Here is a 72,089-nt window from a genome sequence, read left to right as displayed (position 1 = left end):
ATACTATTAACTAAATACACACATATATATACACAGAAAAAAAAAAAAAAGATATTATACCATGTTGAGCATTTATCGATTTGAGAGAGCAACCCTTCCCACACCCCAGCCTGAATACGAACATACAGGTATCCCTTAACCCCAAAAATACTTCCGTTCTCTTCTTGAAACATGACCACTCTAGGCCGAGGAACTAATTACCCGCGTTTAGCAACAGTTGTTACATTAAAAATAGAAAAAAAAGAAAAAAAAAAAGAGAAGAAGAGAAAAAAAAGAAAAATATATATATACATATTAACAATAGAAATAAATCCACCTTATCAAGTTTTAACTCTCCCATATTTAACACAGTAAGTGAAACTACTAGTAACTCTTATTAAGAAAACAAAATAGCCAATGTCTAGCCCAGCATTATGTAGTAATCCTTTGGCAATATAGTAAATTGTTCTTTTCATTAGAGTGCGTAAATATAGTTAGAGCAGAGTTATTGATCTACCATCATATGCCTTATCAAGCATTTTGTGCTTGTTCAAGGCTCTTAATGTAGACGTCCACGTCCGCTGGAGTATCGAATACCTGCGTACGTTCCTCGTTGGTCAAAAGCAACCTCGCCGGGTAAATGATCCTGTGTTTCCATAATCCAATCTCCCGCAGCTTCTTCCTCACACCATCATACTGGCACTGTTGTCTATATGTCTCTGCAGGTAGGTCCGGCAGGAAGGCTATCTTGTTGTCCTTATACGACAATTCCTTTATTGTCCTAGCGGCTTTCATAATGCCTTCTCGATCTCTGTAGCTTAAGCACTTAATTATAAAGGCTCTCGATTACGTTTGTTTGTGCTTTTGTTACAGTGCACTGAGATAAGAACATCTGAGAGGTGTGATCCACCGGTGGTGATATTTTGGTATTTTGTGAGTTCCTGATTTAACAAATCAGCTCTTTAATCCAGACCTGAGAGATTGAACTTTAAAGCGCTATAAAATATTCTTACTGGAAACAGTGGCAAAGTGTTTTTCTCCATGATTATAATGGGCTTGGGAGAAATTCACTTATATGGGACATTGATCACATGAGAAGTCCTGAGCCTAAAAGGATTGCAGCGAGTCAATCCAGTCCAAAAACAAGGAGCTGTTTTCCTTTAAAATTATGACGTCATCTTGCTGGTGATGGAGGCTCGAATAGGCTGCGCGTGAGACTCCATTATCAGCAATATCTGGTATGAATGTGTGTGGATGTATGCATGTGACTGGACTGTGATGGACTGACGACTAAAAGTTTAACTGACTTGATACTGAGACAAAAACGGTGCCGACTTTAGGATTAGTGAATGTCCACAACAATTCACCCAGCCTGTAGAAGAAGGGTGGAGGTTTTGTCTTGCTTTGTTTGTGCAGGAGCAGAAGGATGACAGAGACTAAAGGGGGAGGCTGTAGCTTCACATGAGTGTGAGCTGCAGACTGAACCCTTTGGTTGCTAATGTTGAGTCACTGATGTTTGCATTAAGAAAATTGTGTTTTATTAGCTGTGTTTTAATTAAGGTATCACATTATATTGTTGGGAATGTTAAATGCTAAAGTGAAGAAAAGCTTTGATTTCACTCATGACTGAACATGTTATTATTAACCATAGCAGGCCACTGTAAAGAGTCAATTAACTGTTATAGAGGAAAAAAAGGCCAAAAACTCTGTTAATACCTATGAATAACAGGCAATGATAGACTTGTCACATTCAAAATAGAGATATGTAATAACAAACATGGGTCCGTGTCATTTAGGTTCTCCATTGAAATAGTCAATCATTTAGAAAAGTAGAATATATATATATATATGTCTCAATGCTAGAGCAGGGCGATATGGCCAAAAATATTTATCACGATATATATTTGAAAATTTGCGATAACGATATAACCGACGATATAATTGATGCGAGACAAAATACAACTCCACAACATTACTAGTGCAAAAAGACAACCTTCCATTTATTTTCACTTAAACAAGAAGCTGGTTTTTATGTACATTAAAGCTTTATAAAAATGTAACAGTGCAAATGCAAATTCCTTGCTGAAAGTTTAACCAAAAGGCATTTCCAGTAGAAATGGGCTGACATATCCTGAGCATAACCATGTATAATATCCACTGAAGTTAAAAAGAGGTGCTTTGTAACATTAAACTGCAGTGTGCAGTACGCATTTTTCGGACCATAAGGTGCACGGGATTATAAGGCACATTAAGCGAAACAAAGCAGTCAGATAAATCAAACTTTATTAAACTCATTCTTCTTGCTTCCTCCACTTCTGTACCATTGATTCATTGATGTTGAATTCTCTGCAGCTGCTCTATTCCCATGTTGCTGCAGTATATTAATGACTAACCTCGTATTGTGGATGGATTATCTCAGTTGTTCTCCTGACTGAAGTTTGGTCCGTTTACAGCATCCTGCCATGCGATTGCATTTGTCTCTAACCATGAAGAACCTTCACGTTAACTTTTATAAGTGGAAAAGTGTTAGTGTTCGTCCTCCAGCTTCACTGTTTATGTTATGCTAACATAGCTGTGTCGCTAGCGATCACGTAGCACATCATTATATACCAGCTAGCCCAACTTCAGTAACCCTACAAACGTCACTGCTGTTTAGTTTCCTGTCTTCATTTATGTTGGAAGTGATAGCAGAGCTGTACGTTTGATTTTTTTCAGAAATCTCTCAGTCAGAACATGCTATATCATGCTTAGGTAACTAGCGAAACTAGCGAGCTAACTTCCGCTAGCTTCCTGCTAACTTCTAACTCTGTTAAATGTAATAACTTTTGTTTTCATGGATGCCTGGAAGTTAAACTTTATAGTTACACCTGGTAAAGCAGCAATGCTGATCGTTTTATTAAAGATGAAAGAATTTAGACAGTTTTTAACTCTCAGTGATGCTGCAGTGTTGTTTGACCTGAAGCATACGGAGTTTAGGACCCAGATTACTCCCAGATTTAAGAGCATCTTAGTCCGACAAATACGACAATAACGACGGCCGCTTGCATGTTCTGCAAAAAAATGTGCTTTGTTGTGTATCTGACGGACAAACACCAAACCAGTTCCACATCACTGAAGTTGCACCATTTTTACAAACCAATTCTGGTTCATCTGTTTCACTCAACAATCGGCCATGTGCGTATGAAAACAAAGGCACTGCGCATGCGCGTTTTACTCCCATTCTATCGCGATATTTCATTTTCCTATCGTTGCCTAACATTATACCGGTATTACCGTGAACGGTATAATATGGCCCAGCCCTACTCAACGCTGTTTCTCAATAATATTAAAAACCTAAAAACTATTGTTGTGGAAGATAGAAGTCACTGTGACAGCCCTCTGACTGTGGAGGATGTTTGTAATCCTATTTCTGCACTTAAGGCCAACAAATCTCCCGGCACAGATGGTTTAACTGCAGAGTTTTAAGAATCATTTTCTAATCTCCTGGCTCCGTTCTTACTGCAGCTTTTCATAGGAAGTGTAGAGAATAACATCCTCCCTCCTACTCTTACTCAGGGTCTCATAACACTTATTCCAAAACCAAACAAAGACTTACTTCTTATTGATAATTGGAGACCCATCTGTCTGCTCAATGATGACTATGAGATTATGGCTTTAGTACTTGCTAACAGAATGAAAGAGTTCTTGGACACAATTATCGATGAGACACAATCAGGCTTTATGAGAAACAGACACCTTTCTAAGAACATGAGACTGGTTTTAGATCTACTTGATTACTCTGATTTGGTATCTGACTATAGCTTCATTCTCTTCCTGGATTTTTAAAAGGCTTTTGATACAATTGAACATCAATTTATTTTCCACTCTTTGGAAAAATTTGGCATTTTTCTGTAAAGCTATCAAAACCTTGTACACGAATGGCAATAGCTCAATTAAAATGATTAAGACTCCACCCCGAGATTTGACCTGTTATACATGGAATCAGCACAGCTGATAAGGAGCTCATCATCAGCCAGCTAGCTGATGACACCACACTCTTCTTGAAGAATGCAAATCAAATCCGTCCAGCCCTTAGTGTTATTAGTGATTTCTCTGAGGCATCTGCTTTATGTCGAAATCTAAAAAAATGTGAATTACTAGCAATTAAAGGCTGCACTGCAAATGCTCTCTGTAACATTTCTGTTAAACAAGAAGTCACATATCCAGGACTGTTAATATCCAAAGACCAAAAGTCAAGATGCTCGTCAAACTTGTCAAACAGTGTTGGGGAATTCTCAATGGTGCTTGGTGCCATACCCTCAGGGACTTTAATGTTATATAAAAACACTGACAGCTCAATATCTGCCTCAGTCACTCTCCCTGATCCAGCTGAGTCAGCAGTGGGAAAAATCTGCTTTTCACAGGAACTTGGTAACAGCAATAAGAGAATACGTAGTTTATTCCAAGAAGATATCATGTCTCTCCCATATATAGAATATCTTACTGGAACCGACATGTTCCAGATATCACCTGGAAGACAGTCTGGATGATCCCATAAATATCTAATTGTGAACAAGGTGAAGGAAATCTCATATAAAATTCTTCATAAATGTTACCCAGCCAGTTACTATACTATATGGTAACATTTAAAAGAGACATAAATACTAATTGAACTTTCTGTGGGGATCATCCAGAAACTGTGGCACATCTCTTTTGGTTCCTCTACACAGAGATTCTGGAAGAATTTAGCAGTTTTGTTATTGTCCTTTTGACGGGTGGCCCCGCCCCCACCCGTCAAAAGGGGCGGGGCCGGCTGCTTCCAAGTAGAGCGCATTTCATTTATAATGATGTAAATCCAAGCCCATCATGGATTCACGATCTGAATCCTGGGTTGTGTGAAATCCCAGAAATCAACCTTAGACAAAGTGAATCTGTGAACTAAGGTGTAGGTCTGTTAGGTTAATTGTGCTGATCCTCAGGTTGGGGGATTTGTGTTTGTACTGCAGCGCAAAATTCAAACCAATGGAAGATGGACAACAAAAGTTCAAAGCTATCAGGTGCTCAGGTTAGAAAAAAGAGAAAAGATGCAGGTAAGCAGACGTGTGATTGGATAATGGCAGCTCATCCTGAACCAATCAGACTAAACTCCAAACAATACATTATGTTACAGATTTTAATAGTAATTAGTCATTGTTACTTGTTGATTTGTCCTTTTCTCATTGTGTGACGAATTATGACGACTGTTTGGTAGCTGTTATTGTCTCTCTCTCTCTCTTCATGTGTGTTTCTCTGGTGAAACAATAGTTTTGTGTTAATGTTAGGGCTGCACGATTTTGCATAAAAGGAGAATCACCATTTTTTGGCTTAGAATTGAGATCATGATTCTCTCATAACAATAAATAAACATAAAACAACAAATGTCTCACGTTTTGTTGTTGCAGCAAAATGTTGTCCTGCTTGAAATTCCGTCTCCACCGTTGCTCGACGCTGCGTGTACAGAGCAGGTAGTGCAACAATAGAAAAATAGTTGCTGGACGGCACTGTGTAGCGTTTGTCTAGGGTGTTGATCGTTTTCCTAAATCCCTCGTTTTGCACAGTGTTGATGGAGCCATATCTTTGGTCAGGTGATAAGTGATAGCCTCCGTGATGTCTTTGTGCCTGCGGGAGTTCGACGTGTATATTGATGTTTGGGTGGTTGACCGGCACGGATTTTCTCCTGTCACTTTCTCGTCATCCCTGACGTGCTCTCCGTTGTTTTTTCCCTGCTAATTTTAGCATCACACGGCACAGCTTCTGTATCACGTGGTATAAGGCTCCGCCCTTGTCATTTGTTGAGCAGGAAGAGTGAGCGCTTGTTTTCATGCAGAGTACGTCCCGGATCAAAATGTGAAGTTTTACAAATCACCACTTCTTTAGTGAATATCATTTCAGTCTCAGACAATCTCGTTTCTCTTACAGAGGTTGAATGCACCTTCTGCGGATGGCGGTACCACACAGTGTGCGTGGACTTCCCCTGCACAGAAGGCAACTACAAATGCTGTGAATGCTAAATAAAGAGAAACAAATGATCCCTGTTGTCTTTGCTTGACGATTGGTTTGAGTCTTGACAATCCACATTGCTGGCGTTGCATCTTTCAATGCCAGCAATGGCAGGTATCAGTGCTCAAAGCTTTTGTGTTTGTTTCCAACAAGTTGCCCACCTCGGGAAACAAAAATGTGTTCTTTTACTTGTCAGATGAACATATGAGACACTTTGACTCTTCAGTGCAGTGTGGAGCCTAACAAAGATCTGTTTTGTGTCCCAGCTGATCAGCAGGAGGAGGAGAGTCTGACGGAGCAGCAGAGGAACATTTTCAGCTACTTGGACTCAGCTCAGCCACTACAGAGGAAACAATGAGCTCAACACAGAAGGTGACAGACAGAGCACGACCATATGACCAAAGATATTTATCACCATATACATCTGAACATTTGCCATAACGATGTAGCTGACGATATAATTGACACCAGACAAAATACTTTACAGCTGCACAACTTTATTAAAAACCCATCAATGTATTTTCACTGAAACAAGCAGCTGTTGTTTATGTGCATTAAAGTTATATAAAAATGTAACAGTGCAAATGCAAATTCCTCGCTGACAGTTTAACCAAAAGGCGTTTCCAGTGGAAACTGGCCGACACATCCTGAGCATAACCATGTATAATATCCACTAAACTTCAGAAGAGGTTATACAGTCGTGGCCAAAAGGTTTGAGAATTGCATAAATATTGGAACCTGGAGAAGTTGCTGCTTAAGTTTTTATAATAGCATTTTGCCTGCACTCCAGAATGTTATGAGGAGTGATCAGATGAACTGCATCGTCCTTCTTTGCCATGAAAACGAACTTAATCCCCAAAAAGCCTTACCACTGCATTTCATTGCTGTCATCAAAGGACCTGCTGAGACCATTTCAGTGATCGTCTTCTTAACTCAGGTGAGAATGTTGGCGAGCACGAGGCTGGAGATCATCATGGCTGTATCCCGATTCAGGTTCTGCAGCTTTAAAGTCCTCAAGGGCCGCGTACTCAAAGACCGCTAAGGCCGAAGTGCGAGGCTCGTAGGCTCGTGAAATGGGACGTCTATCCTCCGTCGCGCTGCCCAGGTTGCCTAGCAACCATGATACTAACAGCTGGAAACGTTTCATACAGCTTTGTTTGACAGAAATGAAGGAGAACATATTTAGTTCATTTGTTTCTACATGAGCTCTGTGTGATTTGATGAGTATCTGAGGCTGAGACCACAGGACTGTGAAACATGATTGTTGGGCTTCATTTCTGTGCTGAACAGTCGTTTAAGATTAGCTGTAAATAACAATTAGCTGATGTTGTTCATGAGACTAAAGTCATCTCACTGTGGTAATGTAAATATAATATGGCCAATATTATAGTTATTATATTAATCACTTCACTCACAGACAAGTATCTGTGACAGTGTTTATATAGATGTATCATATATAAGAGACAAATATTGTTCATTTAATATGTTGGTACTAAATGTGGCTCATTGCTTACATATATGTGTAAAAAGCAAATGTAGGAGCTGTGATAACTGTGTCTGATAGAATGAAGAGTAGACTGATATATGAAATATTCCTTTATTGGGTGAGAAAATCAGACCATGTCATAACTGCTGTAAGTCACACAGAATAGATATCAGAGCCTTAAACAGGCTGACTTCTGCTAAATGGGTCAAACTGGGCAGAAAGTCTACAAACACATAACATCCTTATAGAATATGATGTAACACTATAGATCAACTTAGCTCAGAATATATAAAGCATATAAACAGTTACAGTAATATGATGCAACAAACACAGCAGCTACTGATCCAAAATACTCAAAGCTTCATAGAACTGAAACCAACATTTATTTTTAGCTCCATCCTGCTTAGGGATGGGTATTGATAAGATTTTAACGATTCCGATTCCATTTTCGATTCTGTTTAACGATTCAATTCTTTATCGATTCTCTTATCGATTTTTTTTTTTTTTTTTTTTAAAGAGAACACTAAGGTCGATTAGCTTAGAACTTTGTTTTATATCTTCTCTTTGAAGAAGATAGAAATTTAGGAGTAACATGGCCTTACAAACCCAACAGTGAGATCTTAAGAGATCCAGCCTACGGCTCTTCAATGGGGTGTCACAGGGTCCCCAGGAAAAAAAATTGTAAATGTAAAATAATAAAATAAATATTCTTCTGTAGCAATAACAAAGTATAATATAAATTGTTCTGTGGCAATTACACAAGAATATCCTGTAATGTCCCTGCCTACAATTAAACACATTCACTTACCAAAAATCGGGGCATCTGCTGTGGCAAATGGGTGCAAGCCTTTGACCACAAACTTAGACACTGCTCGGTGACATTAGTCTATCCTGGCCTGAAAGGAGACGCTACCGGTAGACTGCAGCGAGAACTGCCAGCGAGCGCCAGCCAGACTCTGTCTGTCTCTCTCATCATGGTCACCTACATGTACAGTAATGGCAGGTTTGTAATAAGGCAGATCGCGCTAACATAATATGCACTGTTAGTTGATTATTTACCTGCCGCATTAACGGGAGAGGATGTGCAAACGTTACCGCTGCTGCTGGGTTGAGAGTCATGAGTCCGGAGCGGTATTAAAAACACGTGTCATCGCGTGTTTTGTGAGCAAATGCTTTTGCATATTCGTAGTGTTTCCTCCCTTAAATGAAATATCTACTTTGCAAGTTGCCCTGTTGTCATCGGTTCTCATCAAGTATAATCAAACTTTTGAGCGTTTGAGCCGCTTAGGCGCCGTGTTTCCTGCCAGGTAAATGACGCTCCGCAACGTGGTGACGTCATTCGGGGCGACTGAAATCGATAAGGGAATCGTTTGCCATTTTTTCAAACGATTCCCTTATCGATTCCAAGGAATTGAAACAGTGGGAACCGGTTCTCAACAAGAACCGGTTTTCGATACCCATCCCTAATCCTGCTGCTGATACAGACTTTAGGTTTCTGAACATTAAACTTGTTGCTGCCTTTCATAGTGTGTAACTTGAAGGCCCTGAGTACTTTCTCCCACACTGGAAACACTGGGATGATCACATTATTTGAACATTACCTAATAAGACTGATTCAGCACAGACAGTTCTGTTAAACTTTCCTAGCAGTCCTTCACAAACAGGGAACAGTCTGTCTATTCTCTCCATCTGTCAGCTGCTGCTGGCTCTTCCTCCTCCTCTTCCTCACACACTGCTGAGTTTGTCCTGGTGGATCATCAGGGCTGCAAAGCCTCACAGATGATGTGCAGCAGTGGGTCCCTCAGTCTGTCCTCACTCTGGACACTTGCAGTCGTCACACATGGAAATCAAATGTGTGATAAGCTGCAGGATTCAAACACAAGTGTAACTTATAAACACATGTTCATACTTTTATTCCACAATCAGAGAGAAAGAAACAGAGAGAGAGACAGACAGACAGGTGACAGTCTCAGGTGTATACACTGCTACACAACAGCACAGAGAAGCAGGATTTAGTGTTTGTGTTATTACGAGTGTAAACAAGAAGAGTTCCAGATGGTGCAGTGGACACATGTGTGACTGCTGTGATTAAAGCATCTTTCTTTCAGCTTAACGAGTGAACCGTCAGCTCGTTCAAACACACGTTAAAGTGCGTTTGGCTCGACACCACCGAACAGAGGCAGCAATATAACACAGCTAACATTAACAGTGCAGTGAATCCTGCTTGTGCCGTGATGTTCAGGACTGCAAACCGAGCAGCATCACTGACTTTCAGCTTGTTGTGTTTGTGGATATATGACTGACTTTAATTATCCACAAAATCATCACATTCTCTGTCAGATTAAGGTCGACTATTGAACGGCGTATATTTTAAAGGCTTTAAAACCAAGTTAACGCTGAAAGTACAAACATCACTAATGTCACATAACTCTGCCGACAAGGCATAGCTATGGCTATGAAATGCTCTTTGTGTATCACTTCTTCATTATGAAAGATGTCATTAATGCACTAGTAATGTCTCATCTGGAGTATTGTTCAATCATTTGGTCAGCAGCTAATGAGACAGATCTTAACAGACTTCAGTTAGTCCAGAATAAGGCGTCCAGATTAGTGTGAAGATGTTCATACTATACTAATATTGATAAAATGCATAATAACCTTTCTTGGCTTCCTGTACAGGCTAAAATATTCTATGGCTTACTTGTAGTTCTAAAGAAAGCAATTCTGTTAAACACACCACATTTATTCTGCTCAGCTGCAGTATCCAGATGAAATACATCATCATATTACACAGTTTTCAACAAGCTGCAACTTAGTAAATGCTCGAGTTAAAAGTAACGTTTTGTAAAACTGTTACATTTAGAGCAACTTTTAAGTGGAATAAGTTGCCTTAAAAAATTAGAGAATTATTCAAAACTTCAATGAACACTTAAAAGCCGATTTACAGAGCTTTTAGTTGTTGTAAATATTGTAAGACATGATTTGTTTTTGAAATTTGTGTAATGTGCCTCAATGTTATTGATATTATTATTATTGATTGCTTATATTTGAACAATTGTGAAACCTCACTGTGGATGTAAGAGTGAAATTATGTGGATATCTTGAATCGACTTTATTGTGTAATATTTTGTGTGAGTATTTGACGGAAGACAAGCAACATCTGTTGTGGAAGCTAACGGGGTTCCTTTAGAATAAACAAACATAGGATTTATTATCACTGAATAATTCTGTATAAATCTACACAAATTATAGAAATATGTAATAGGAAACAACAAAATAATCTAAATTATAAAATAGTGTGTGTGTGTGTGTGTGTGTGTGTGTGTGTGTGTGTGTGTGTGTGTGTGTGTGTGTTGTGGGTTGTAGGTTATTCAAATTGATCATTGCTTTAACAATGTAACAGATAGCTTTAAGAAGGCTTTAAGGTTTTATGCATACAGGTATTAAATTAACTTTGTATTCCAGGTGCAGTTAGAACTATTTTATACATATTGCATATCTGTGCTTATTTGAGTTGATGTTCAGGTTCATTAATGGTCTAAAGCTTCACTAGTGAGAGTGTCTAGATGATCCATGCTGAGGGAAAACTAGAACATAGAAGGAATTGCAATACATGCTTACACAACAGTTCATTTTAATATCTTTTATATGTTCATATTCTTGTATTAAGCTTTTAGTAGGGGTTCTTGATTAAAACATTTATTTAGTAGATGACACATACATAGTTTCAGTTCGGTTATTACATATCTGAGGGTGGCTTCTGTCTCTCTGTCTGGTTAGAGGTCAGGAGCTAGTCGGCGAGGTGAAACAGGGTGCAATTGTGGTTAGCACACAGACACACACACACTCAGTTAGAGAGAATCATTTATAGGTGAAAGTTTAATCATGTTTTGCTTGGGGTTGCAAAAAGAGCAGTTTGTCGCAGAACTGCTGCTGAGGTGCCAAGATGACAAGCGAGCATCCGGCAGTGACAGGAAGCACCTGTTATGAAGATAGAAGACAATTGTTCTTTTAAATTGTGTCAAAAGTCGTTGTGGTTTTGATATTGACGTATGTGTATATATCCTGTCTGTGACGCATGAAGGGGCGTCAGTAAATCAAACCCTGACGGTATAAAATATCTGTTTATGCTTTGATTAAGTCGGAGATCACTTGCTGTCTGCGTACAGAGTGTTCTTCCCACACGTGTGTAGTCATTAAAATCATTGTTTGACCAAGAGCTTCTGGACCATGGTGGTTTGTACTCTCCTTCCTCAATTTTTGAACCTTAACAGTGTGTGTGTGTGTGTGTGTGTGTGTGTGTGTGTGTGTGTGTGCATGATTTTAGTGTTTGAACAGTCATGAATTATCTTTAACAGCAGGTTGGATGTAATGTGTTAGAACTACCAGCAGGTGGGGATAAGAGACCTTTAAGGTGTTTGGTGCCACGCTCCACCTTCAGGTTTAAAACTAGTGTTAATGGAGTTTGAAGGTTGAGTTTGTTCCACGACTGCATTTCACTCACTGCCTCTGTTTGTATCTCTGTCACTGCAGGACCAACATGGAGCCAGAAGTCAGCGCTCTCAGGAGGCCGACAAACCTCACAGAAGAAAGGGAGAGAAAAAACACAGCTGTGACGAGTGTGGGAAGGGTTTTACTGTGAGGGCTTCACTAAAACAGCATCAGGTCATCCACACTGGAGAGAGACCGTTCAGCTGTGACTTGTGTGGAAAGTCTTTTTCCTTGAAGGGTTCCCTAACAAGACACCAACTCATCCACAGTGGAGTTAGAGCGTACAGCTGTGATCAATGTGGCAGAGCTTTTACTCACAGTAGCAACTTACAGAGGCATCTAGTTACCCACTCTGGAATTAAGGCATACAGCTGTGACGAGTGTGGGAAGGGTTTTACTCACAGTAGCCACTTACAGAGTCATCTAGTTACCCACTCTGGAATTAAGCCATACAGCTGTGACATCTGTGGAAAAACTTTCAGCCAGAGAGGGCCCCGAAATAAACACCTACGCATTCACATCAGACATGATGTGTACTGCTGTGAACAGTGTGGCAAACAGTTTACAACAGATGCACACTTACAACGACACATGTTTACCCACACTGAGGAGAGACCTTATCGATGTGACCTGTGTGAGAAGACTTTTAAATCTCCACATGACCTGAGACAACACCAACAGATCCACACCAGAAAGAGACTCTACAAGTGCAGCTACTGTGAGGTATGTATTTATATTGTTATCTTGTCATTTTAGCCTGACTGTTTGGAACAAACAAAAGACCCTTATGAAAAGGACACCGAGGGAACAGTTTACCCTGCCCGGGATGGGGTTACCGGGGCCCCGCCCTGGAGCCAGGCCCGGGGAGGGTGCCCGAGGGCGAGCGTCTGGTGGCCGGGCCTTAGTCCATGGGGCCCGGCCGGGCACAGCCCGAAGAGGAGACATGGGCCCATCCTCCCGCAGGCCCACCACCCACAGGAGGCGCCATAGGGGTCGGGTGCATTGTGTGCCGGGTGGCGGCCAGGAGCGGAGGCCTTGGCGGACTGACCCCCGGCTGCCAAGATTGGCAATAGGGACATGGAATGTCACCTCTCTGGTGGGGAAGGAGCCTGAGTTAGTGCGTGAGGTTGAGAGGTACCGGCTAGATATAGTCGGGCTCACCTCTACACATGGCTTGGGCTCTGGAACCAGTCTCCTGGAGAGGGGCTGGACTCTGTCTCAGTCTGGAGTTGCCCCTGGTGAGAGGCGGCGGGCTGGGGTGGGTATTCTAATATCCCCTCGGCTTGCTGCCGGTACGTTGGGGTTTTTCCCGGTGGACGAGAGGGTTTGTTCCCTGCGCCTTAGGGTCGGGGAACGGGTCCTGACTGTCATCTGCGCTTATGCGCCGAGTGGCAGTTCAGAGTACCCAGCCTTCTTAGAGTCCCTGGGGGGGGGGGGTGCTGGAGGGTGCTCAACCTGGAGACTCTGTTGTCCTGCTGGGAGACTTCAATGCTCACGTGGGTAACGACAGCGAGACCTGGAGGGGCGTGATTGGGAGGAACGGCCTCCCTGATCTGAACCCGAGCGGTCCTTTGTTATTGGACTTCTGTGCTAATCACAGTTTGGCCATAACGAACACCCTGTTCAAACATAAGAGTGTCCATAAGTGCACGTGGCACCAGGACGCTCTAGGCCGTAGGTCGATGATCGATTTTGTAATCGTATCAGCAGACCTGCGACCATATGTTCTGGACACTCGGGTAAAGAGAGGGGCTGAGCTGTCAACTGATCACCACCTGGTGGTGAGTTGGATCAGGTGGCGGGGGAGGACGCTGGACAGACCTGGTGCACCTAAACGCGTAGTGAGGGTGTGCTGGGAACGTCTAGCAGAGGCCCCAGTCCGCGAGATCTTCAACGCACACCTCCGGCAGAGCTTCAACAGCATTCCGAGGGAGACTGGGGACATTGAGTCCGAATGGACCATGTTCAGCGTCTCCATTGCCGAAGCTGCTGCATTGAGCTGCGGCCGCAAGGTGGTTGGTGTCTGCCGCGGTGGTAATCCCCGAACCAAATGGTGGACACCAGAGGTGAAGGGAGCCACCAGGCTGAAGAAGGAGTCCTATCGGGCTTGGTTGGCCTGTGGGACTCCGGAGGCAGCCGACAGGTATCGACAGGCCAAGCGGAATGCGGCTCGGGCAGTGGCTGAAGCAAACACTCGGGTGTGGGAGGAGTTCGGAGAGGCCATGGAAAAAGACTTTCGGACTGCCTCGAAGAGATTCTGGCAAACCGTCAGGCGTCTCAGGAGGGGAAAGCGGTGCTCTACCTGCACTGTGTATAGTGCTGGCGGAGCGCTACTGACGTCGACTGAGAAAATTGTCAGGCGGTGGAAGGAATACTTCGAGGACCTCCTTAATCCTACTGACACATCTTCCAAGGAGGAAGCAGAGTCTGGGGATGAGGGGAATGACCCGCCAATTTCCGGGGGCGAGGTCACTGAGGCAGTTAAACAACTCCTTGGTGGCAGAGCCCCTGGTGTTGATGAGGTCCGCCCCGAGTTCCTGAAGGCTCTGGACGTTGTAGGGCTGTCCTGGTTGACACGCCTCTGCAATGTTGCGTGGAGATCAGGGGCAGTACCTGTGGACTGGCAGACCGGGGTGGTGGTCCCCATCTTTAAGAAGGGGGACCGGAGGGTGTGTTCCAACTACAGGGGGATCACACTCCTCAGCCTCCCTGGGAAAGTCTATGCCAGGGTGCTGGAAAGGAGAGTTCGTCCGCTAGTCGAACCTCGGATACAGGAGGAACAATGCGGTTTTCGTCCTGGTCGCGGAACACTGGACCAGCTCTTTATCCTCTCCAGGATACTTGAGGGTGCATGGGAGTTTGCCCAACCAGTCTACATGTGTTTTGTGGACTTGGAGAAGGCATTCGACCGTGTCCCTCGGGGTGTCCTGTGGGAGGTGTTGCGGGAGTATGGGGTGTCTGGCCCATTGCTACGGGCCATTCGATCCCTATACAACCGTTGCAAGAGCTTGGTTCGCATTGCCGGCAATAAGTCGGACTCGTTCCCGGTGGGTGATGGGCTCCGCCAGGGCTGCCCTTTGTCTCCGGTTGTGTTCATAATTTTTATGGACAGGATTTCTAGGCGCAGCCAAGTGGCGGAGGGCTTTCGCTTTGGTGGCCTCAGAATCTCATCTCTGATTTTTGCAGATGATGTGGTTCTGTTGGCTCCATCGGGTGAGGGCCTCCAGCTCGCACTGGAACGGTTCGCAGCCGAGTGTGAAGCAGCGGGAATGAGGATCAGCACCTCCAAATCTGAGGCCATGGTTCTCAGCCGGAAAAGGGTGGAGTGCCCACTCCGGGTCGGGGATGAGTTCCTGCCCCAAGTGGAGGAGTTCAAGTATCTCGGGGTCTTGTTCGCGAGTGATGGGAGAAGGGAGCCGGAGATCGACAGACGGATTGGGGCTGCAGCTGCAGTAATGCAGACGCTGCACCGGTCCGTCGTGGTGAAGAGGGAGCTGAGTGTAAAAGCGAAGCTCTCAATTTACCGGTCGATCTACGTCCCTACCCTCACCTATGGCCACGAGCTGTGGGTAGTGACCGAAAGAACGAGATCGCGGATACAAGCGGCAGAAATGAGCTTCCTCCGAAGGGTGGCTGGCCTCTCCCTTAGAGATAGGGTGAGAAGTTCGGCCATCCGGGAGGGGCTCAGAGTAGAGCAGCTACTGCTCCACATCGAAAGGAGCCAGCTGAGGTGGTTCGGGCATCTGACAAGGATGCCCCCTGGGCGCCTCCTGGGTGAGGTGTTCCAGGCATGTCCCACCGGGAGGAGGCCCCGGGGCAGACCCAGGACACGCTGGAGAGATTATATCTCTCGGCTGGCCTGGGAACGCCTTGGTGTTCCCCCGGATAAGCTGGAGGAGGTGGCTGGGGAGAGGGAGGTCTGGGCCTCTTTGCTTAGGCTGCTGCCCCCGCGACCCGGCTCCGGATAAAGCGGATGAAGACGGATGGATGTTTGGAACAACTCTGCTCATTAAACTGTGTTAGCATGTTAGCAATTCTACTGCATGGAAAAGCAGCTCTGAGTGATTATTCAGATTTTCCTTTCAGTTATGATTTTAGTATTACTGTAGTATTATGGTGGTAGTATTGTAGTTATTGCAGCCCAGTAAACTGAGTGTGTTAACTGAAACAGTCAAATGTAGTTGGACGTCTGCAGAGATGCTCTTTATTTCAGGCGACGTTCAGGATACAAATGTTGAAGGACTGACTTACACTGTCTTTGTGTCTTTGTTTAGAAGCAGAGCGACACAGATGGATCCAGTTCTCAACCCTGTCATCACTGTGGTGGTGGGAAAGACTTTCATTGTGACCTCTGTGGAAAAACTTTCAGTCAGCAAAAGACCCTAAAAGTACATCAACGTAGACACACTGGAGACAAACTGAAATACTGCAAAGAATGTGGGAGAAGCTTCACCACACCAAGTGAGTTAAAACGACATGAACTGATTCACAGTGGGGTTAAAAAGCACCTCTGTGATCAGTGTGGGTCATCCTTCACCACTGCAGGTCAGCTTAAAACACACAAAGGAGTCCACACAGGAGAGAAACCACACAAGTGCAGACACTGTGAGAGAAGCTTCTCACAGTCAGGTAATCGTAACATTCATGAACGTGGACACATGGAAGGAAACTACAGCTGTGACCAGTGTGACAAGAGCTTCAGGAATCTCAGTTCATACTCTGCACACAAACGATCCCACGTTACTAATAAACTGTTTCACTGTTACCAATGTGCCCAAACATTCACCTCATTGTCTGCTCTGTGCAAACATCAGCGCGATCACTCAGGGCTGAAATCACTCCCATCACTGGATCACAGTGAATCTGAAGACACAGAAAGATCCTCTGGTTTCTGTGTCGGACTCAAAAAGCTTGAGATCAGGCTCCACAGAGTTCAGATAGAATCATTTAAACTTGTGTTGAACTGAACTGGTTGCTGGGCTGAACTTCTACATAATACAGATCTACATGGGATCTTCTTTTCTGTGTTTTACTGAGTCAGTTTTGTCCTTTTTTCTCTGTCCTGGTTTTGCTCGTCTGTAAATGATTGAAACTCAGTCAAATAGTTCATTGTTCTCCAGCAAAACGTTTTGGAAACTCATGTTTAACCTTTAAAACTCTGACATGTTTTAGCACACAAGGCTTCATCGGGGAGTTCACTCATGATTGGACCATGAGAACAAAGGTTTTTAGTTCTTTCAAAGAGAGTCTTGGAGATGTTTGATGTTTCTGTTTTTCTGAAACCACCTGAAAGAAAAACTATTTTTCTTGCTTTATGTAGTGTGGAAGTTTTTAATGTTTCTTCATCTGTGATGTTCTTGAATGTGTTCACGTGAAGATGGTACAAATAAACTGTCCTTTCAGCTTTAGCTCCTAATTTATTCATTATTTATGGATGTAGCACAGCAGCCGTCTCTTGATTAACACATGGAGGGCTCGGGATCTGATGGTGTCGTCTCCCTAATTTGCCCACTCAGTAAATCTCACTCATGGCCAAGAAATTGAAATAAACCTTGTTTCCCTGCTGGATAGTGATCCACTGTAACTCTGCTCCTCCTTCCTGTTTAGGATTTCTGTGGCTGAAGTAAAATTCCCTCCATCCATCACTTATCCCAGCTAACCCAAAGTGAAATAAAGTTTTGCTGGTCTTAAAAAAGCATTACAATAATGGGCATTACCAATGCAAACTGAATGATACAGAAGATGAAAGAAGAGACTTTGATCAGTTAATAAAGCTCATGATCTGGATTCATTGTGGCTGCTACACAGATACTTCTGGGTCACTTCTCTCAGTTAGGAACCTTCCTCACCAAACTGACTGTTGGACCACACCCCTGGTTTCATGAGAAATTGTTTCAGCCATGATTTCTCTTCCTGTATTTCAGAGTAAAGACTGAAGTGACAAATGGAAGCATGTTTAAAAAACACAATGTGAGAGAGACGTTGAGGTCCTTAGAAGTTACCCTGGGTTTTTCTGTCACCCTGCTAGATGTTACACACCTTGTTATTGGACTGATTTCTACTGCTGGACTACTCCTGCGGAGAGTAACAATACTCTTACTAATTAGCTCCCTTTCACACCTTTGGGGATATTTATTTCTGTGTTTGCAGCGCTGTGAGCCAGAACAGCGAGAGAAAAATCTGCAACAGCGACGAGCCGAATGCTTACGTGAATCGCAGCAGCTGCACGTGTGCTACGCTGAATTAGAGGATATCTTTGCTCTGGATTTATATTTCTACTTTTTCATTTCTATATGATTCTTCTTGCATCTAAACAAAGATGATTCAATTTGCTAAATGTTGATGGCTCTTCGTGCTCAGGTGTAAATGAGACGTAATATTTGCTCTTGGTTTGGTTCTCCTGTACAGAACCTTGCAGTACAACAGAAACCTAAAAACATTATTTGTAGTTGTTATTCTTAGTTGTTCTGCTGCCTAAATACCACAGGGTCTAAATTGGTGAGCGTGTTTGCCACTATATTTGCCCTGGATGTAGATGCAGAAACTCTTGCTCTGTATTTGAGAGAGAAACTTAAAAGAGATGTGACCTGTCAAAAAATTGCTAGTAAACGTAGCAGGTTCAGCTCTTTCAAGGTTACTGCTGAATGTAATGATGTGGGTGAAATGTACAATCCTGAACTCTGGCCTGAAGGGGCTCTGGTCCGGCGTTTTTATGAACCTCGTAAGCTCGGTACGGTGGTGCCAAGCTCAGTGGATCCAGCAGGGGAGATAACTGCGCCTTCTGGTACCAACGTATCAACATGAAGATGTCTATTAGGATATTATCTTACAACTGTCATGGTCTACGTTTGGGACAGAGTGCAGGGGACAAAGCTCGACGGATTGTTGTGGACAGTCTGCTTGCAGAATGTGACATTTTATGCTTGCAGGAGACATGGTTGTCCAAACAGGACCTGGGAAAACTTAACTGTCTAAATGCAAGTTTTTTGGGAGTGGGGGAATCAACAACTGATCTCAGCACAGCTATAGTCAGAGGCAGAATACCTGGAGGGGTTGCTGTGCTTTGGGACAAAAAAAATAGACCCTGTGATAAAGCCCATTAGACTGGATGTAGACTGGTGTATTGGTATACAATATACACAGAACAATAGTAGTTTTATCATTCTTAATATTTATTCTCCCTATGAATCTTGTCAAAATGAGCAAGAATACCTCAGTAGGCTGGCTTTTATTAATGCATTTATTCAAGACAACGATACTTACAGCATATATGTTTTGGGTGATTTTAATGCTGATCTCACAGACAGCAGTTCTCAGTTTGCTGACCACTTAACTCACTTCTGTCAAGTTAATAATCTTATCCTGTCTACCAAAGTGTTGCTGCCTGCAGATAGCTATACATACATAAGTGAAGCCTGGCATAGTACATCATGGCTGGACCACTGTATCTGTACAGCTGATGGACATGCAGCTTTAGCAAACATGACTATCAGGTATGAGGTAACTGTGTCAGATCATATACCTTTTGGTTTTACTGTGAATGTGGAACAAATGCCAGCAACAACTGGAAACAATATTGCTACCAGTGTAAAATTAGACTGGTCAGCTTGTAGTGAAGATGATTTCTTAGCTTATCATAGTAATACCGATATACATCTGAACAACATTTCTTTGCCCAAAGAAGCTATTTTGTGCAAGGATGTCAACTGTAAGAATGCTGTGCATAAACATTTACTCTGCTCCATGTATGATGATATAGTGACTGCTCTGCATGAAAGTGGTACACTGCTTGATAAACAATATAAGCATAAGAAACCTAACATCAGACCTGGCTGGAAAGAACATGTATCCATGTACCATGATGAAGCTCGCATAGCTTATAAATGTTGGGTCATGGCTGGAAGACCTAAACAAGGCCCAGAATTTGAACAGAAAAAATGTGCGAATGCCAGATATAAGTACGCTGTTCGCTTTATAACTAAAAATGAGCAAATGCTAAGAGCAGTTTCTTTGGCCAGGAAAATGCTGTGTAATAATATGACAGATTTTTGGAAAGAGGTGAAAGCTCTTAATAACTGTAAACCATCTCTACCATCAACTGTTGAAGGTGTTTCTGGGGCAGATAACATTGCAGCATTATGGAGACAGCATTACAGTGCGTTGTTTAACTGTATAAAAAGTGATCCATATGAGGACAATCTTGACATGAGTAATGACACAATAAGTGTAAGGACACGTGAAGTATATGAAGCCATTCATAGGTTGTCTGATAATAAATCCTCTGGTTTGGATCACATCACTGCAGAACATTTAAAACATGCTAGTGTAAGGCTAGCTCCTCTTCTAGCGCTCTGTTTCACTGGGTTTATGATTCATGGCATATTACCAGACTCAATGCTGTGTATTTTACTGGTACCAGTTATGAAAGACTAAGCTGCAAAAGTGAGCTGTTTGGATAATTACAGGCCGATTGCACTAGCCAGTATTTTATCTAAGGTGTTAGAAAGAATCTTGTTTGATAGAGTTAGTGAGTTCATCTCTTCTCTGGATAATCAGTTTGGCTTCAAACCAAAGCACGGCACTGACATGTGCATATATGCACTCAAGGAAATAGTCAGGTCGTATAGGGCTAAAAATTCATCTGTCCTCATGTGTTTCATTGATGCCTCTCAGGCTTCTGATCGAGTGAACCACAGAAAACTTTTTGATAAAATGAAGAGACGCGGAGTTCCTCAATACATCGTGAGGATTCTCTCTTACTGGTACGCTCATCAGAACATGCAGGTTAAATGGGGAAGCAGTATTTCTGCCCCCTTTGGTGTCAGCAATGGTGTTAGACGGGGTGGGATTTTGTCTCCAATTTTATTTAATTTATATGTTGATGATTTGTCCATACAGCTGAGAGCCTGTAACACTGGGTGTATATTAGGTAAAGCACTGATAAATCATCTCATGTATGCAGATGACCTGGTTGTTTTTAGTCCAAGCAGTGCTGGGTTACAGGATCTTCTTAATGTCTGTACTGAATATGGTGTACAATATGATATGAAGTACAATGCTGCTAAAAGTGCTGTTTTGATATGTAGAACCAAGCAGGATAAACAGCTAAATTTCCCTTTGTTTAAACTGGCACAAAAAACTCTTGAAGTTCATAAAAAGGTGAAATACCTCGGTCACTTTATTACTGAGCAAATGAATGATGATGATGACATATACAGACAACGGTGTAAGCTCTATGTGCAGGCAAATACTATTGCACGCAAATTCAGCTTTTGTTCACTTCCAGTTAAAGTGGCTTTGTTTAAAGCGTATTGCACACCGCTATATACTGCCCCCTTGTGGTCATCCTACAAACAATGTAGCATGCAGAAGCTGCATGTTGCATATAATGATGCGATGAGAATCCTTTGCAGGATACCTAGAAGTGGTAGTGCCAGCCAGATGTTTGTAGCTGTGGGTGTCTGGACTTTTAAAGCACTTTTAAGAAAGTTAATGTTCAATTTTAGAGAACGACTGGATGGTTCGAGTAACAGTATAATTTTAGCACTTACAGATCCGACAGTGAGTGGTTCCCGTTACTCATCCAGTCTCAGAAAGCACTGGTTAAAGTGTTTGTGTACTTATTGATTTATTTTAAGTAATTGTGTTTTATGTATATTATGGTTTTATATTTTTACAAATGCTTTATATACTTATTTATATACATATATATATATTTAATGGTTTATACCTTGTGTTGTGTGTGTGTGTGTGTGTGTGTGTGTGTGTGGGGGAGTTGTGTGTTTTTTTTCTTGTCTTGTTTTTATGGACATGAAGTCTGCCAATAAAGATTTAATTGAATTGATTATGAAGTTATTGAGCTGCACATACGTTACGACCTGCTTAAGTTCGAGGTCACAGCGTCTGTAGAGCAGCTGGAACATAATGAAGTCTACAAGGTTAAAGTTTTCTCTTCAGTTATTGTTCTTTCTGCTGCTTGGTTTGATGGATCTGAGAGCTTTTGTTTTTATTATTGTTATTATAATTATCATTAATATTTTACTCTCTAGAAGCTTTAAAATAGTGTTTGTGTTTGAAAAAATTGATTTAAGAATTGAACAGAAACATCTGTCCTTCTGAAAATCGCCCAAAGGCACGGAGACAAAGTCAAAGGATGCAACCTGTAACTTTCTCGTCCTTCATGTCAGGACCATCATCCATGATTTATATAAAATGCATATAGCAACAGTAGCACTTTAGTTTGGACTTTATGATTTCTGTAACTGGAAAATATTATTTTGTTTAAAGACAGAAGTGACCGCATAGTTGCAACATCAAAGGGAAATATTAATTAATTAGCATCAAGTATATTTGTTGCTTAAGCATTTGCACTATAACTTAAGTAGGATTATAACTTTTAAGGAAGGAAAGATTTCAGATATTTAGTTCACTGTTTCAGTTATTTTATATGAAATTAAAACATTTACGTTGGTCAAATATGATGCTCTAAATCAAATAAAAGTTTGAAAATAAATGATGTATTTTTAAATGCTGCAACAAATGTTCACAAAAAGTAACTATAATTAAAACCAGTTAAACAAAATCATATGTTTGAATCATGCTTAACCAAATGCCAGGCTGGAGAGCTGAACCTAAAGTATACGTAGAAAGATTTCAACATGTGAGCAGTTTTTAATGTTTTTATCACATATAAATGTCACAGCAGTGGGTCCTGGCCCAATGCTTTGTGTTTTTGGTTTTCTTTGACTCTTGTTTTTCTTGGTTTTTGTTCTTCTTATTTATCAGGCTCTCAGTAATCTTAGTTCTCCCTCCCTCAGTGTTCATTTCAGCCTGTGTTTAGTTTCTGTTCCCGTGTCCCACGTTTCATGTCGAGTCAGCCCTGTCTCTCTGTTTCCTGTGTCTCCCCAGTCAGCCCCGCCTCCCTCGGGCACTCATGTGTGATACAGAGTAATAAACCTGACTACATTTGCTACACTCTCTTTATTACCTGTTACTTTAAAATTCATACACTAATTATGTCTGCCCATCTCTCTAATGTGAAGGTCAAAGGTCAACATCCCAGTGACATAAGAATAATCCCAAAGGGGCAAAGGCAGCGGTTAATTTAGCACATTTAGCATTAAGGGTACAGCAAGGATATACTTTTACTTATTGTGGCAGGGGTGTGGTCTCTGGCCTGCTGCAGTGGAGGCTGGTGGCGGGACGTTGGACGGCACAGGTGAGGGTGATGGAGCTCATGACTCTCCCCTTTATAGTGACGGAGGAGACTGGCGTGGGGGAAGCGTGTAGTGGAGGAAGCCGAGGAGAGAGCTGGTTTCTGGCTACAAAGACGGCGTCAAACCAGAAAAGATTGCTCGTGGTCAAATAATGTGTCAATCACCTGTGAATCAAACTGTGTGTGGCTCAGTTCATGTCACAGTGTTGTTTAGTATATCTTCACTTGTCTCACTCTCCTTCTGTTCTGTCCATCAGGACGATCCTCAGCGCTTACACAGATCCTCCATCGATGTTTTGGATCCAATCAGTGATCAGTTCTACGAGGAGGCCTGGATGTTCACCAGCGCTCGCTACACCTCCATCTACCAGAAGGTGAGTGTACTCCTTTGTACTCAGATTAACATTTTACTTCTTAAAATACATTTTCATATATGAGCTTTCTATTATTTCATGGCCATTTAATCAATATTAAAATTACAAGCATATCAACAAAGGTGAAGCTGGTTTTTTCCACTTGCTGTCACACAGTCATGGAGGAATACAATAAATACATAATCAGTCATAGATCCTGAACAATGACATTAAAAGAAAGTCTGTGGCTCTAAAAACTAAACAGTATAAAGACATGCTCCAAGCTGCTGTTTCTCTCCTACTCCTCTAGGTTTTCCACTGTCGGCCATCCAGCGATGCTGGAGGGCTACCTGGCCAATGGTGGCCTACACAAAGAGGTCCCAGCTCGGAGGAGCTGAAGAAGATCCTTGCCTTCCTCGTCAGTTTCCTCTTCAGTTCCTATCCCAACAAAACCTTCTTGCACCTATTAGCTCCAAAGAGGCTATGGTGCCCGTGGAGGTCTGGACCTGAGGCCTGTGCTCATCACGTGGATAGAAAACACTCTGACACCATTCTGGAGGTCTGATGGGACTCTGACCAAAACACAGATGAAATAAAACTTGTGGCTGGAGCTTTTAAAATGACTTTTTCACCTCATAGATTAATGCTCATGATTGCATGTTAGCAAGACAGCATCTCCCCAAGGTGAAACTCTCAGGAGACATTTACTCTTAAACTGTAATCTGGTTGAGACTACTTGAGGAGATCTTAGTAGCGAGTATGTGGATTTAGTCTCTTCACCAACAGCAGACAGACCCATGCCAAGAAAGCAGACATGTTCTCAAAGAAAGCCGAGAGCAGAGATTGGAAAAAGCTAAAAAGAAAAAGCTGCAGCTTCAGACGACTATCTGCCTGTAAGGCTGAAAAAGTCCAGTTACGCTCTATTTTGGAAAAGCTCCCAGTTTTGGTAACCTGGACTTTTATTTCCCCTCTTCTGCTACAGATGTTGACTGTGACCTCAGAGGCCAACTGGACCACACAGCTGCAGCAGGAGTGAGGGAGAGGAGTCTTCATCCAGCTTCAAAGAAAACATCCAGGTAAAGTGACGTGGATCAGCGGATAAAGCCGTCTCCACTTTCAAAGGAGATCCTCTGAGAGAGAGACTCTCTGAGCCATTTTAGCCTCAAATTATAGGACTTTATAGTACAGCAACACTTTTAAAGGACAAAAATAACATAAACTGTGACTGTAATACAAACAAAGTATTGCATGTGTTTTTAAAAGTGTTCCTCCGATGGGCAGGATATCACTATTAGACTGTCCCACCAGCCAACTTCAACAAGAGACCACAGCAGCATTCAGTGATCAGCACAGATGTTCCTCTAACACTCAGCATCTGATCCCTGTTGGTCTGTGTGCTTCTGCTTTTGCTCAGTTAGAAACCCTGCAGCAACCCGACCCAAAACTGTGTCTTCTTGTTGGCCTCAACGTTGAAGTGTCAAACGTCCAACATCTGGAAAGGAAACCACGCCAGTGTACTGTGATGTTTCACCAACATGTGGCAGACGCTGGTCCTGCCTTTCATGCTGACATCAGCAGAGAGCCCCGCCTACCTCAAAGCCTCCCCTGTCATGTATTGATCAGGATGATTATGAAGATGAGCGAGTGCAAATAAGACTGTAAAAGTCCACGAGCAGAATGTTTGGATGCTTTCTAATGATTCATGAATATCATGAGAGTGTTTGAGTGTTTTGTCTTTTCTTTGCTGACGTTTGTTACTAACAAAGACAATTTACGCTCTGTGTGTGTTTTCATCCTTACCAGCCGCACTCTAACTGCAATGAAGGAAACAAACTGTAGAAATGGTCGACTCAGTGACTTCATAAAATATTGAAGTGGTTCAGGTAGAGCCAGTTTTTAAATGACCATGAACACTGACCGTATTGTATCTGTACAGCATGTTTCTCTATTAGACAGATTTGTAACAGAGGCCTTGCTCTCAGTAAGTTTGAAATCCTTGTCTGATTTATTTTGTAATCTCTGATCTTTGTGTATCCTGCTCAGTTTGCATGCTGCCTGTAGGAGTTTCTGTCTTTGTATTTGAAGAGAATTCATTGAATATACTCAGCTGCTTCCCTTTGGTGCCTCACACATCACTGAAGTTTTTCAGTGTCCAGTTATTTGTTTTTAATAGCTGTTTGAATTCTCTGTATGTTTGACCCTGTAGACTGTTTAATGGACTGCTCGTCTTCCTGTTTGTAACCACTGCCTGTTTAGGACTAAAGATTTGGATTTTTGACTTTAACACAGCCTCTGCGTGTCGTCCCTTTGTGTCCTCGTCCTCTGTGAATGTGTCACAGATGTTTCCATGATAATAACACAGCTTTCCCACAGTGGCTTGCAGCAGCATTTATTCACAGCACATTTGAGAAAGGTTCAGATTAACTCGATGAGTTTATATTCAGAATGATTCTGACAGTGGGCCACTGTGAATTGTGATCTTTCATCAGGTCAGTGTTTAAGTTCAGTATTTCAAAGCAGGAGCTATGAACAGTCATCATGTTGGCATTAGAATTATTATTATTAATCATTATTAATAATGTCGTTACTCATGTATAACCTTGATTAGTATACATGAATTTTATCAATAGTAAAAATAATGAATAATTCATGTATAACTTTGATTGTGTTTTGTATATTAATTATATTTAAATAGAGATGTTGACCCTGTCTCTACAGTAGCATCAGTGTAACATACATTATTGGTCCAAGCTGTCATAAATGGGGAGCCTGATCCTTTATTATGAAAACATGACGAGTATTTTTCTTGTCAGTTGGGAAGAAGTTGGTCTTTTTTTCCTTCTTTTTGCTCAGTTTGTCTTTTCTTTGATAACTGAAACTCTGATCAAACCTACTCATGTTTATAGCATGTAAAAGCAACTGACAGTCCGTGGCATTGTTGTTTGTAGAGGTGCAGTGTAGTGGGAGCATAGATCAAAAGAAAACAGTAACATTTATGTAATAAAACATCTGAATGAAAATGAACAGGCCCTTTATGAACTTCAAAGGGATCTGAAAACAACACTTTTTAAAAGAGTATCTTGGGGTGTAGGTGGTCAAAATAGAAAACTGAGCTGAGACTTTAAGTTCAATCCATCCATTCGTTTTTACTTAGGAGGAAGAAATGTCAGGCTGGTGCAGGCTGGTTAGGTGCATGTGGTTATCTTTACCTAAATGAGTTCACTTTGTGGCTGCCAGGTTGGGCAGAAGTACCTGTCCCCTGTTAGGCTTAGTTAGGCTGTTCTCTTCTAATCAGACAAATAAGGCGATGACTTTCTGTGAACAGTATTTCTTATAACTCAGCAGTATAATGCATCATAAAACAATATCATTTATTCACAATAAATCAGCACTCTAATGCAAATCAGTTTAATAAATGCAATAGTTATCAGCTTCTTCTAATTCAGGAGAATAATGCAAACTAAAACTACATAATAATTCACAATCTTTAATTAGGGGTCTAACATGGCATAAGGTAATATTGTAATCCCACAACGGAGATATTTTTCCAAACTGCACGTGTGGACGGGATTAAAAACAAAGAAACAAAAACGGAAACTCTGTGTTTTCAAAAACACCCGTGTGGATGTAGCCAAAGAGGCGGAGCTCCTCTCTTCCATGAGGCTCCTCCAGACTCCGTCCTGCCAAAGTCTGATGGCATTTAAAGAGCTTAACATTAGGACTGTCTGGGGAAGGGAGTGAAAATATTCTACATCTGAAGTCCATGTCAGTGCTGACCACATGCACAGCAGCACTTTGGTTGGCTTCTGTGCCGCCGTCTTATTCTGCGAATATGCAGGAGACTTCCAGAGCCTCAGAGTCTGAAAGAGAATTTGATGTTTGCTCTGAGGACAAGTTTGAAGTGCAGCAATGGAGCAACGTAAAAGTCCTTCAAACAGCACTGCAGAGTTATTGTACACAGCAAATCCAGCATGTCCAAATTAACACTGTCGGATTTGATTTCAACACTATTAAAGTGTCTATATGGGTCCACACCAGAGAGTGTTAATTTAACTCCTTTTGGAGAGTTGGTACGTTAACTCTGATTTAGTGTTAAACACCAAATCTGTCTGGAGTTGATAATTTAACACTTGGTGTTAAGAGTTTATATATTAACTCTCAAAGAGTATTTTAGTTTAACTACGTAAGAGTTATCTTCTAATTCATCTAAAAAGCGGTAATTTTACTGTTCTGAACTTATAGAAATTTCTTTTGGAAATAAACATTTACTAAAAAGACGCAATGGTTTTTGAAAAACATTTATTCTGAACTGTGCACCACAATTTCAAAACATTTTCTGAAAGATGTAACAGTATACATGTTCTCACTTTCATTAGAATTTTGTTTATCAAAAGGTCTGACATGGTAAATGCAAATAACAGCATCTCATCACTTATTTCTTCAATACAATATGCATGTCCTTCATTCATCCCTTTGTGGAACTTCAACGCACTTCTGCTCTCCCCCATATTCCATCTTCACAAGCATATCCTGTGCGGAGATTGAATAAAAATTAGTTGACACTAATTAATGGCACAAATAATCCAGTAAACAATTGCAGCACAGTAAAAAAAAAAAGGAATCCTCTTTGAGCCATTACTTGTGTAAAGTATTTTCCCAAAAGACAAAGACACAGGCAACAGGTAATACTGAACTAAATGTAAAACCTCAACCTTTTTCATTTTTACCTAAACCGTGTGCACAAAACTCTGGAGGGATCTATGCTAACGTAGAATCCAGTCAGGACGCCTGCTACTGCTGTTTGCTCGTGTTTTTTATGGGCGATCGTTTTCAGGCTTCAAGCAGCACCATTATACCAACATTTCACATTCTAGACATTGTTTTAGGTGTATTTGACCAAAAGTTTGACTGGAAATTCACATGCAAGCTTTTTTCAAGGCTGTGGTATTTGCCCGCAGACAATACCTTTCAGCTAGCTAAAACAGAATATTATGCTATCAGCGAGCAACATGGCTAATGCCTTTCACACAGCTTTGTCTCAACTCCAAAGAGCCACAGAAGTAAAAGCTCATAATAATAATTGAAACAATCTTTGAAAAAATGACTTACCAAGCATGGCAAACAACTCAAATATGTAGAGCAAAATGTTCTGAAACGGCTTCACTTCAGCTTCGATTGGAGCCGTGCTGGGGGCGGAGTCTGTGAATTTACTCTGTTGGTGTCATAGCCCCTGTAGGAGTTCAGAGTTAAGAGGTCAAGAGTTAATGTTTCCATTGTAACACCTCCAGATTTGACAGAGAAACAATCATTTTTAACACTCGATTTTAACTACTATCATTTTACACCTCAGAGTTACATTAAAAGAATGTGACTCTACTTAGAGTAAAATTAACTCTACTTTTGCAAGGAGACTATTAACACCAAAAAATTTAACACTTTTGAATTTGCTGTGTAGGGATGTTTTCATTTGATTTGATGGTACTTCAGTGGTGACCTGTCCTGGGTGTACCCCGCCTCTCGCCCTGTGGTGGGTGGGGTCGACTCCTCTCTGACTCTGGTTGGATGATAAAGGGATAATAAAAGAAATTAAAAATGCGCAGTAAGAGTAACGTATAGTTGCTCTGACTTTATATCTCCATGATATCAGCTGTTTGTGAGGCTGCAGCACATGAAAAATGAACTCTGCGTGTGTTTTTGTATTGAAGTACCCGTCAGATTTAGTTAGTCGTTGACTCTGTTCCGGATCCTTCTGGTCCTCGTTAAACCCGGGGTCAGTGTTTTCATTGTACTGCACTTGGTTGTGTTGAGCTACAGTTGAGATTTTTATGCAGGCACTGACAGAGATCCTCATCATGATTCAAAACTTAACAGGTTATTATCTCCACTTATTGACTCCAACTTGTGAAGAAAATAACACAAAACTATCATCGACTTCATATTTGGGTGGCAGAAACAGACTTCCACAGTCAGGTCGTGCAGTCTGCAGAAAACTGGAAACACTCATCTTTGGCAAATCATTTTCCAAACTATAAAACAATAGAGACATAAAACTGTGGGCTCATGTTGCTGTCCACGCATTTTATTACAATAAATCTGGCTGGGCCATCTCTCCTTTCAAGTACAGCGACGACTGATAACTCCATTAACTTTTCCCTTATTATAACAGCCAGATCTCCCAGCGATACGACTGTAATCTCATTGAATACAGAATAAAAAGTATTATTTGGGTCACATTGCAGCAATAGTTCTGAATTTGACACATAGTCAGTAGTTTCAAAGAAAATGTAACCTGCGTGACCTCAAATGAAACTTCACGAGCTTTCGTGTTGATCGCTTTGAGAGACGGGGCCGGTCTGGGATCCTTTTGTGTGGTTTCAGCTCGTTTGCACAGACACATTTGATTGTTTGATCCTGTTTCCACTGTTGAGATCCTGATGAAATTTTCTTCATAATGACCCGGCAGAGTCATTATGAAGCAAATTAGCTCGGCAATAGGAAGTTGAATTTTTCTTTCAGGGTTCAAACAGAAAACCACAAACACATTTAGACTGAGCTCAAACCAACAGAGGGCTTTGGTGAAGATGAAAAGATTTTCAAGCACCCGAGCACACCGTGTGAGTCTTTACAAAAATCAAAAGCAACCCTCTTGACCCTGGAGGTCCCTCAGTCCTCTAAAACAAAACCACGTTAATCACATTGTATTTCATGACAAGCTGTCAGAGGCATTAAAACCATGATATATCCACAGACTGTATATGACAGATGGACACAATCACTGTGACATCACTCGCTGGGTTTGGTTTCTTCTTAGAGCACAAAATATGTGAGCAGTGCCGCTGCTGGTCTGCACTGTATGAATGTGCACTATTTACTAGAGATGGACGATCTGATAATACAACACGTTCTCACTCCCAACTCGTCAAACGTGTGACGCATGGTCAGGCTCCCTCTGCTGCACTTATGGACGCGCAGGGTACCCCTCTCGCGTCGGGAATTGACGTGAAGGGTCCTCCGATTGAAGAGATTGCCGCGGAAGTGCCTGCTGTCGGTATATTTAGACATTTTCCAAATCACATTGTAGTGACGTATACTGAACACAATAAATTATATAATGTAAACAACTACCTGAAAAACAGGTAGAACGATACTTTTGTATCGTTTATTGCATTTACGGAGGGAGTGATGTATGCTGGGTAATGGCACAGCTAGCTACTGGGTTTATTCACCCGCTTCGGCTGTTATCAGTCCATACAATGGGCGTTATTAGCACAAATCAGTCCCATAGATATGGGCCATCTCCTGCTAGATTGTTCAGAAGGTTGTTCTCATCCATCCAGATGGAGGATCACTAACAGGAGCGTGGAAGACTCCAGAATCCACTCTGGCTGCAATCCGGTGGATATGCAGTGGGTACAGGTAAGACCATTTAAACGGACAGCATTTATAAAATGACTATTAAAAGTCAGCGAGTGTCAGTAATGTTAATGTGGTTATCTTAGTAATACACCGAGTGCTAATATAACAGCTTTAAGATGCATTTGTAGATATTATTACGTGTTTTACCGTCTTTATGGTGCTAGCTTAAAGTTACGGTGTAAATGTTAGCTTATATTGGAGGAAAGCTGTTACTGTTTAAACGATGTTAGCACAGAAATATTAGCTTCTGTCATGACTGATGAAGTTACTAGTTAATAAAGTTTCCAGTAAAGTGTTTAATCGCAGCCACAGATTGACAGCAAATATCTCGATTAGCTTCAGTGCATCTATAATAAATATGTGCAAGTTTCAGTGCTTCGTTTAAACTGTATGTGTCTGTATCATGGGATGGATACACCCTTAACAAAACAAAGAAAATATTACAAAACCAATTTTCCCCTCATGCTGTCGGACGCGCCTCGAGGAACCAGCTCCATTTAAAACATCACAGTCAGCTGTAAAGTGTCGTTTCAGTTTTTATACAACGTCAAAGAGCTTCATGTTTGAACAATCAGCTTATGAACAGGAATAAGATCTGCACGGTCTGGTTCTGGTTGGATGCAAACAAACAGCTGTGTGTTAATCCAGCAGCAGGACATGCTGGAGGATGGAGCTCAGCTGAAACGACCCATGAAGTCCTCACCGGCTCTCATGTTTACCATCAGGACCAATCCCTGCAACTGAAATATAATCTACTAAATATCAGAGTTGAGAAGGTTGTGTTAGCGTGTGGTGAGTGCAGGATGGGGAACTCCATCCTAACGACAAATTTCATTTCCTTAAAAAGGCATCAAGAGAAGCTTTGAAGGTAAAATGAAGGTTTTAGTGTGAAACTGTTTTATCACAGCTGCAGGAAGCTGCAGATTTATGAATACAGAGAAGGATGTAGTTTCACATATTTCCAGACAAAGCCATAAATGCTTCTTAATCAATGCCAGTAATATACTGCTTCCTGCTTTTAAGCTTGGGCGAGCCGTAGATGCTGAAATATTGCACCATTCTTACAAATAAAGCAAACAAATGAAGAAATGTATTTCTATGATCTTACTCCATGGCCACGTTCATACATGTGAAAGTCTCCATCCTGTGTCCTTCACTTATCTTTATCCCAGGTGTGAATTGTTCACAGGACTTAAAAGAAGGACGTGTCTGTGGAAAAGGCTCCGGTCAACCTAAACTCCTCCCTCATCAGGACACAGAAGAGCCGCTGAGGCAGCGCCTTGGAGTACGCTGCTGGTCGCGGCACACAGGTGCGCAACAAGATCTCCCGGCCTGCTGGAGGAGGGAAGTCTGGTACTCTGCTGCTTCCCCCAGTTTGCTTCTTGTCAGATCCCAAGTCCTTATCGACGGGCGCCAGAAGGGCAGCCTAAAAGGGCAAAGGTCAAATGTTAGCAAACAGCAACCGATTCTGAAGAAATGTGCTGTGTGAGGTGGACACGTGGATATTCAGAAGTACTGTAACCGAGTCTCCCACAGAGACCTGATCCAGACTACAGCTCACAAACACAGCTCCTCTACTAACACCTCACTGCAGCTGCACGCTGCTGATCCTGTCTGTGATTAGAAATGATTTCAATAAAGTAAAACAGAGGCTCGTTTTCTATGAGCGTAAACAGGGATCTCTTTTTCAGTCTCAGTGTAACAAACATGTTTACTAGAGCAGGGCGATATGGCCAAAAATATTTATCACGATATATATTTGAAAATTTGCGATAACGATATAACTGACGATATAATTGATGCGAGACAAAATACAACTCCACAACATTACTAGCGCAAAAAGACAACCTTCCATTTATTTTCACTTAAACAAGAAGCTGGTTTTTATGTACATTAAAGCTTTATAAAAATGTAACAGTGCAAATGCAAATTCCTTGCTGAAAGTTTAACCAAAAGGCATTTCCAGTAGAAATGGGCTGACATATCCTGAGCATAGCCATGTATAATATCCACTGAAGTTAAAAAGAGCTGCTTTGCAACATTAAACTGCAGTGTGCAGTACGTAGTTTTCGGTGCACGGGATTATAACGCACATTAAGCGAAACAAAGCAGTCAGATAAATCAAACTTTATTAAACTCATTCTTCCTCCACTTCTGTACCATTGATTCATTAATGTTGAATTCTCTGGCAGCTGCTCTATTCCCATGTTGTTGCAGTATATTAATGACTAACCTCGTATTGTGGATGGATTATCTCAGTTGTTCTCCTGACTGAAGTTTGGTCCGTTTACAGCATCCTGCCATGCGATTGTATTTGTCTCTAACCATCAGGAACCTTCACGTTAACTTTTATAAGTGGAAAAGTGTTAGCGTTCATCCTCCAGCTTCACTCTTTATGTTATGCTAACATAGCTGTGTCGCTAGCGATCACGTAGCACATCATTATATACCAGCTAGCCCAACTTCAGTAACCCAACAAACGTCACTGCTGTTTAGTTTCCTGTCTTCATTTATGTTGGAAGTGGTAGCAGAGCTGTACGTTTGAATTTTTTCAGAAATCTCTCAGTCAGAACATGCTATATCATGCTTAGGTAACTAGCGAAACTAGCGAGCTAACTTCCGCTAGCTTCCTGCTAACTTCTAACTCCGTTAAATGTAATAACTTTTGTTTTCATGGATGCCTGGAAGTTAAACTTCATAGTTACACCTGGTAAAGCAGCAATGCTGATCGTTTTATTAAAGATGAAAGAATTTAGACAGTTTTTAACTCTAAGTGATGCTGCAGTGTTTGTTTGACCTGAACCATATGGAGTTTAGGACCCAGATTACTCCCAGATTTAAGAGCATCTTAGTCCGACAAATACGACAGTAACGACGGCCGCTTGCATGTTCTGCAAAAAAATGTGCTTTGTCGTGTATCTGACGGACAAACACCAAACCAGTTCCACATCACTGAAGTTGCACCATTTTTACAAACCAATTCTGGTTCATCTGTTTCACTCAACAATCGGCCATGTGCGTATGAAAACAAAGGCACTGCGCATGCGCGTTTTACTCCCATTCTATCGCGATATTTCATTTTCCTATCATTGCCTAACATTATACCAGTATTACCGTGAACGGTATAATATGGCCCAGCCCTAATGTTTACTGAATAAGTCTTTCAGTAAACATGTTTTTGTTAATTCAGTAAAATCTGCAAAGATGACTTGTACTGTTGGCAGCAACAAACAGAGACAACAGAGTGTGGGACAGACAGGAAGTCAGGACACGTCTATGTGCTTCACAGTGGGACTAGAACATGAACCACAGGCAGCAAGTGAAACATGTGCAAACCTCCACGTCACCAAAAACACCCTGCAGGTCCCATCAGAGCAACGGCAGAGAAAACAGATGAAACATCTGTTAGAGAGAAAAACGCTTCACTGCTTTCTTACCTGTATGACACCAAAAGGGTTTTGTTTTTTTTAATAATAAAGGCTTCATGTTTTACAGTTAAAGGTAAAGCTCATGCAAACATGCAGGCTTATTTGTCTGATCAATGCAAAAGTTCAAACATGTCTCTTTCAAGCCTCATTATCAGCTGAGATCATAGTAAAGAACAGACAGGATCCTGATCCATCTGTTCTTTATATAATTACTGTTTTTACTGTAATGTAGAATATCATGGACATAATACACAGACTGCAGCCTAAATACTGCTAAAAACAGCCCTTTTTATTTTTAAGGTTTTACGTATTAACCTTTTATTATAAAAGTCACCTGATCCTTAGCAGGTGTGTATACAGAAATACACCAGGTCATTATTTAAGCAAAGCGAAGCCAAACTGCTCCTGTGTGACAGATGAAGTCCACCTTTAAACAGCATTTAGATGCTGCTAATGACGATTAGTGGCAGCACTGGTCTGTGGGCTGGGGACACTGGTGCCACCAGTACAGCGCGCACTTTTCACAGCGCCATCATGTGGATCAAACTGTATTCTGGGTCAAACCTGATGTTTTATCATTTACACTGAACAAAAATATAAACGCAACACTTTTGTTTTTGCTCCTGTTTTCCATGAGCTGAACTCAAAGATATGAAACATTTTCTACAAACACAAAAGACCCGACACTCGCAAGCAATGTTCCCTCTAAGCTGCGCGCGTGCACAATTGCGCACTGCTGGCACAATTGTGCACTGCTGGCACGGGCTCTGCACAGAAAATCTGCGTTGCGCACAAAAAAAAAAAAATCACCTGAATTGAAATTAAAATGAAAACTTTAACAATTCTGTTCTGCAGTGTTAGTCAGTGACTGGCTGCTCCCGTATGGGATCAGAACGAGGCCACCTTATCCCGTAGTCCAGCCAATCACGCGATTCACATTCGTATATACGCAGCTGATCAACGTGGCTGACAGGCTATGACAGCGTCCTTATGTGCGACACCGGTGTTTTAGCAAAGCGGCTGATGTGGCGTGTACAACCATTGGAGACGTGAGCAGGACAGACGGAACAACTGACGGACAAAGTGTGGACTTTATACCAGTTTTTAAATTGTGTTGATCGGCCGCGTAAAACCAGAGTTATGATAAAAATATCTGCAATGTTTGTTTTTCTTCCTGAATACTGTCGTTGTTTATATTTACTGCGGGAAGAAACGGTAAAAACGCCGTTTTATAAGGAAAACGCTCGAAAGCCTGTGAGCCAAAACAACACCAAAACAAACCCCCACCAGCCTTTCCTATTGGTCGAAAAATGCACCATGTCGACCAATCAAAAAATGATATGGCAACATGACATTTAGTTGTTTAGGAAGGGGGAAGTTTTAGGAGTGACGGCGGTGTTTGAGATGCGATTGCCAAGTTTAGCACAAATCTTGTGTAGTTAGTGTGTAGTGTAGTCAATAGTTTTGTTGTGTGTGTCAGAACAATGAGGCGACTGCTGAGTGTTACAGGTGTTACAGCAGTGACACATCTCCTGTTGTCAGGCCTGCAGGTATCAGGCTGTTGTTCTCCTTCATCTCATAGTGGACAGAAATTATTTTTTGGAGCGGCACAAATAATTTGTGTGGCATCAGATTTGATGCAAAACAGCTGATTGTTCTGTAAATAGTTTGAAATGTTTGTTTAAAAACGCCTTGGCTGCATTTTTAGGTAAACAGCTGCAAAAAACTCTGTTTGCAAAACTCAGTTACTTTTTTGAAGAAGTAACTATATAATTAATTGCCCAACATTGGTCATTATTTACTGTATTTTGCAGACAGAGTTACAGACTCTCTCCCAGACCACAGACTCATAATACAAGTCAGAGCTTTATTTAAAGAAAGTTGTGTTTTCAAAATTGAAGTTCAAGTTATTCTTACTTCCATTAGTGTTAACATGCTGCACAGGTCATGAAGAAGATTGTTTTAATTTTCATTGTAAGTGGGCTAAAGCATTAATTAAAAGTAGTCTAACATAAATGTAAATGCTGTAATTTGATTATTTTAATAAACATGTAACTTGGATGCTGGCGTGACCACAGTGCACACGTCTGCTGTTACTCACAGTGGTCCAAGGGACGCTCAGGGAGTTTGTGTGTTCGCTCAGACACATGAAACATTACAGGGAACATTGCTCGCAAACACTGTTCACAAATCTGTCTAAATGTGTGTTAGTGAGAACTTCTCATTAGCTGAGATAATCCATCCCACCTCACAGGTGTGGCATGTCAAGGTGCTGATTAGACAGCATGAATATTGCACAGGTGTGTCTGAGACTGCCCACAATAAAAGGCCACTCTGAAATATGCCGTACATGTGTAGCACAATGACACACATGTCGCAAAACCAGTCAGGATCCGGTTCAGCTCATGGAAACAAAAGTGTTGTGTTTATATTTGTGTTCAGTGTAACAAATACTGAGACGTGTAATAATGTCGTGTGTTGTTCATCTCAGGACGCTGCAAAGAACCAGATCATTTTTATTATCCTGTTTGTCTGTTATGTGAACCTTTAGAGAGGATGTACCTTATAATGACTGAGTGTGTTTATCGCACTATGTTAAATGTAACTGTGAGCGACACGAGGCTTACTGCTCATGGTTACCTCATCAGTGGTGAAGTCAGCCAGCCTGATGCAAGAAACAGGAAGAAGAAAAGGATGAAAGAGCAACACACAGATGAAAAACAAAAACAGACTTTCTAACCGACAGAGCTGAAATCTGAACATGTCACCAGCTGCAGGAGGCAACGCTCTGAACCACGTCGTTCCTCCTCCAGATGGAGCTTTCACTGCCTATAGTCTCTTGACATACAATGGTTGGATTCTCCTATGATACTGTATCAGCTGAGCCTCAAATTCTTATGATCTCGAGCTTCTTCAGTCTCAGTGAATCCTTAGTTGGCTCAGATGCATCATCTGGTGTTTGAGTGTAACAAGGTGGTTGTAACACAAAAGGAGTGTAAACAGGTGAGTGTGGTTTGTAGTGTAGTGTAATTCACAATAAAGTGTAATTCACTTTATTGTGGTCTCCACTCTTCCCTTTTACAGAGATTACAGACAGTTCAGAATGCTGCAGCTCGCATTCTAACTAAAACCAGCAAGTTTGCCCACATTACTCCTGTCCTTGCCGATCTGCACTGGTTGCCTGTCAAATATCGTATTCAATTTAAAATTTTGTTGTTTACTTTTAAAATTACTAACAACACTGCACCCAGCTACCTTAAGGACCTTTTAAACCCTTATGCTCCTGCCAGGGCTTTAAGGTCATCGTCACAGTTACTGCTGGCTCAGCCCAGATCTCGACTTAAGACTAGAGGTGATCGATCGTTTGCTCTTGTTGCACCTGTGCTTTGGAACAATCTCCCGATTGGCATCCGGGCATCTGATTCTATTCATTCTTTTAAATCACAGCTTAAAACATATCTTTTTAAACTTGCCTTCTCCACCTTTTAATTGCTGGTTTGTTTGTTTGGTTGCTGTGACCTATTGACCTCTTGTATTAATTCCCTCCTATCTTTCTATTGGTGTTTTTTATTATGGTGGTACAGCTTTTATCTTGCTATTACCCATGTGCTGTAGTCATTCTTATTGGTAGCTTTTATCTATGAACATAACTCCTTATTTTTATTTATCCGTTATCAATGTTTGAACCTTTTATTGTTTTATGTAAAGCACTTTGGTATGCCCAAGGCTTTTAAATGTGCTCTATAAATAAAGATTGTTGTTGTTGTTGTGTAAACTAAAGCAGCGTGTCTAACCAACCACATCTCCAGGGCTGAATCAGGTGACCACGAGCCATCGCTCCACAGCTGCTGAGGGAGCTACAACCCTCATTCAGCCTTTCACAGACATACAGCAATGAACTGTATGAACAATAAACTTTATTCATACACACAAATCCCTTTAGGGTTGTGTCAGCGAGGGCAAACGTGCCACATCAAATACATGGAGCTACAAGCTGTGGTGACCCACTGTCAGTAAGGGAGCTTTATTACACACACACAGCATCACAACAACAGTTACCTCAAGCTGCTTCTATGTTATAAGGCAAAGACCCTGCAGTTACACAGGAAACATTAGGTGACCGTCTGTGAGCGACAGTGGGAACCAAAGCCTCTAACATCCATCGATAGATGAGGGGCAGACGGACTGAATGCAGAGAGGTCTACTAACACATGTTGAGTGAAGAAGAAACACCCAGTGCATTATGGGGAACTTAGACCTATAACTTAGACCTGTGCGCCTTAGCATATGCTACTTCCAGGGCATAGCGCTTAGTTTCCGGTGTGATATTCGCTCCTTGTTCACGGTCGGGTTTTTCAACCAAATGGACGAATCAAGTGGCGATTTACATTTCTCGAGATGTCGAATGTATCTGTAGATGATGTTGATCGACTTGTCGATATTTTTTCCCCCCGCGCCTCAGAGAGAGACAGGATTCAAATTTTATACTTCTCAGTATTTGTATACAGCGCTCCCTCGTTTATCGCGGGAGTTACGTTCTAAAAATAACCTGCGATTGGTGAAATCTGAAGTAGCCAACTTTATTTTTTACAATTATTATAGATGTGTTAAGGTAAAACCCGTCACTACACACTTTATACACTCAGACAGACATGAACATTTTCACACGTTTCTCTCCTGTTTAAGCTCTCAAAGTTCAAACCTTCGTAGACAAATAAGTCCAGTATTACAGAAACCAAAGATCAAACCGTGTTTTCAGGTCCAGCACATGAGAACAGAGCAGCTGAGAGATAATTCAACATCAATGAATCAATGAATCAGCGATTCTGTACTGTACAGGAGAGACGGCACGGAGGAGATCAACAATAGTCTGCAGCCAATCAGGACGCAGAACACAAAGCGCTGTGCGCAAAAAAAAAAAAAGCATGCAAACTTGCACAAAAAAAATGTACGAAACAGCGAGGCCGCGTTATAGCGAGGGACCGCTGTAATTTTAAAGGTACGTCACAACATACCCTTCGTAAATACTCATGCATAGAGACCCTTACCACGGTTTGTTGACATGCTGTGTAGGTGTGTACTTGACTAGCAGGGAAACCTTTGACTATTGTTCACCTGTAGTTTGAATGCTGAACATCTGCCTGTTTAAATCATAAGAACTGTCACTATACATGTAAATTAATCAGAATGTTTTTTTTGTATGTAATTTGTATAGTATTTTTTTCTCTCTTATTTCTTTTCTAAATGTACTTGTATATTGTTCACATGTTGAAATAAATTACCAATCAATCAATCAATACAGAGATGTGCTTCTGATTCTGTAATGCAGTTCTGCTTGTGTTGAGTGATGTAAACCACCAATCGATCTGCACGCTTCAAACCTCAAAACTGATCATTTGATTTTTTTTATGACACAGCAGTGGTGAGTGTTCCCACCTTCTGCTCTTTGTAACTTAACGCCATCTTTCTGTTTTCATATTTTGGACATGATTTTGGAGTCCATCTTTGCAGCAGCAATTGACCGCAAAGTAAAGCTACCGGAAATGTACAACCCTGCATCCGATCTTAAAACAGGAAGTTAGCATTTTCTCGTGCACAGGGTCTATTGCAGACTAATTAAGGTTGCTGATCCAACCCTAACTATGTGCTTTATCAAAGAGGAAAGTTTTGTCTGTCACCTGAATCCAAACTGGAAGCTGGTTCCACAGAAGAGGGGCCTGAAAACTGAAGGCTCTGCCTCCCATTGTACTTTTAAATACTCTAGGAACAACAAGTAGGCCTGCAGAGCGAGAGCGAAGTGCTCTAATAGGGTGATATGGTACTACAAGGTCATTAAGATAAGATGGGGCCTGATTATTTAAGACCTTGTATGTGAGGAGCAGGATTTTGGATTCATGTTCCAGTTGATGCATCAGAGTCAATCTGGGATCCAGTGTGGAGCACATGGACACTTTTAAGGCTTAAAGAACAAACCGATGATTCGATTAGATACTCGGCTCCATCTCTGGAGTCACGGCCACCAAAGCTTTGTTTCTGCTAACACTGTAAACATATACAAATGCACATTAATAGTTGTTACTGCAGAAAGAGAAAAAGAAGCGTCAAAGACAGGAAGGAGATCTGCTCCACTGTGGAGAGAGCTGCACAACTTTGTTCCTGCAGAATTGTCACACAGTCAAACTGATAATTCTTCATTTTTCATTGATAGTTAAACAGACTGGTTCTTATAGCTCTGAACGTGCTTCACAGCACAGCAGCAGCAATTGTGTGTTTCAGGAAGAAACAACGTTACAATAGAGCAGACTCTCCTGACACTGACAGAAAACACTGCGTCTTTACATCAGTGCTGACCACGTCCTTCCAGTTTCATCTACATGAAGTATATACACTCAACAAAAATATAAACGCAACACCTTTGTTACTGCTCCCATTCCCCATGGGATGGACGTAGAGACCTAAAATTCATTCCAGATACACAATATAACCATCCCTCCCAAACAGTGGTCACAAATCAGTCCAAATGTGTGGTAGTGGGCACATCTGCTATATTGAGATAATCCATCCCACCTCACAGGTGTGCCACATCAGGATGCTGATCTGACATCATGAGTAGTGCACAGGTGTGCCTCAGACTGCCCACAACAAAATAAAACAGCGCTGACTTCATGTCTTGTTCTAGGACCGGGACACCGACCTATTCTTGATGCTGATATTGAATAAGTGGTTGACTGGTGTGTGTGTGTACCTCTAAAGATGTCTCTATAGATGACAAATACATGACTGTATACATGAAACTGACAGCAAGACGTGGGAAGGACACGGAGGCAGAGTGAGAGTTACCCTCTGAGCACTGATGAAGAGTCCGTGGATTATACTGCCAGCCAGGCCCTGGCCTGCTCCTGTCACTACCACCTCTGGTTCCTCCAGCAGGGAGCTCACAAACCTAGAGACAACACACAATGTGGAAAATGTTACAATATTCCCACAAAACAAAACACTTAAATAAGAACATGTAAAACCTGAAGACACCAAAACTATAAAATAAGACCACCAACATGAGCGAGAAAGAAACGTGTGAACTGACTGTGATCCTTCAGACGCCGTCTTTGTGAAACAGATTCATCGTGACAACCTGTTACTGACTAACTATCTATAGTGACGGTGAAGACGGTTACATGTTACCAACAGCACAAACAAAGCTGTCAGTGAGCGCAGCTCAAACTCTGCGACTCACTTCTTCAGTTCATCAGCAGCCTCTCCGCTGTCGTCCTCAGGAACGGAGAACTTGGCCTTGAGCGAGCGAGCTTGAGTGATGACTGTCTCCATGCTCAGCAGCTGGTTAATGAAATCCTGCACACAGGACAAGAACAACTGTCTGCTCAATCCTGACAGCATGAGACCCCAAGACTGTCACATTTATACACATACGTGGTTTTTCCTACGTGGAACGTTATAGGCTGAGTCTCGGGGTGTAAAAGGCGTGTTTGGAGTCACAGTGGATACATGGCATACTTAAATGTACTTTGAGAAAGCCAAGAATGCTTTTACACAACAAGACTGTCCAGTCAAGCCGAACTAACATGGTGGGGTTTAGCTGTGCAGCTGTACAGTGTTATTCAAAGAAAAGGGGCTGTATGGATACTGAGTGCTAGTGAGAAGAACATTTTTATATGTGAAGAAGTGATGATTGTTCTCAGACTTTAGGACAGTATTAAAGCATATGTTTAATGCACCTAACGTGTGATCAAACTCAATAATAACAATCTCAGTCTCTGTTTTCGATCACTGATAAACACATCCGATATCAGCAGAGTATAAAAGCTTTGAGCCCAGGTGGGAACAGCCGAAGGAATTACCTAGGTTTAGAAAAAAGTTAGCCATCACTGAGGAAGCACTGGAGTTTATTACTCCAGCTCCCACTACAATCCCACTGCACCACACCCCTGTTTTCATGGTTCAACCATCAATGGCCATAATAATTATCAGCCAAGTTCTCAGCCATGGTGCACACTGTCCAGTCTACGTACACCTCATGTACAGCACATACTCAACTACAACAAAAACACAGTTAACAATCAATCAATAATTTATTTAAAAACAAAACTTTTTTGGGTGAATCTAATGATACTTTCTTTTAAACTGAATTATTTGTGGAAAGTCTGGTCGAGTTTTCACTGACCTCTAACTTCTTGTAGTCCTGGTTGGGGGACTGCAGGAGCTTGCTCGCTTGAACTGTAGCTTGCTGAATGGTTTTTTGCACTGATGGAATATCTTCAGCAGACTCTGAAAGAGAAGAAATGACAGTGTTTCCAGAGTGACAGAAAGCTGTGATTAAAAGAAAGACCTGCCACGTTTGTAACCTCAATTACTGTTAACATGAGAAAAAGCCTAAAATCGAGTAAACCTGCAAACTATTATCTTACTAATACAGATCCTTTTGAAATAAACAAAACCTTCACAACATTTTATAATAATCTTTACAGAGATTAAAACATATCCACAAAGTCTTGATGGATTATTATTGGAGTTAATTAATCCAGCTATTTCAGAGGATCACAGAACACATCTGCAAATAGAAACTAAGCCTTTTGTCCAGGAATATACCCACATGTGCTTTGGCACAAGGAAAAACTCCCTTTAAACAGGAAGAAGCCTTCAGCAGAGCCAGGCTCAGGGAGGGGCGGGGCCATCTGCAATAACTGAGTACAATAACCTCAGTTTGATCTGAATTAAGAAGCAGAAAGTTAGCGGCCATCCAGGTCTTTATGTCTTTAAGACATTCCTGCAGTTTAACTCATTGGTGTGTGTTATCTGGCTTCATGGACAGATAGAGCTGGGTGTCATCAGCATAGCAGTGTAAATGTATGCTATGTCTTCTAATGATGCTGCCTAAGGGAAGCATGTATAATGTAAACAGAATTGGTCCTAGCACTGAACCCTGTGGAACTCCATAATAACCTCAGTGTGTGAAGAGGACTCTCCATTTACATGCACAAACTGGAGTCTATTAGATAGATATGATACAAACCTTCACACATTCACGTGTTATCAGCACGGAGCGTCTCTGTCAACCTCTGGAAGTAAAGCTTTTAGTAAGTGTCATAAGATCAAAATACATTTTTTAAAGAAGTGAAACGAGGACATTATTGTTGCTATGTTTTGTATTTTGTAGTCCAGACTTAATCAGAATTAATTTGCATACAACCTGGATATGCACCAAAGCATTTCTGACCTGCTGAAACATTCTGGGATATTACAGAATAAATGAAAACTAGCTTTCTGGTTTAATTAGAGAAAAGGTCTGAGTATCACAGCAGGACGTTAGCTGATTGAGGTTTCTCCAAAGTACTAGAAAACTCTCCTCAGTGATGTCCTTACTAGTCCTTACCATTGGCTGTCTCTAGACTCAGAACTGGTCTTAGCAGTATACCGTCAACTTAGAGACGATCCAGAAACTAAGACCTGTTATAATTATACGTGAACTCTCATTAGCTAAATTAATGGTTGCACTGCAGGTGTCAGGGAACAACAGCAACACGACTGAAAGATCTTTAGCTTCTTCTAAAAACCAATTCAAATTATGCCCTGCTCCAGATGTGACAGTCTGAAGACGAAATCTAGACTTTTCTGTATCCTGGAATAATTATCAATTTATTGTGTGTAGAATAAAATAAAGAGTGGGTTTTATCTGATTTCTGATCATTACTGGAGAAAACTTGACTGAAAGAAATTCATGCTGGGGAAACTTTCCAGGCTCCTTTCACAGTGAGGGTTGGGTAGCTAGTTAGAGTAAACAAACTAAATCACATTTACCTGCATTTTAACACCAGGGTCATGTTCTACCCATCATGCCTACGCAGCCCTGAAAACATCACGTGTCCATCTCTGATACTTATAAGAGCTCAAAACTGGCCCAAACCCTGATGGAGTCCAAGGGCCTGCAGTGCAGAACACATCTTGAGCCCAAATCTTGGGGGGCTCAGGATTTGGGCTTTTTCTGCAGCTCATGGGCTGCATTCACTGAACCGACCACAAACTCATCTGTGCACCAAAGTACACAGTGAGACGTCCTTTACCCTCACATCACTGGACACTTCCAGGTTCTGGGTTCCATTCACTCTATACCAGTGGTGCCCAAATCTTTTTGCATCACAGCTGTGATACAGAACGGCTGTGTGGGCGGAGCCTGTTTCGCTTCAGTGCCGAAAAAAAGGGGTTGTATTTTGATGTAATGACTGTGTCGATGCAATCAGTCATTACATCACTCAGCTCAGGACTGAGCTGTGTAGACGCCAGCGTGTATCATACAGTGCATCCACTTGCAGCCCTCCTCGTTTCCCAGCCGTCGCGCCCCCGTCTGCACATCCCCACACAGTCCTCACGTTTCACAGTCAGTGATTGTAAAGAGTTCCTCTGCAGTGGCTCTGCCAGGAGCCTGTCTGCAGAGAAGTCATTCCTTTGTCCACCTGCAGAGGAAAGCAGCTACCATGCACCTTATCATTAAGCACTCGATAGGCAACTTTACAGGAGCAGAGCACAGACGCAGTTTTAGCAGAGACACTGTTGAGCACGACGGTTTAGAAGTGTGTCTGAAAAAGCCCTCTGACTTGTCTTTGTGCTCTGGATGTTTGGCGTCTTAGCTTGTTAAGCTTTAAACTGTCACAAACTTGCACTTTAAGACAGACACGCTGCGGCCTCTCCTCATCACCCACCGCTGCGCAGGTATGCTTCATCTTATCTTCTTTGGCTTGGAAACATATTTGGTGATGCTTCATCCTCTGCTTTGTGTTTGTGTGCGAGCCCCGTCAAAAGGCTGTGCATTATGCTGGCAGCGTCCAAGATTTCTACTTTTTTATTCATGCAGCTTCTGTTTTTTTTTCTCCATTAACATCTCGGGTTGCATTTCATTTTCTTAGTACTTATTTTAATATCTTTAGTTTTTTGTATTTCGGTCTTACTGTAATTTACCTGCTGTGGGCTTAGAGTTATTTTCCCTGATTTTATTTCATATAAACGTGTTTTTCAACCAAACGGTGAGGACTTACCTTCTTCCTTCAGAATAGTTGCATGAAGTATACAGGGCAGGAGGTGACGGGCCAGGTCTGCAGGTTTCTGCATCGCCATGTAGTGCAGAACCTAAAGACAAACCCCCAAAAAGTTTAGTTTGCCTGGCTTCTGTTTTCCTTTTGCTCTTTCAGATCAACAGAATATTTTTGCACAGCCAACAGGCTGCCTCTGAAGAAGACTCCAGATAAACGGTGACCTTTCTCTATGATGGTTATTCACAGAGGGACCAGTCATACCCAGATCTTTAAATCTGTCATAAGACTATCAGTGAGCATTATTTTTAACTTTCTCTTTTTGGATAAACAATGTCTTTAAAAGACAGGCAACATTTTCAGTGACGGTGCAAACTGGAGCTCCGAGCTCTGCTTTCATATGTGCAGGAAGAACATGCAAACGCTTGGCAGGGACCTGCCCGGGTCCAAATCCAGGACCCTCTTTGGGTGAGGAAACAACCCCAGTTACTGTTTGTCCCTTTCCCATAAAGCCGACCGGATCATTAATAGAAGCTGGTTTAAAGTTGTTCTTCATTTAACACCATCACACCACAGAGAGCTGCTGTGTGTCAGTTAAACATCGTGTGTGACAGCATCAGATCCTTTTTCATCAACATGTGAAAATGCTTCAACATGTCTGTGAGCACAGATCTGTGTTAAACTGACTTCTTCAACATACATGAGCCAAAACGGTCCCATGGCAGAAGCTGATCCTGAAAATCAGCAGAAACATTCATGAAAACACTTTGTGATCCACTTAGTAAACACGTTTGGCTTAAAACACGCATGTGGCAAAACGAACGACCTGCTTCAGACCTTCTCGGCCTCCTTGGTGTCATCAAAAAGTCTTTTTTGGCGTCGTGCAGGTGTGACCCTGGCAGTCTCCCAAGCCTCCACCCACATGTTGCCTGGGATCTTCATCCTGGGACTGAGTGTCCCCGTCACCATCGTGTTGCCCTTCTCATTGACCACTTCCTCTTCTACGTAATCCCGAGGTGAATACCAGCGCACAAAATCCTCCAGGACACAGCCGGGGTTGGCTGCCTGTGGACAGAGACACAAACTCGTCCTTTAAATGAAGTAATGTGTAAATATATTCACTGACACCTCATACTGGCACTGACGACTCGAGCAGGGCCCACTCACGACACCACTGCATTCATGGACCCAAGCACACCAGGCTGTCACTGAACATAAAATGTCATTTAGGCATCAAAACGATTTCCTTCTGTTCAGGACTGGAAGTAAATACGTGTGATCTGGCAACAAAAATGTTTTACTTTTTTGTGTAAGAGTAAATCTGAAAATCTATGAATAACAAATCAATTGTATTTTAGTATTAAAACCAGTTCAGACTGAATAAAGAGCTCGTCCACACTGGATCAGAAACAGAGACATGGTGGGAATAACCAACACTGTAGATTCAGGGCAGCTGCAGCATGACTTACACTGTGTGCTGGTCATTATCACTGCATTACTGCCTCAGGTCTGCAGGTCTCTGCAAAGACAAGGTTCAAATAACCTCTGAAGATGATTTATAAAACTGCAATGAGCTGTTTGAAAACTGACGACCACGTGATCGTCTGGTGATCAGAGGTTTCTGCACTCACGTAGCTTCTCCCAGCATGACTGCATCCATCATGCCACACGTGTCAGTGACAGAGTCACAGCTTTCCACAGCGTAGGCTGATCAACAGTCCTCTTATTCCACACTAGTTTACTTGTAAAAGCCTACATGACATTTTTTATTAATTCATTAATATCCCATTCATTAACTGCACAGAGAAGACGGTTCCTGAAAATGAAACATGATGCACAGATATCAGACTCAGTCAGCTTCAGCTGAGCTTAATGACATTTCTGTGAACCACTTATATGAGATCTGCTTTCATGGTTTTGTCACACAAAGGTCGCCTCTGTACTGTTACAACCGCTTTCTTTTAGTTCTAATTATTAACTGCACGTCTTTGAACATGGAGCGAGTGGGGTTGGGTTAACTCTGACTCTAAACTGCCCACAGGTGTGAATGAGAGCATAAATCAGAGGTGTCCAACTCCAGGCCTCGAGGGCCGGTGTCCTGCAGGTTTTAGATGCGTCCTTGATCCAACACAGCTGATTTAAATGGCTAAATGACCTCCTCAAAGTGTCTTGGGTTAGGGCTATCCTTTGTTGCTAGTTAGCCTGACCTGTATCCCCAATGTTAAGTTTGTACATGGTATGTATGGTCGATTAGGTCATCTCAGTTGCAGGCAACCAACAAATAAAGCTTATCCTTATCGTGGAAGTTCTCCAGAGGCTGAACTAACCATCTGATTCAGGTGTGTTGACACAGGGTGAGATCTGCAGGACGCCGGCCCTCGAGGCCTGGAGTTGCCCACCCCTGGGTTAAATGTTTGTCTGTCTCTCTGTGTTCGCCCTGCGACTGGCGACCTGTCCAGGGTGAACCCCGCCTCTCGCCCTATGGTATGGGATAGGCTCCACCCCGTGTGACCCCGACTATTATTTTCAACATGCTGTATTTGGAATAAATAACAGCATATGATGTTTGCACAGTGAGGCAGTGACTCTGACCTGTGTGACGGGAACATAGAGAGGCTCTGCAGAGTTGAGCAGAGTCATGTTGTTGTAGGGGTGCAGCCTGCCCTCAGCTCTGCCCTCAGCTTGTGTCGCCTCAGTCTCGCCCTGGTCACTCAGGCACTCGAAGAATTCCTCCTCGCTGTCACTCCACGAGTCCCAGGATTTTCCTTGAGACATCTCTCTTGTTGAACTGGAAGCACTGGTTGCACACTCTGGTCCTTGGCGGCTCTTCTGGCAGGCACCTGAGACCCTGTGTTCCTTTTCTTTCCCCTCGGGTACCTTGTGAGATTCATCTATGGCCTTCTTCCTTTCGATACAACAATTCAGCATCTGTCCAGGAACAAAAACTCTTTTCACACATGGAAACATAACACTGCTACTTGTGTTCAACAGACAACACGACATAAACAGGTGTTTGGGAGTTTGAAGATGCTGTATCACACTGAGCATCAGCTCTCAGAATTCATTTTTCTCTTTATCACCTAAACATCGTTCCAATTATCAAAGTTAACACAACACTTTTGATAAACCACTGGAATTAAAGTTGCAAGTCTACAAATGTGCATGATGTTGTTTTTTGTCTTTTAAATCGTTCGATTAGTCCTTGCACTTTGTGCACTGTGTGGCTACCTGAAACTTCTGATGCAAAAGACAACAGCGAAGATCAGGAGCTCCACCTGCCAGCCTGCAGATTAGGAAGCACAGAGATGGATATGAGTGAACACCAGTGTGTTAACAGAGAAACAAATACTGCTTAAACAATTTCAAGCAAAGTTTTAGTTAGAGCACGGCACAAACACTGCAGGGGCTTTTGTGCCTGGTATTATGTACTTGGATTTTTACATTTTGGTCATTTGTCTGTTATTAGAGACGGACGGAGATCCAACATGACTGACAACAAGACCAAAGCCCGATTCTAAAGTGTCGGCTCAGCTGGACAAAGTACAGACATCCAGCATTTGACTTTATTTATATGGCACAGGATAAGAACCACAGAGTGCTTCACAATAATATGAAACAGCACAAATCTAGTTCAAAGCCAGGCTAAATAAATGAGTCTCAAGCTGCTGTTTATAAAAATAAATGCAATCAAAGCAACATAATGATGGAGGCAAAGCACTCCACAGCCTGGGGGCCCCCACTCTGACAGATCCATCTCCTCTGGTCTCAAAATGTGTTTCTGTCTTCTGTCTGTGTCCAAGTCAACAGTCTAACGAGGTCCCACAAATGTCTGCAAATAGGTTCTGCTCTTCCACGAAGTCCTTTGAGATCCCGACTGAAATCGGCTGGTGCCAATATCTGCTGAGTGTTGGCCACGAATAAAGCAGCAATAACAGAGTTCAACGAGAACAACAACTTTTCATTATCACTTATTCTTCACTCTCTCCACAGCTGACGGACCAACAGCAGCAGCACACAGAGGACAGTGGTACCAGATACTTTGTATGCCGTCACCATCTGACAGAGGAGCTCCAGGGCTGAAAATATATCCTCAACCTCAGGTTCAACTAACGAACTGACCCAGTCACAGACTTCCAGGGAGGCTTTGGAGTATCATTCCCAAGTTCAAGCTCAGCCCCTAGTCCCACTTCTTAGAAAGGGAAACCGCTACTGTAGTCTGCTTATCCCGAGGTGGGAAACCAGGACAGTCCAACAACATCCACAGACTCAGTGGGACTCGCACCTCCAGCCCAGGAGTCCTGCCACCAAAGAGTCATGTAACTCGTCACAGACCTCGCCAATTAATATCAAATCAAATATCAGCTGGTTCAGTCCCAACTGATGGTCTCATTATTCAGGTTTCACACAAGAAACGTCTCATGACGGGTAAAAACAACGAGCTCTCTCAAGACTTTTGCAAAACATGCTGGTGGCAGTGGTCACAGTAGAACTACTGAAGGTTCCAGCGCACTTTTGGTAAAGTGGAAAGAATATTATTTCACCATAAATGGGCCACGACCAGGTGCTTCCCACAAGATTTCACACAGACCAGTGAAAAGAATTATCAGAAGAGTCAAGGCCCAGTTATGAAGAGCCACAGAAAGGCCTGGAATCAGCAGGTACGACTGTTTCAAAGAAAACAATATGTGCGCAAGAGCCACAGAAAAAAAGAGAAGCGTGAAGTGTGTTTAAAGTTTGCTGAACAAGTCTGTGAAACGCTGGCAGAATATTATCATCTGCATTCATAAAGTATCCACAGGCGTCTTTGCCTGCTCTCCTGTACACTCATGAGTTCACACCTACCTGCCCCTCTAACACCATCGTTACATTTGCTGATGATGCGACAATCATCAGTGGAGAAGACGGCGAACAGGCAGGAGGTTAAAAACCTGACAGGCTGCTGCAATGAACACAAGCGTCTGCTCAGCGCCATCAAAACTAAGGAGATGTGACCTCAGCAGAGGGAAACACGTTCCTCTCCACATCAAGCAGACTGTGTTCAGCGAGTGTCCTCGTTCCTGGGGACTCACGTAGCTGAGGACCTCTCATGGTCCAAAGTCAAAGACTCCACCTCAGGATGCTGAGGAGGAGGAGGAACCATCTGGAGAAGAAAGTCTTGGTGGCTTTTTTACCACAGCACCATAGTGTGTCCCCACCTACTGCTAACAGCTTGGTATGCTAACTGCTCAGTGGGTCATTAAGACAGCACAGAAGAATAGTGCCTGTCCCTTTCCTTCCCTGGAGGACATGGTCAGCACTCGCTGTCTCAGGAGAGCCAATCAAATCTCATCTCATCCTGGACAGCACCTGTTCAAGAAACAGGACAGCCAGGCTAAGAAAACAGCTTTTCCCCTGGACCATCGATCACTGAACACTAAGCTCAGTGAATGGACCGAGTGAGCCTCCCTCCTACCTGAGACACTCCTGTGTAACATTCAGTATAATGTTCACTAATGCTGCCAAATGTAAGCTTACATCTAATACAAAACACCAGCATAACACGGGACAATTACACCCTCCCTCCATGGCTGCTGCCATCCAACCAGTGCAATACTCCTCTGGTTAAATGGTAAATGGACTGGTTCTTATATAGCGCTTTTCTACTCTTCTGAGCACTCAAAGCGCTTTACACAACTTGTGCATTCACCCATTCACACAAGCACATTTTTCTAGGTGCTTTCTAAGTAACATTCTCTCTCTCACACACACACACACACGCGCGCACACTCCGATGAACGCATCGGAGAGCAATTTGGGGTTAGTATCTTGCCCAAGGATATTTGGCATGCAGCCTGGGGGAAGCCAGGAATTGAACCACCAACCTTCCGATCAGTAGACGACCCGCTCTACCGCCTGAGCTGCAGCCACCCTATTTTATTGCTATTTTATTCAGTTTGACGAATGAATGATGAGTGTAAGCAGGTAAGAATGTATGTAAGCTCTGCTCCAGTGTAATGCATAGGTACAACAATACGCTTTAACTTTATAGTTTGGTCACTTAATTCAATTCAATAAAACTTTATTGATCCTGAAGGCTGACCCCAATGGAAATTGGGTTAAGGCTGCCGACCTTTGCCAGCGCCATCTTACCCTTCTGACCATACATACATGACACAAACATCACATGGGGAAGACAGGTCAGAGAGGCATAACAATGGAAAATGCACCACATGAGGAAAGATGAGAAAAAAATAACTCCCCCCAGACTGAGCTCCAACAGGGAGATCAGTTTGAGAACAGAAAAAAAACACCTCTGCACATGAAAAAACTCTTAATACACGAAAGAAACACATGACAAGCAACAGGGATGGGTAAAGGGTGAGAGACAGCCAGTGTAGACAGCACATCCAGGCCTGCGTGCGCTGGTCTCCTTGATCCACCGTCAGCATCGGAGGGGAATAAGCGTCGAAGGCGTTTGGAGGGGGGAGGAGTGTACATCTGCATGTGTATATATATGTCTGTGTAAGCGTTTGCGTGTCCAGAGTTCAGCTGAGACAGTGTCCTCCTCCCTGCCAGGCTAAGTAAACAGTCTTCCAGCCAACCCAGGTGGCCTTGCATGGAGTGGGAAGAACAGTCTAAACACAGTCGTTATCAGGGAGTTGTTGTTCGGCTCCAGCCTTGAGCCCACGGCTGGGGCCGAAGGGGTATCCGCATAAGTGATGGAGGTTTTTACTTTAGTGCGAACAGCTCATATGAATTTCAAAGCTGTTCTAACACTCCGACACTGGTCTCTCAATCTCCCGTTGGAGAGCCGTGAGCTTCTCCATGATGTTATCAAACTTGCGCTCCGTGATGTTGTCATTCTTGTGCTCAGAGAGCCGATTCTGAGAACTCAAAGACACGACGTCGTAGTCTCACTCCAAGCGCTTTATTTGTTACGCCATTTTTCTCCACACCAACAACAACCCTTCGCGGGCAACAGTACTCTCGCAGTATAACAGAAAATAACAAGTTAACAACGACCGCAGTGAGCTTCTCCAAGATGTGATCCAATTTGCACTCAGAAGTCTTATTCTGAGTATTCACAGCAGCCGTAAGCTTCTCCAAGATCTTATCCATGCTGCGTTCAATGAGCTCATTTTGAGAAACTCACGCCTCTTCCCATCGTTTGAATCCCAGCGGGCAGCCTTGTGGGGGTTTGAACAGCCGGTTCCGCTTTCTTAATTCTTCGATAAGTCAGGGCCAAGCCAGCTCCGATCAGCCAGAACCCTGTTACCATGGTTCTGAATAGGTAGATATCTTCAGCACTCAGGCTCACCCGAGCCCAGACTTCTCGTTGAGAAAGGGGTGTCAATTGCATTCAGGGACCAGTTGATCAAATCCATAATTCCTCTTTTAGGTTTTAGAGAACAGACTGTGAGAGAGTGTTCCAGGGAAAAGTAATACAAAAAACACGAGACTAGACAAGGACACAAGAGGCTAAGCAGGGAAGCTAAGGGAGAGGAGAAAAGTGCGACTGCCTTTGTTAAGAGCAAAACTCTCTGAATGCTGTAAACACACCGTGTTTGGGTGGCTGCATCCCAAAAACACCACAGCAACACTGAAGTCTGGAGGTGGGAGCATTATGATTTTGATGTTCCCAAAAAAATGTGTGATTGCTTAGAAAAGTTATGCATAAAAACTTTATAACAAGCTGCAAAAGGGACTGAGCCATTAAATCTAACTCCAGGAAGGATGAATGGAGACATTGTTGATTAAAATCTGCTGCCATCTACCAGGATGATGAAGATGAAACAAGGATGGATGTTTCAGCAAGACCATGATCACAAACACAGCCAATGGAAACTGTTGGTTTCAGAGAAATCAAGTAAAGCTGCTGGAACGGCCCAGCCAATCACCTGAGCTGAATCTGTGGGAAGGATCCACGGAGCATTCGGGATTTATAGACTGTTTGTGTGGTGAGTGGGTCAAAGTCATGAGCAATGATGGGACTGGTTTCTCCATACAGAAGCTGCCATGAACTGTCATCACCAACATTTGTATAAAGTAATAAATAAATGTCTGTGTGTTTAATGTCCCTGTGTTACCGACATCTGGTGATAATTTCACATCAAAGCACCTTTAGAAATATATTTGCTTAGAGAACTGCTGACGTGTTCAATACTTATTTTACCTGCTATAAAATGAAAATGTTAATATGTGTGACATCTTTAAAATCAAAGCAGCACGAGCCTGTGAGGTACCCACCCACAAATAAGATGGTTATTTTCCCACTGGTAACGCAACTCAAGGACAAACTCCTGCCAGAGGTGTCCAACAGCCCGCAGCCCACCGTAGTAATAGTTGACCAGACACACACACAGAGCCAGACGGTAGGTCAGACTGTCACTGGGGGCTGACTTCAGCTGGTGGAAAAGGTTCTACAACGAGGGAAAAGACCAGCATGAAATCAAACAGCAGGACACCAAATTTAATACATTCTAATAAAAATCCTGACAAAGTACTGACAGCACTGAGCCCGTCTTCACTCTGAAACTTATATTGGACCTGACCTGAGTGTAACCTTGAGTGTGCGAGTGGTGAAGAGGCAAACATACATAATCAGAGGTTTTCTCTTGCTCCGATGTCCCACTGGAGTTGGACAGCTGAGTGTTATTCTTACAGTCAGACTTCTCCACAGCAGCATCTGGAAACAGAGACACAAACACAAATAAATAAGTCTGTCATTTAGAAACTCTGTTGTTTTATAGATGTTAGAAGAATTAAACAAGTGGAGCTCACGTAGTCATCACTTCATGATAAAACACAGGATGCTGATCGCTCAGTGGCAAAAGCAGGATGTGACCAGAAGTAGACAATAAAAATAAGAACGCTGCCTGATATCCTGTTTAAGACGACGCTCTTGTGCTTTACTGAGCTGCTGTCAGATGGGATCAATATCTGTGGCCAGCACTCTAAGACATAAATGCAATTACGGCTGTAGTTTTAAGATTCAAAGCTGTCTTAGCTCGAGCTGCTGAGTGTGACGGGCTCAACAGTGACCAGGAAGGAAAAACTGTTTGTGAAAAGAAGCAGAGGAGCCACATCAGTACGAGTCAAACTACCACACGGAGGAAGTAGGAGGCCCACACAGAGAACAATGAGGAAAAAAAGACACTTTATTTGTCCTTGATTATGTTCTTTCTATCGGTAGCTTGATTACATCCGTCTTATCTGCTGCGTATCATTTGGTGCATGAATTTTAGCCTCTTGGCTTAGAAATAGTTTCCTCTGTGCTGTTCGGACAAAAAACAAAGCCATAAAAAGTCTTCACACATCACACAACAATGTGTATGTTTGTAATGGATCCAAGTGTATTAGCAACCAGAAAAATACAACATTAAGGTCAGTGCACTTAATGCACTGACCTTAATGTAGTATGTAGCGGTGTGTTTGAAATCTGTACTGACTAGTAAAACCTCTGTGGTCAGCCCCAAAGCATCATGGTCTCTGCCCCTGAGTGTCCCACTGATCAGTTTAACTTACCCAGTAAACACTGAGGATTTTCAGCCGTCCTGACTCGAACTGACCAGTGAGGAGCTTGAAGAGGGTCGAGGTCACTGTTGGGTGATAAACAGAGTAAACAGTAGAGGAGAGTTTCTGATACACTTTTAGTTAAAGGGTTTTTATAAGTAATGAGTCATGTTTGATTACATGTGACGTAGTCCTTCACCAGTAATCAAGATAATTACACATGTAAGCATTTCCTTATGTCACACTCAGTTTGTCCCTTCATGCACAAGCTTGTTAGACCTGTGCCAGCTCTGTTTGGGCCTTACAATCAAACCCATGTACGTTTACCCTTTTAATAAACTGCTCCACCCATTTCCTACTTTACGAGTGAAATATGAAGCAATGCAGTGTGTACACGGATGCAACACTCAGTGCTCAGCGCAGCGTTTTGTGTGCTATAGTGCAAGTGAACAGCTCACTCCCATCAAAGCTTTTCCATTGGATCGTTAACACAAACACCAAATGTCAGGAGGACATGCGCCTCAAACTGGAGTTGTCTTTCTAGCCCGGGTACTGTGTTATCCTTGTCTGTATACCGAGCTTCTTATTAATAATCAGCTCTGCACAGGAGCAGAAGCAGAGTCCAGCCTGTTGCTCTTACAGTATAATACTCATAATAAAAGTACAGTAACCGTGGTTAGTCACTGAGCAGCCCGGTGCGTTTCTCTTGATTTCTTTAGTCAGGGTAAATTCATTCACCTGCACGGGTTAGCTAAACGAACTTTACAAAACAAGTTTCCCCGACAGCCGAGTGCTCACCTAAGGACCTAAGTTACGGATTAGCTTACACACACATTTAACTTACCGAAAATAATACGGTGGGGCCTCAGGTCCTCCTGTCTGGTAGTCCAATTTACTGAAGAACACCTCAGGCTGTCACTTTGAAATAGCCGGTAATGTAAACGCTGGACCTCTCAGCATCTGCCATTCCCGAACAGACACATGCAAGTTTGTCCGTGACCGCAGCCGCGCTGTACATTTATTTCAGTTTCAATATTTTTTTCAGTTTCAATATTTTTTTCGGTTTCATTTCAAGGTGGCATCATTCTGATCCCATACACACACAAATCCTGATTTACAAGTACAAAATATTTATGAGCACAATTTGAGCCCATATACTCTCTCTACCACAGCTGCCTTTGAACTTGCCTGGCCAGGTCTGAGTCCAGCTTTGCTACTCCTGCCAGGTCACATGACACAGGGGTGTGCTCTGATGTCGGCAGGCAGGTCAGTGGAGCCCTCTGGTGGTGGATATATGGCAGTGAAACAGGAGGAGGCCTGAGAACAGACAGCAGGCTTAACTAGCAGGACAAAGTAGCATGTAGTACTTGAAGGGGTCATCAAAGCCAATCAGCTCTCAGGAAAATGGAACATCATATAAATATTTCTCTTCTTTGATTTTCATCAATGTATTTCCTTTGATAGATTTTCCGTCAACACTTCTGCTTGATTAGAAGCTCATAGGCAGTTCCTGTCACTCTACAATAACACAATGTAAAGGCTGCGCTCTCTGCCCTCCCTAATTTGACATATTTTGTTGTTTTGTGTGTGTGTTTGTCTGTGTGAAGTTTTGATGTGTATGTGAAAAACACAATTTTGAAAACACTGGAAAAAGACCTCAAGACATGTTTTCCTTTACTTTCTATGAAACAAAAATTCCCACCAAGGCTTTTCAGTGTGAAATTTAGTGTATAGAAAATACCTGTGCCAGGTTGTCTCCATCTAGTGGTGAACATGGCCTCACCACTACATCAGGTGAGCTTTTCACTGTGCAGTGACACAAAAGTCATTTAACAATTTTAAAAAAAGCAATGTTACAGATTCAGTAAGAACTGAAGTTTATCATAATCCTTCAAGTTTCACTCAGTAACAGCAGCTTTTTAATATTATTGACTATATTTTAGAGTCACATTTATATGAAATGTCAAACAATCACAGAGTGACACTGAACTAAACAATCAATGCCATGTGAGTTGTTCTTGTTTGTTCTTTATCTCAGATTTATTGTAAGCAGCGGGAGTAGAAGCTAAAGAAAAATAGTAAAGATATGAATGAATCTCTGCTCTTACAGCTTTTATTGTGCCATAATGTCTGCTTTGAAACTGTCCTCTTGCTCGTCTCTTGGATGCTCACCTCTTCTTCACCTGTTCCTTTCACCAAACTGCTGCACTCTCGTTCTCTGCTCTCGCCTCCTCTTCTGGTTATAATTAGGATGCAGTCAGCATGTGCCAAACAAACTCCCCCCAAATCGATCATGTTTGATATGATGATGACGTTTTTAACATCTTATTTATGCACTTGTTGGGTGGGAAAGAGTAAACAAAGATGGGGCATAGAAGCAGAACTGAGTCCTACGTGTGGCGGGACAGTAACTGTGTGTGTATATGTAAGCATTTAAACACTGCAGAGAGTCAAATTAACAGTAACACTATTTTGTCTAAGTCCGCCATTGTAGAAATTCATTTCACCGAAACAATAACATGGCGCACAATGTGACAATAAACGTATAAAACACAAATTCTTACCTAGCAGGAGAATAAATAATCAGTATTTTAAGGCTACTGCATGTATAGATGTCACTGCTTGCTCACATAAGCTAGCTCTGAGACCCGCCAGAGTTTACGCCACAGTTGACTGTCGCGAAAGAGTCGTAAATCACCGGCATTGTAAAACTTAAAATGATTCCAGGGCATGTTATAAAACACCCAATAGATGTACTGGATATTAAACGGTATCAAACGACTAAATGAACACAGGGTTACAATTACATGCTCACATCGTCACATCGAGAGTTTATTCATTAATCATCAGAGTTCAACAATGTTACATCCAGTTGAAAACAGCTTCACTAACGCCAGCAAAACAGGCTAACAGTATATAAGAGCACAAAAACAGCCGTGCTTATCGACAGCTCGACATATCCTCAACAACTCACCTCAGTATGTGTAACCCGTTCATGTGTTACGCCTGTTGTTCTTGCGTTGTGTTCTGGCGTGAAAGTAGGAGGCAGGAGACAGTACTGGGTCTTTGGCTCTTTACTGCACATCTGCAACACAGAAACATGTGTCTGATCTGTGTGTGTCACGCGACTGCCAGTACACCTCTCCTCCGGCCATGCTGAAAGGAGCTGTGTCTGCAGCTTCATTAACACTACAATAATATAATGAATCAAATACAACAAATTGTTTTAAAACATTAACTTAAGCTCTCAAAAACAAAAAGCACAAAATAAATAATATGTCACTGAAAAAACATCAAAAACAACTTATAAGAACAATCAACAAAATAATTCAAAAACAAATAAACAGTCAGATAAATACAATTCAATAACCAGGACCCAATATTCTGGTACTTATAGTTCAAACATTATACTTCAGTACAATTATATTAATAACCGCCATCTAACAGGCAGTACAACACTGTACTTATAAAAACAATGAATGAAAGACAGCATCTCCAAAACATAAGAACATCTCCATACCTGCAACACAGAAATATGTGTCTGATCTGTGTGTGTCACGCGACTGCCAGTACACCTCTCCTGACGAAGGAAAAAAGAGTGCATGCTGTTAAAAAAAGACTGCCGCGAGTAGCCGCTAGCAATCAGGCTAACTTAGCATGCTAGCATTTTAGCTGCGTTCTCGGCTAAAACTCATTATAAGTGTATATTAGTGAACTCCGCCCTCCACAAAACTTATCCCGAATGAGTCTCTAAATGACAAACAAAAACGCGGCGGTTTGGCTGTATTCACATTGCAGCTTGGGATCTGAACAAACTTTAATTAGCTGAGAGCAACGTGGCAGTGACTTACCTCCGGCCATGCTGAAAGGAGCTGTGACCGGGGCACACATGCACGCGCCTACGTCACCACGCAGCGCACACACACACATGAACGCACTATACACATATGCAGCATATTTATTTTACTTGGTTTTAGAGTTGGAGTATTTACATATTGATCTGAAATATTTTGCTGCTGAGCAGCAGAGCTCCAAAGCGTCCCCCTGTAACCATGGTTACGCAGATGCATTCCGACTGTCACGTCACCGAGGAGAACCTGTTTCAAATGTATACCTGGATCAACCTGCAATCAGTTTGAAAAGTTTTCTGCTGAGATCCGCAGCTCGACTTCCTGGCACCCCGGGATAAGATGAGTTGCTGTGTTTTTCACGGAGAAAAAATAACGTCAGTGTTAGATGAAAAAAAAAAGATGCAAGCAGAAGAGGACAGCAGATTGAGAAGAGATTTATTCAAATGGTAAGGAGCTTCTAACAAGTGATATCTGATAAGCTTAAAACTTAAATCTTAAATCTAATGTCCAGATTCATGCTAAACTTTTCTGATTACTCCGTGTATCTGCACCGTTAGACTTTTCATCGCCACTTTACGGTAACATACTGGCGTCACTGCTGCCAGCGTCATATCGTGACGCCGTGTTACGGTAGCTTACCTTTCTGCAGGATGATACCGTTTTTTGCTGGTGTGGTATAATACTCTTGGACAAATTATGGTAACGCACCGTAGCCTTTTTTACGGTATCTCACTGGCGACAGTTATGTCAGTGAGATACCGTTATGTCGTTATGTCGTAAATTACGTCAACAAAGTAACATCATACTGTGATTAATAAATTGGTATACTACCGTTTATTCACGGTATGTCACTGTAAGCCCGCTGCAAGGTAATAAACTGCAATATATTAACCAGTAACTTACCGTTGGTACGCATCATCAGTACCAAAAATATTCATCTCTGCTAGAGGACACCGTGTCCTAACAGGCGGTCATTTACTCTTTTAAAAGGTCGTAATTTACCGTAATTTCAGTTAACAGTAACATACTGTAAGAGACTGGAGGGTTCCAAAAAAATTGGATGGATGGATACACACACACACACACACACACACACACACACACACACACACACACACACACACACACACACACACACAAAATATAATTCATGTGCTTTGCACCACTTTATTTCAATTCTGATTCTTCCCTGCTGAAATGCACATTTCCAAAATCAAAAACTGAAAAGAACTGAAAACGTATTTTCATTGAGGAAGCACTTGTTTTTACTAAACCATGTAATCCATTATTTTCTCAGATGGTTGTACAAACAATAACGATATTATGTCATATCCATATCATGGCAGACAACACATGCTCAAGTGTTGGGTTTCCTTACTTATATTTTGTAGGGTCTCAAACCTACAATGTGAAGTGCCTTGGCATTCATTTTGTTGGCACCATACAAACAAACTGAATTGTAATGGATATAATATCAAGCCCCACACGTCTGCCTTTATATACACTTTGTCCAAAATACTGGCTCACACGACCAAATCATTGCACAAAACAGGGTCCACAAGGACATGGATGAGCGTGTGTGGTGTGAAGGAACTTGACTGACCTGCACTGAACCCTGATCTTGCTTTGTGGACTGAGTTCATTGATTTGTAGGGTGAGCCAATACATGTGACAATTAAAGTGTAAGTAGCTGAAATAATTTTTAACAAACGGGTAAAAGAAGGTTAGCACTGTTGCCACACAGCAAGAAGGTCCTGAGTTCAATTCCACCATCAGGTCTTTCTGTGTGGAGTTTGCATGTTCTCCCCGTGTTTGCGTGGGTTCTCTTCGGGTACTCCGGCTTCCTCCCACCGTCCAAAGACATGCAGCTTGTGGGGATAGGTTAATTGGATAATACAAATTGCCACTAAGTGTGAATGTGCGAGTGAATGTGAGTGTGAATGGTTGTCTGTCCCTATGTGTTGGCCCTGCGACAGACTGGCGACCTGTCCAGGGTGTACCCCGCCTTTCGCCCTATGACAGCTGGGATAGGCTCCAGCGCCCCCCGCGACCCTGAAAAAGGATAAGCGGAAGTGAATGGATGGATGGATGGGTAAAAGAAGGGAAAAAAATCAAAACTGTTGCACTCAAAAAAACCTATTGGACAGAGACAGCGTCTTGCAAGATGGCGAGAGAGCTTGTCTTCATTGTTGCTCGTCTTGTGTAAATGTCCAGAAAGCATGGGCCATGGATCATCTGTGGAGACATGGGTAACAACACATTGGTCACTTAAATTATACAAGAAATTTACTAATTTCCCTAATTTGAAGTTCTCCACTCAAATTCAGTAAGCCACTGGAGGAAAGTTGTGACATGAGGGTTAATGTGAACAACCTTTCGCTTCACAGTGGTCCCAGTCTTCCTGCTTGTCCCAACCTTGGAGGTACATTTTGTTCCCTCTTCAGGGTTTATCCTTACAAAAAACCTTGCACCCGCTGACTCCTGGTATTCCAGGTTCAATACATAGAATGAACCAAAGAAGACTGACATTGCATCAGCACAGGTGTTCTCTTTGTCCAGCTCAACAATTACACGCCCCTCTGCACTCACCATCCAGCAGGTGGCGGTCATTGAACTTTGTCCTTAAATGTATAGGGGCAACATGTTGTCATTATGCAACATAAAATAATTTCAATACTTCACTTCTTCACACTGTCTAGATAGTCATAAAGCAAATACCTACGTACAGTTAATTATTAATGGCCTTGTGTACATAGGTCCATTTTAACATATTATAATTGTATATAATTGGGAATTATTCTGCACATTAAACACACCTAACAAAGAGTCAGCCCAGTTAAAGTACCGGAGGTGAATCAACTGTATGGTTATTTTGGAGTTTATAGTTTGTGCTGCTGTTAAACTTTACAGTATTGACTTCAGTATTTCTGCTGTTGGTGTAGCTAGACTACTGTTGATCAGAAATTTGATATTGTTACTTTGCTGGATTCACTGAGACACATGTCCAACAACCTTGGTTTATAAAGGAAATTACAGAAATTTGAGCTAACAAAACAGAGACTGGATACCTGTGTCCACGAAAAGCTCTTGTGCCAAACAGAAATTTTAATATGGTCTAATCAGCTCTATGTCATAAATGACTTCTTACCAAGCATAATCAGCCTTGGGGTGCTTGGCAGGCTTTTAACATGCAAACTGAACAATATAAATTTGTGTGCACTGAAGCCACAAAATTTAGAAATACACAGTTGCAAAAACTTCAGTGACCAATTACCTTTCCTGAATGACATATTCAATGCAAAAAATAAGAGTATTGTCAATAGGGACCAATTCCCAGTTTTTACATGATCAAAATTATTCACAAAAGGCTTCAATAAACAGAAAATGTGTGCCAACAAGAGAGCAGTGCACAAACATGAAAAGATATTTGAGCTCGACGCTTTAATGGGTTTAACATGACTTAGTCAGCACTCCGCACCGTACAGGTAGTACAAGCACACCTGAAAACACTGACCAGCTAACAGCTTTAAGCATTTGGGCGCAACCTCGGTAGTTCACCGATTCACCTGTTGCAAACGTCCAAGTTTCTATCAAGTCTCATAAATCCATCGGCAAATTACCTAACTAGTCTTTTGAGTCTCCACATTCAGAGATATTGACAATTTGTCTTTAAATGAAAATATCCTGGTAGGGTAGCTTAAAAGTCAAAACAAACAGTACTAAGAACGCATTTCGGACTTCTCTCGAATAAGTGAAAAAAACACTTACCTTCAGACTGATTAGCAGGTTCCGATCCAACTTTAATGTGTCCCATGTCAGTCCGTTTTAGGGAAAAAGTGTTAAGTGGTTTCATTTAATTTTGAGATACTCCCGCATGGACGAGCAGCAATTTGGAGTCTAGCAGAGTTACCACGAATAGCATACGATCTTCAGATATAATCCAATCAACCTTGCATTTAACCCGATTGAACATCCAGTTACCTCTGACTACTTCTAAGTTGCACATGTTAACGGTCTCATCATCACTCTGTGCTGCAGCGAACTGTATCTGTGGCACAGAATATTTGATGGCCATGTCGTTCTCCTGCTTTGCAGCTTTTTTTGAGTCTGAATTGCGGCTTAAACGTGCAAAACTAAGAGAAGCAGATCAATATTTTCTTCTTGTTGTTATTCAATGGTGGTTGGCAACCAGCGAAAGGAGCATTAACCACCTCGAGCACTATTTTCTATCCCCAGTGTTGTTTTGAAAGTGAATACCCAACGTGTGCGTCATACGTCACGTTGTACGTCAGGTGAAGGTGTGGTGTCGGCTATCGCACCTGTCGCATTACAAAGCTTTAAAAACGTAACAATCCAACACAACCCAACGCGCTAAACTGTGATAATGTGTTACATTATCACTGAAGGAAACGGCTTCCAGGGCCTAATCCGTGGATCGGCTTCCTCCGAGGCGTGGACGTCTATCAGCAGAGAATGTACCTTAGTCTGTAACACAGTCAAATATATTCTCAAGTAATATTCAAGCATGCCATTCAGCGTGTTAGTACGAGCTCGGGAGCAGCTTGGGAGAACAAGAAAACAGAGACTGCTTCAGGTTGTCTTCCCAAATTGACTCAACTTTATTCACAAGTACAACAGTTTATATAGAGGGACAAATTCATGAGTCAGCAGATTCTCAGTTTAAACCAGTACAGACCAAGATAAGGGAGCGTCTTTCTGCCCTTGGGTGAAGAAGCATCCTTTGTATAGTGTATCAGTTCAGCTACAATTGTGATTATCTCAGCGACATATTTTCAAGGCACGAAATAAAGAGTTCTTTCATTAGTGAATTCTGAAACAAACCATCTGGCCTTCAACAGGCGTCTCCTAAAAGATTAAGAAACTAATGTAGCTGAGGGAGTGATCTCTGTGGTATTTCAACCTTGTACCAGCCTGTGATTCTCACACATCAATTCTTGGGTCAAAGAGAAAAATAACTAAAACAAAGGGGCCTTATTGAATGACAGAGTTTTCCTGCATAATGTCACTATAAAACAATATCCAGTAAATGCTCCCATGGTACTAAAATACCTAACAGTTCCCCTCTTTTATTATTTTTTTAAAATAATAACTCAAATAGAAAGGAAAAATCACAAATGTAATAACATAATATAAAAAGCAAATCATAAAATGTAATAGTTCACAGCCTAATGTTCAATATACACACCAGGATCATCATTGGTAACATCTGGCACATCCTCAGGATCAATTTGTGCTAATTGCAAATACATTGAAGTAGCTGTACTAGGTGGGTGTCTTGCCAAGTGGAGCATGAGGTATTGTCAGCAAAATGTGGCTTGTAGAAATGTGAACAGGGTTGCAGTTTACAATACAAAATAGTAAATAAAAATCCTAAGGTTAATGCAGTAGATATGATTAATAATCTAAATATATAAAAAAACACAGTTCTTCAGTCGTCTCCTGGCCTGGTCCCAGGTTCGAGAGACCTAAGCGTCGTGTGATGACAATGGGCATTTCATTTTTTCCATTATCAGGATGAAACGAGTCTATCTTTATCAGGTTAGACATTGTGTGGTACTCTAGGCTTTCTGTTCCTGCTGGATGTTCGAGTACCTTGTTGTTGTTCAGGTGGGGGATCAAAGGGCTTTCTGAGTCTTGGCTCTTTCAGGCGTTGTGTGTTAATCAGTGATTGTGCGTGTGTAGGTGTATTGAATCCGGGCGCTGGCTCGCCTGAGTCGTCATCTACTTGATCCGACGCCTTAGGTGGTTTGGTGGGGCTGGTCTTAACCCTGCTGGCATGAATCCACTGAGGTTGTCCGTCTGTTAGGATGCTGGTTCTCGTCACTGCAAGTACAGTCTGGGGGCTGGAACACGCGGCCTCCCTGAGTGCCCTTGGTTTTAGCGACTTCACCAACACCGCATCTCCTGGTTTCCACGGATGGGTTGGATCTGTGGAAGGGAGAGGCTGAGAGAGACAAACTTCCTGATAGTTATTATTCAGTGTTTCTACCAGGTTATGAACATAGTCAGACAATGCAGTGTCTATGTCCCCTTCCAATAGCGGTTCGTGCACATGTTAGACAGGTTGCTAATATGCGTTGTACTGCGTGTGATGTTTTCTCGATTACAAATCTTGATTTTATTGCTCCTATTACCCCTCTTTGTCCGACATGACTCACACCGTGAAAATGGCGGACAAGGATTGGCAGTAGTGAAGATGGGAGGGCAATCAAACCCTCAAGGTTTTTGTATAAGCCGTCTCTGTTATCTAAGGTACAATCATTACTTTCCCAGTAAGTGTAATCTAAGGCAGAGGCTTGCTCTTGTATGAATTTTAGGTCAACATTTGTTTCTAAATAGTCTGGGAGTGCGACAAGTGGCAGCTGTAAAGGCAAAGATAATACTTCCTTTCTGGGTGGTTGCTGTGAGGCAGCAGCTGCTTTCGCGGTTACGTCTGCAAGAGCATTTCCCACTGCTTCGTCTGTGTCAGCCGTGCTGTGCCCCTTCGTTTTAACAACTGCAATTGCCGATGGCAGCTGTATAGCCTGCAAAAGTCTTTGAACAAGATCAGAATTAGCGATCGATTTTCCATCAGCAGATGTGAAGCCTCTCTGTCTCCACAATGTGCCAAAGTCATGCACCACACCGAATGCATAACGGCTATCAGTGTAAATTGTTACCCGCTTATCCACATGTAACTCACAGGTGCGTATTAAAGCCATGAGCTCTGCTTTTTGTGCTGAGTGAAATGGTAATGAGTGAGCCTCTAGTATGATGTCAGGCAATGTCACCACCGAATAGCCACAAAGAAATGAGTTGTCATTTGGTTTTGAACAGGACCCGTCCACATAAACAATGACTGAGTCTGGTATTGGTGTCTGCTCTAAGTCTGGGCATGGTGCTGTGGATTCCTGTATACGTGTCATACAATCATGATCGTCAGGGTCGTCTGAACCATCCTGTCGGTCAGAGGAACACAGCATACGAATGAGTAAGTGTGCTGGCGAATTGGGTGTGCTGTTTGCTTTTATAGTGAGATTTGCTGTTGAAGTCAGTGTAGCTTCATAACCTGAGCGACGTTGTGCGGTCATATGTTGTGTAGTTATGTTTGCTAGAATGGTCGTGACCTGGTGATTGGTGTGTAGAATAGTGTCATGTGAGAGTGTGAGCTTCTCGCAGTCCCTTATCATGATAGAGCAAGCTGCTACTGCTCTCAGGCAGGCCGGCATCCCCTGAACTACTGCTGGCAGCACCTTTGAGTAGAAGGCTACTGGACAGTAGCCACAGCCATGCTCTTGGGCCAGTACACCTGCACAGGTTGTGCCGTTCTCTGTGACGTACAGGTGGAACGGTAAGTGGTAGTCAGGCAGACCCAAACAAGGGGCAGAGGTCAGCGCTCCCTGTAATGCATTGAAAGAGGCAGTCATTTCTGTTGACCACAGTATTCGAGGAGGCTTGTCTTTTTTGCAGCATTCACGCAGAATGTGGTCATGAAAAGAACAGTCTGGTATCCACTGTCTGCAATAGTTCACCATGCCTAGGAAAGACAGCATTTCCTTCTGTGTAGTGGGCTTAGGGACAGAGGTCACAGCTTTGACCCTGTCTGTAGTCATGGAACGTTGTCCGTGAGACAGTGTAAATCCCAAATATTGAACAGAAGTCTGACAGTACTGCATTTTCTTTGCTGATGCTTTGTGGCCAGTCTGTTGGAGGTGCTGGAGTAGCATATGTGTGGCAGTTTGACATAGTTTTTCACTTTCAGCACAGAGGAGGAGATCATCCACGTACTGGATCAAGGTACAGCCCTCTGGAGGAATGAAGCCGTCCAGGGTAGCACGTACCACCATTGAGAAAGCCGCAGGGCTGTCTACCATGCCTTGGGGTAAGCGAGTCCATGTGTACTGCTTATCTCTATGTGTAAAAGCAAATATCGGCTGTGTGTCCTCATGCACAGGTACTGAGAAAAAGGCGGAGCACAAATCCACCACAGTAAAATGTGTGGCTGTTGCTGGAATAGATGTCAGTATGCTGGGAACATCTGGGACAAGAGGTGGCAGAGGCATAATGACTGCATTAATTTGCCTTAAGTCTTGTGTGAAACGCCATACGCCAGGTTTGTTAGGCTTTGGCACAGGATTGACAGGAGTGTTATATGGAGATACTGTGGGCTTTATTACTCCAGCTGTCAATAAATCTCCTATGATGATGTCTAAGGCTGCGGCTTTTTCAGCGGAAATGGGATATTGCTTGACATATACCGGCTTGTTGTTTTTCAGCTGAGCATGATAAGGTGTACAGTCGATAAATCCTACATCATTCTCACCTCTTGACCATAATGTCATGTTTTGATATTCAGCTGGCAATGTGACAGCAAAGATAGTACAGTGTATGGGGTAGGTTAGATCTATGTGTCGACATGGTGCAGTAATGTCATAGCCTATGTCTGAGTTATGTGACAAAACCACTGTTTGGCCTTCACTGGTGTGAGCAGTTATCATGTTGTTGAACAGTGTGAGAGAAACAAATATGTGGCTTCCAGGCATGGGGTTACCTGGTAGTGGTGTCTGTACACGTGTTTGGCACAGTGTGTGACGTGGGGTACCAGTCAGATGGATATTGAGTTCATTCTCCGCTGAGGCGTCCAGCTGACACAGAGGCTGTTCCTTCTCCATGGTGTCGGTGCATAGGGCAGAGAAAACATAGCTGTTATCAGTGTCTGCAAACATTTCACCCTTTGTGTTAAATGAAATACACAAGTTCATTTTTGCCATTAAATCTCTGCCTAATAGATTCACAGGCGAGTTTGGAATAATTATGAATGGATGATATGTAATTTCGTCTGGTTTTGGGCCCCAGCGTGTTTTTAGAGAATGAGTTTTGGGGCATTGCACTAGAGTTCCGTTTATTCCCATGGTGTTGATGCACACAGAGGAAACAGGCCCACTATAGAATTTTCCAGACAGTGAACTTTTAGTGGCTCCACTGTCAACTAAAAAGGAATAAATCTTTTCACCTATTTCTATATCTAACGTGGGCAAGCTTTCTGTGTTACGGGACAATTGCAAATGCAGCATCGTGTGTAGTGCTTCACACTGTCCCTCGTCTTCACCTGGGCCTCCCTATTGTCGGTCCAGTCTTTCGTTATCATATGGGTGGGGATTAAAATGTGGATTATAAGGTTGCTGCCTAAGTGCAAAAGGGCCATTATTTTGATGTGATTCCTGTCTGCGTTGCCAGTTACCTTGTCTGGAAGAGCTCTGCTGACGCCTAGTGGCAGGAGCTGGTCCTGTGTTTTGTGGTTGAGACCTACGTGCTGCTGATTTGCATTCCCTCCTCCAGTGTCCTATTTTTCCACAATAAAAACATGCGTCTCCACTCCTATCTCTCCTTCTGAAATCTCCCTGCTGCGCTTGTTGAGGGGGCGGGGCCCCTGCATACATCATTTTTTCACTTTCCTCTGAGCCTTCAACATCAAAATTCAACATCATCTTAACACTTTTAGCCTTCGTGCTGTTGGGGAAAAGATCTGCACCAGCTTTTGTTTTGACAAGTGTGATAAAGTTCTTTATCTTCATGTCATAGAGATTATCAGTGGCAGTCAGCTTCAATAGTTGTGAACATTCTGGATGAATATTGTTTAAGAATGTTGTTATGAAAATCTGATCATTTCCTCCTTCAGGCGTGCATGCCTCATTAGTCCAGCAGTGTGTGAAACGTTTGATTTTATCTCTAGACATTGTGAGCAGAAATTTCTTTAGATTTTGAAAAAAGGCTGTGATTTTGTCATCGTTTATCCACAAAAACGAGGTGGTGTTGGCTGCTTGGTCATCTTTAGGGTCTAGTTCCTCTACTTCTTCAATAAGCTGAGATTCAGTCACACCTGGAATTCGTTGACATAATATATATCTATAATCAGGCCCACCCAAGTGGTGGTATCTGGTTTTACAGTTAATTTTGATTTTTTATCGGACCCGTCTAAGGTCTTTGAATTATTCTGACCCATGGTCAGTGATTTCCAGAGGGGTTTAGACGCTTGAAGGATTTAAGTTAGTTTTTATTTTGCTGTGGCACACCTGAGGTTACTTGATTTTTTGCTAGCAATTTTATCTTTTTAGTGAGCAACTTCTCACTTTTTAACGAGCAACTTCTCGTTTTATGACCCCAGGCAACTTCCTGTGTCCTTTCTGCTTTAATTTACAAAACAACAGGCAACTTCCTGTGTTTCTGTGGGCCACTAAAGAAGGCCTCGTCAGCGTATCCCACTTGTTACTATGTGGGCCACTGAAGAAGGCCTCGTCAGCGTATCCCGTTTCTATGTGGATCACTGAGAAAGGCATAACACAGTCTTATAAAATAAAAGACGAGTGCCTACCTTCGTCAGGATCCCACTTCTGACACCAAAATTGAAGGAAACGGCTTCCAGGGCCTAATCCGTGGATCGGCTTCCTCCGAGGCGTGGACGTCTATCAGCAGAGAATGTACCTTAGTCTGTAACACAGTCAAATATATTCTCAAGTAATATTCAAGCATGCCATTCAGCGTGTTAGTACGAGCTCGGGAGCAGCTTGGGAGAACAAGAAAACAGAGACTGCTTCAGGTTGTCTTCCCAAATTGACTCAACTTTATTCACAAGTACAACAGTTTATATAGAGGGTAAAATTCATGAGTCAGCAGATTCTCAGTTTAAACCAGTACAGACCAAGATAAGGGAGCGTCTTTCTGCCCTTGGGTGAAGAAGCATCCTTTGTATAGTGTATCAGTTCAGCTACAATTGTGATTATCTCAGCGACATATTTTCAAGGCACGAAATAAAGAGTTCTTTCATTAGTGAATTCTGAAACAAACCATTTGGCCTTCAACAGGCGTCTCCTAAAAGATTAAGAAACTAATGTAGCTGAGGGAGTGATCTCTGTGGTATTTCAACCTTGTACCAGCCTGTGATTCTCACACATCAATTCTTGGGTCAAAGAGAAAAATAACTAAAACAAAGGGGCCTTATTGAATGACAGAGTTTTCCTGCATAATGTCACTATAAAACAATATCCAGTAAATGCTCCCATGGTACTAAAATACCTAACAATCACGTATATCAGGACATCTCTTCTGAACCAAGACGAAGTGGTGCTACAAAGGAATTATTTCTTTAGGAGAGCATTTAATAGCAGTCTGGCCTGCAACAAAATGCACCGCTAAAAATACAGTTTCTGCTTGTCCCAGAATTTATTAATTTTGAGAGTGAAGTTGTAGGACTGATGCTGGTTAGTGGTGTAGGTTTCATGGATGTGACACCTTGTGTAAAATGACGACCAGAGCATATTATTAGGTCAGTTCACTGTAGTTAGGCAGAGGTGTCTTAAAAAGTACCACCTTATACAAAACAAATGAAGGTCCAGTATAAGAAAGAATAAGAAGAGAAAAAAAGCAACATCCTGCTAAATGAAGTCATTTTTAAACATTACTCTAAATGTAGCCATTAGTTTTTGTTGCTGGCCATACAAAAATAAGTATACTTCAATTATATTTCCCAAGTATATCTTACCTAGTACGTATACTAATAATGCTTCTTGGGACTATATTGGCCCCCGTTTTAGTACATAACAGTATTCTTGAAATTAACTTTTAGATGTACTTTTTGTTCACCATAATTGTACTAGCATAATGTCATAATGTCTACAAGAGTATAATTAAATATACTCGACTCTATCACAATACTAACCTTACAAGTATACTATTAATTAATAGTATTACTAATGTTTCACATTGTTTGACTAAACAAATGCATTTATTAATATATGAGGTTCCATTCAGTTCAAGGAATTAAATTTTAGTGTGGCTGCAACTTACTCCTTAAGTTAAAAATTATGCTGTATATTGTAGTTTATATGTTATACTGCTTTCACAGTGAATCACATTTTATAGTAATACACTCTGAATGAGGATTTTTTTTTCTCAAAGATATTTTTATTGAGTTGAAGCAACAAAGAAAAGCAAATACACGCAGAATTGTCAAACGCCAAACAAGCAAGTTTCACAGTGACTGTTAAAACTGAAATATCAGAATACAGATTAATGACACACTCACATGTCTTATAGTTGCTTCCAGCAGTTTATCCCCTACCCACAACACTTAGAACCCCTATCCCTCAGACCAGGAAGGAAAAAACCCAACAAACAAAGCAAGAAAAAAGAAGCAAACAAATAAAAACAACTGAATGAGGATTTAAGTAATTACTCTTAGATCTACAGTAGAAAACAACAGAAATCCGGATGGTGTAATAGTATAATCTCAGTAACATCACCAATTGTTACATTTGCTGTATTTTACAGCTGTTTCCATGAGTACTGTCAAGGGTAGTGTCGTGGATGAGAGAAGGAGGACCCAAACGCTGGACTCACAGGCAGGTAGGTGAAGGTGGATGTTTATTGCCGAAGGAGTGAGCAAACAGTACAGAGGGAGGAAATGGCTGGCTGACTGAATGAAGGAACAAAGGACTGACTGGACATACAGACGACATCAGACATACATCATTAACATCAATGACACGACAGAGAACTGGTGAAACCGAGGAACTTAAATACACAGGTTGAATGATGACAATGATTGGAAACAGGTGAGTACAGGGCTGAACATAATCTGACTAATGACACGGGAGACAAGCTGACACGGGAAAAGACAGGAAGTGAGAACATTAATGTGGCAAACCAAACTGAACATGAACAAACTGAAATCACTGGGTCAACGACCCAGGAACCCTGACAGTACCCCCCCCTTCAAAGGCCGGCACCCGACGGCCAAAAGAGAAAGAAGAGAAAAAAAAAAACCAGAACAGGGTGGGCGGAGGGGGCCCAGGACGGAGGGACGGAGTCCACACCAAGACAGTTCAGGTGGGCGCCCCCGCGGCCCGTGGCCGAGACGAGACAGTTCAGGTGGGCGTCCACGCGGCCCGTGGCCGAGACGAGACAGTTCAGGTGGGCGTCCACGCGGCCCGTGGCCGAGACGAGACAGTTCAGGGGGCCGACCGTGCGGACGGCAACGGCGACAGCACTGGTCCGGGGGCCGACCGCGTGGAAAGCAACGGCGGCGACGTGGGCACAGTTCGGGGGGCCGGCCGTGCGGAAGGCGACGGCGGCCACTCAGGCGAAGGCGGTCGGGGGGCCGGCCGTGCGGAAGGCGACGGCGGCCACTCAGGCGAAGAGGGTCCGGGGGCCGGCCGTGCGGAAGGCGACGGCGGCCACTCAGGCGAAGAGGGTCTGTGGGCCGCCCACGACGGCGATGGCGCCCGGCCAGAGGCCTAGCCAGCGGTCTAGAAAATGGCCGTTT

The 72,089-nt window shown here is 42.4% G+C and overlaps 2 protein-coding genes across 4 annotated transcripts; one reads left to right on the top strand and one right to left on the bottom strand.

The window, feature by feature from the left end:
• Positions 1–22,936: 22,936 nt before the first annotated feature.
• Positions 22,937–25,508, top strand: LOC308398928 (phospholipase D1-like). Of its 3 annotated transcripts, none has more exons than XM_080885822.1 (4): positions 22,937–23,563; positions 23,853–24,101; positions 24,525–24,618; positions 24,961–25,508. In XM_080885822.1, exons 1-3 carry the CDS (start codon positions 23,342–23,344, stop codon positions 24,576–24,578), a joined length of 525 nt encoding a protein of 174 aa, XP_080741948.1. In that variant the 5' UTR covers positions 22,937–23,341; the 3' UTR covers positions 24,579–24,618; positions 24,961–25,508. The 3 variants fall into 3 exon arrangements, 2 of the variants coding, with proteins under 2 accessions (XP_080741948.1, XP_080741947.1); XM_080885821.1 differs by having other exon boundaries at positions 22,947–23,563; positions 24,957–25,498; XR_013972037.1 differs by lacking the exon at positions 23,853–24,101 and having other exon boundaries at positions 23,247–23,563; positions 24,957–25,484.
• Positions 25,509–31,751: 6,243 nt separating this feature from the next.
• LOC308400598 (rab3 GTPase-activating protein catalytic subunit-like) lies at positions 31,752–56,678 on the bottom strand (the record flags this gene model as incomplete). Its single annotated transcript, XM_080888407.1, has 14 exons — positions 31,752–32,384; positions 41,227–41,329; positions 41,621–41,736; positions 42,566–42,669; positions 45,432–45,522; positions 46,263–46,490; positions 48,018–48,353; positions 48,654–48,708; positions 53,652–53,824; positions 54,002–54,090; positions 54,930–55,003; positions 55,762–55,833; positions 56,106–56,234; positions 56,659–56,678. The coding sequence occupies 14 exons, from the start codon at positions 56,676–56,678 to the stop codon at positions 32,151–32,153; spliced, it is 1,824 nt and encodes a 607-aa protein (XP_080744533.1). The 3' UTR covers positions 31,752–32,150.
• Between the last annotated feature and the right edge of the window lie 15,411 nt (positions 56,679–72,089).

This window comes from Rhamphochromis sp. 'chilingali' (genome assembly GCF_963969265.1).
Source record: "Rhamphochromis sp. 'chilingali' genome assembly, chromosome: 1".
Classification (NCBI taxonomy): Eukaryota; Metazoa; Chordata; class Actinopteri; order Cichliformes; family Cichlidae; genus Rhamphochromis; species Rhamphochromis sp. 'chilingali'.
This window is presented reverse-complemented; position numbering and strand designations above follow the sequence as displayed.

Bases quoted from the DNA above. Each gene is read 5' to 3' on its own strand.
- LOC308398928 (XM_080885822.1), top strand. From the start codon at position 23,342: ATGTGTCAATCACCTGTGAATCAAACTGTGTGTGGCTCAGTTCATGTC. The intron at 23,564-23,852 runs GTGAGTGTACTC...CTACTCCTCTAG, and splicing joins ACACCTCCATCTACCAGAAG to GTTTTCCACTGTCGGCCATC. The intron at 24,102-24,524 runs GTCTGATGGGAC...CTTCTGCTACAG, and splicing joins ACTCTGACACCATTCTGGAG to ATGTTGACTGTGACCTCAGA.